At 39.7% G+C, this 69959-nt stretch overlaps 6 protein-coding genes and 2 long non-coding RNA genes across 12 annotated transcripts; 3 read left to right on the plus strand and 5 right to left on the minus strand.

The window, feature by feature from the left end:
* Positions 1 to 1703: 1703 nt before the first annotated feature.
* Positions 1704 to 4702, minus strand: LOC144192051 (uncharacterized). The gene is made up of 3 exons (XR_013325031.1): positions 4666 to 4702; positions 3125 to 3265; positions 1704 to 3000 (listed from the first exon to the last, which is right to left on the minus strand). It is a non-coding gene; the product is annotated as an uncharacterized LOC144192051 (long non-coding RNA).
* A 656-nt stretch (positions 4703 to 5358) lies between these two features.
* Positions 5359 to 16660, minus strand: ppp2r5cb (protein phosphatase 2, regulatory subunit B', gamma b). Of its 3 annotated transcripts, none has more exons than XM_077711060.1 (16): positions 16517 to 16660; positions 16036 to 16098; positions 14078 to 14240; positions 9102 to 9301; positions 8519 to 8629; positions 8343 to 8435; positions 8136 to 8266; positions 7996 to 8055; positions 7792 to 7900; positions 7640 to 7693; positions 6996 to 7166; positions 6794 to 6921; positions 6605 to 6706; positions 6405 to 6477; positions 6177 to 6293; positions 5359 to 6031 (listed from the first exon to the last, which is right to left on the minus strand). In XM_077711060.1, exons 1-16 carry the CDS (start codon positions 16541 to 16543, stop codon positions 5897 to 5899), a joined length of 1737 nt encoding a protein of 578 aa, XP_077567186.1. In that variant the 5' UTR covers positions 16544 to 16660; the 3' UTR covers positions 5359 to 5896. The 3 variants fall into 3 exon arrangements, with proteins under 3 accessions (XP_077567186.1, XP_077567185.1, XP_077567187.1); XM_077711059.1 differs by having other exon boundaries at positions 14078 to 14243; XM_077711061.1 differs by lacking the exons at positions 14078 to 14240; positions 16036 to 16098; positions 16517 to 16660 and adding an exon at positions 10959 to 11134.
* Positions 16661 to 16945: 285 nt separating this feature from the next.
* Positions 16946 to 22096, minus strand: hsp90aa1.2 (heat shock protein 90, alpha (cytosolic), class A member 1, tandem duplicate 2). The gene is made up of 11 exons (XM_077711058.1): positions 21927 to 22096; positions 20163 to 20303; positions 19478 to 19844; positions 19273 to 19409; positions 18893 to 19213; positions 18613 to 18778; positions 18338 to 18528; positions 18110 to 18257; positions 17765 to 18033; positions 17357 to 17690; positions 16946 to 17280 (listed from the first exon to the last, which is right to left on the minus strand). Exons 2-11 carry the CDS (start codon positions 20301 to 20303, stop codon positions 17171 to 17173), a joined length of 2184 nt encoding a protein of 727 aa, XP_077567184.1. The 5' UTR covers positions 21927 to 22096; the 3' UTR covers positions 16946 to 17170.
* Positions 22097 to 22325: 229 nt separating this feature from the next.
* hsp90aa1.1 (heat shock protein 90, alpha (cytosolic), class A member 1, tandem duplicate 1) lies at positions 22326 to 27621 on the minus strand. 2 transcript variants are annotated; one of them, XM_077710989.1, is made up of 13 exons: positions 27472 to 27621; positions 26962 to 27103; positions 26163 to 26383; positions 25305 to 25467; positions 24811 to 25177; positions 24599 to 24732; positions 24219 to 24524; positions 23968 to 24133; positions 23698 to 23888; positions 23473 to 23620; positions 23118 to 23386; positions 22696 to 23029; positions 22326 to 22625 (listed from the first exon to the last, which is right to left on the minus strand). In XM_077710989.1, the coding sequence occupies exons 4-13, from the start codon at positions 25452 to 25454 to the stop codon at positions 22516 to 22518; spliced, it is 2175 nt and encodes a 724-aa protein (XP_077567115.1). In that variant the 5' UTR covers positions 25455 to 25467; positions 26163 to 26383; positions 26962 to 27103; positions 27472 to 27621; the 3' UTR covers positions 22326 to 22515. The 2 variants fall into 2 exon arrangements, with proteins under 2 accessions (XP_077567115.1, XP_077567114.1); XM_077710988.1 differs by having other exon boundaries at positions 25305 to 25454; positions 27472 to 27620.
* Positions 27622 to 27648: 27 nt separating this feature from the next.
* LOC144192005 (WD repeat-containing protein 20-like) lies at positions 27649 to 31691 on the plus strand. The gene is made up of 4 exons (XM_077710990.1): positions 27649 to 27947; positions 28396 to 28578; positions 28659 to 30086; positions 30540 to 31691. The coding sequence occupies exons 1-4, from the start codon at positions 27699 to 27701 to the stop codon at positions 30594 to 30596; spliced, it is 1917 nt and encodes a 638-aa protein (XP_077567116.1). The 5' UTR covers positions 27649 to 27698; the 3' UTR covers positions 30597 to 31691.
* Positions 31692 to 32473: 782 nt separating this feature from the next.
* Positions 32474 to 36044, minus strand: mgat2 (alpha-1,6-mannosyl-glycoprotein 2-beta-N-acetylglucosaminyltransferase). 2 transcript variants are annotated; one of them, XM_077711303.1, is made up of 3 exons: positions 35746 to 36044; positions 35593 to 35677; positions 32474 to 34138 (listed from the first exon to the last, which is right to left on the minus strand). In XM_077711303.1, the coding sequence occupies exon 3, from the start codon at positions 33985 to 33987 to the stop codon at positions 32623 to 32625; it is 1365 nt and encodes a 454-aa protein (XP_077567429.1). In that variant the 5' UTR covers positions 33988 to 34138; positions 35593 to 35677; positions 35746 to 36044; the 3' UTR covers positions 32474 to 32622. The 2 variants fall into 2 exon arrangements, with proteins under 2 accessions (XP_077567429.1, XP_077567428.1); XM_077711302.1 differs by lacking the exon at positions 35593 to 35677.
* A 529-nt stretch (positions 36045 to 36573) lies between these two features.
* Positions 36574 to 37448, plus strand: rps29 (ribosomal protein S29). Its single transcript, XM_077711176.1, has 3 exons — positions 36574 to 36741; positions 37105 to 37204; positions 37295 to 37448. Exons 1-3 carry the CDS (start codon positions 36680 to 36682, stop codon positions 37301 to 37303), a joined length of 171 nt encoding a protein of 56 aa, XP_077567302.1. The 5' UTR covers positions 36574 to 36679; the 3' UTR covers positions 37304 to 37448.
* A 4256-nt stretch (positions 37449 to 41704) lies between these two features.
* On the plus strand, positions 41705 to 54715 carry LOC144192182 (uncharacterized). Its single transcript, XR_013325063.1, has 4 exons — positions 41705 to 41857; positions 42331 to 42390; positions 44101 to 44156; positions 54645 to 54715. It is a non-coding gene; the product is annotated as an uncharacterized LOC144192182 (long non-coding RNA).
* Positions 54716 to 69959: the final 15244 nt, after the last annotated feature.

Consider the following 69959-nt stretch of genomic DNA (forward strand, 5'->3'; position numbering starts at 1 on the left):
AAGAGCCCCGTCATCCTTGCCACCCAGTCTCTTCCCGCCTGACAATCACTGTTAATTCCACTCGCATTTCATGTCCCCCAAGTGCATTTGGGCCTCACTGCTCCAGACGGTCAGGTGAGGCCAAAGCCTATTCGCTGTATTGCCTCTCTACCTTTTCTACCATATGCTTTTGCATGTGTCCTGAGGTACTCTAAATACGCTTATATTCCAGACAGTCAACGCAGAGGAGATTTATGCTTGAAGTCAGTCTCAGATCTATTCATTATTACTGAAGAGGTCTCCCACTGCTTTATGTCCTCATTGCATTTCTACACATGCACACAGATTCATGAATGGGCTACGGTGTTAGTCAGATACTCTGCACGATAAGTTGAAAGAACTGAAAATGTAAATGAGTTCATTGTTTTATGTTAAAAGAATAAGCGTAAAAAGGAAATCAGCCAACTCTTAAAATGGATCATGTTTGCGGCGGTATGCACACTAATGATAGTCGTAAAGCATTGTGTAATATTTGTAAACAGAAGAAACTGCTAGTAGGCCACGCCTTAAGTAATATGTTTAAAAAAAAAAATCAGCATGGGGAATTTCGAATTGAAAATACCTGGTCTAATTAAATTGCTTTGACAAAGACAGATTTTGCTGCAGAGTGAGTTTGAAGATTGATTTGATTACCTGGCCTGATCAAGAGTCACTGGATGTCCTATTTGGCCTCGCAGATCACAATGGAGGTGAATGTCTGTAAAGTCCTGTTTTATCTCTCTACCACTGGGAATAAAGAAGAAAAACAGCCTGGGTTTCAGCTTCCCAGAATAATTGCCTGTTATTTTGCAGAATAACAGGATGTCTTACCCTGAGGTCCACATCAGTGTCGTAAGCCCTTCTTTGTTTGGGGTTATTTGTTTGCACAGTAGCCTTCCCGGATTAAACACCTGAAGGGTGAGCTCTTTTTTTTCTTCTTTTTTTAAACGACATGGTACGTAGCAGCGTTGTTGCCGTAGAGCCGTCGGGAGACCAGTCGGGCTGTGTGAATGTAACAATAGATCCAGCTTAGATGGAGCCCAGTTGAAGGATGCAAAAGTAGGCTCGTGGGAACATCTAAAATAACGGGTTGACTATTTTTTTCTTGACAAAAGGTCACTTCTTGTTTCATAAGGATATGTTTTTACCATGGAAGTCAATTAAAGACTATCAAATTGACTGCCTAAATATTTAATTTTGAAATTTGGGAGAGAACATCTGCTAAAAAGTCATATGTAGTCATGGATAACCTTTAAATATTGGTGACATATTATATGATGTGCTATTTTCAGCAATTAAATTACCTGTTTTAATTTTTTACCATGGTAGTCAATTAAAGACTATCAAAATGAAAGCCTAAATATTTAATTTTGAAATTTAGCAGAGAACATCTGCTAAACACTAATATGTACTCATGGATAACCTTTAAATATTGGTGACATAGTATATGATGTGCCATTTTCAGCAATTAAATTATTTGTTTTAATACTTACTAAGCTGTATATTGAACCGATTTGAGAAACTCTTTAGAATTCCTCCCTGCTGCTTTTTGTCATTGTGTGGCTGTCCCAAATATGCACATCTGTCTTCTTCAAAGAAAAATCTGTCCAAAACAAGTATTCATCATAGTATATTAAATCCAAATAGCCTTGTACCATGCACAATGATGTTTACTCTCATTTGTTTTCACTGCACTTTCAGGGGAAATTGCGGTGTCATTTTTTATAATGGAGGGATTCAACGAAAAGGTTTTGTCTGGTATGACGTGACATGGCATGTCTGGAGAAACTGTCAGAACCAGCTGTCTGGCAGCGAGGTTACCTGAGGCCACATCAGTTTCATTGTTCTGGCGCCATCCCGGTCGCTAAACCGAATCCATCCTCACGAATGGAGATGACAGCTTTAATCTCTTGTCTGCATCCCGTTATCAGTCTTTTCCCCCTTGACCAATATCCTCCTTTGATGCCATGGATGTCAGAAGACTAACAAAGAACACAATGGAGCACTTCTGTGGGTTGTGAATGCCATGAATATTTGGAGAATAATGCTTATAAGAAGAGGGGAAAATAGCAACACCGCCGGGGGGTTCATGGAACACGCCTGAAATAGTAAGAATTACGCAACAAATGATAGCTATATCAAGCAAGCAATACAGTGTTAAGACTGGCTTGTACAGACAGAGACACGCCTTATCTGGCACACTTGGGGAATATTTACAAAAGCACCTCTTTCATAGATCTTGCCTATAAAAAGGTCTGAGTTTTGGTTAAAAAAAAAACCCCAACAGCAGCTATGGTCCAAATGCATTGCCAGAAATATTCATTGGCATGAAGGGTTACAAAATGATAGATGAATTTAGTTTTTAAGAAAAATGTGTGAGCTTTGCATGACCTATGTTTAACATTTGTTAACTCCTAGCTTAGTTTGAATGCTACAACAAGAGGTACAGATCCTCAGGGACAACAAGAAAATGATGGTGGTCTTACAATAGTAATAATCATCAAGTGAAGGCTAAATAGTCAGAGAGACTGATTGCATTATCATGGTACTCACGACAATCAGTTATCATTCAAGGTTAACTTATGCACTGATGAAAGCCTTGTCCTAAAAATGAAATGCACGGGGAGATGGACATTCTTTTTTTGGAGCCTTGTTTCCATAGCAATGGGTTCTGACATCTTCGGTCGTGACGACCTGGGTTCTGGTTGCTAGGACGAGGGATAAGTGGAGGGGAGGGGGTCTAGCACATGCACGGTGTACACAGGGGAGGTCAAAAGAGGGCTGTCAAAGCAGCCTGATAAAAAGTAAATAGACCACAGACATCATTTCAAGTTTTCCCTTTGACTACGAGGGACAACAAAGTACTTGAGTAGACTCATATTGAAAGATGAGCAAGTCGGTAGAGCGGCATATTTTGATTCTCTCTGACACAAAAATGCCCAGAGGAATATTTCCCTGTTATGCAGCGTGTTGACATCCAAGCTGTTTTCAGAATGGGGGAAATTTTACAATACATGAATTTCAAATTGCTTGTGGGATTATGGTTAGATAAAAATTGAAGATGGCAATATGAGAAAAATGTATTGCCTATCATCATTACAGTTACCTGAAAGTGTTCCTAAGACCTCAGGAGAGCCAGCAGGTGGGTTCCAGAAATTCTTGTTGTCCATGAAAAGAATGCTGATAACGAGAAGGACCTCTAAGGAGCCAATTTAGAGAATATCGGCAGGCAGGATGTAGAGACCTCCTGAAAATGGTGTCATAAACAATGTTCCAATAGAGTCTCAATGCTATTGTTAAAATACAGTCGAGGCTTTAGGTCGCAACTGTTTCTTCATGGAAAATTCTGACATTTGTGGACCATTAAAAATATGTATACTATATTACAGGATGCACCACAAAAGACAAATACAGTACTTCTAAAAATACCATCCAAATTTGACCAAAATTAGTTAGTTCTCCAATGATCGACTCTATATTTAACATGTTGGAGTACTAAAATAAACCACACTAAACCTGATCGCTACTATCTACTGAGTCTTGTTATCTCTGGTTTGATTTATAATAATTTCACACATACAGTTACAACTATGTAGCCTAGTGAAATATTAGAAAAAATATTTATAAGTGGAAGATATGCAAAAGGTAAGCAAACAAACAGAATGTAGCTTTATGTCTATGCATGAGGACTAAATATAACCAAAACGTCTACTTGTAAGAGGGCGCAATTTTTTAAATTAAAAAGATTTCTTTTCTTAGGCTGAAAATATAAAACTCACATCTGTTTATTTCCTGTAAATGGATATACATGACTGTATATTTGGATAAAAGCACACACAAACAAAAGCTTACGTTCTGCGGATCTCAACACAACTTGGAGACAAAAATAACCAGTTAAAAAAAAATCTATAGGGATATAAATTTCTCACTACTGGCTATTTCCTTTGTTTTCTGTACACGTGGGTGAATGAAGAGGGTATTTTGTACAAAATATGAACTCTAAACATTTATTTGTCACATAAAATAATAGTATATCATATGTACAAGAAGTTTTGTATGAGACGTATACTTAAAAGACACTTGAAATTGGGAAAATTCATTCTGTAAAGACAACAAAGCTTATATGGAACTAGGAGAGCCTCCAAAAAAAGGAGTACTTATTAAAGCCTTTTTCCAGAAGGGAAAGCATCCCGCAAACAGACAATACTGATGACGGTTGCTCATATTTACAGTTTGCACATTCAGTTCAATGATTAGGGATGCTGGTAGGGTGGGCGGGCAACTAGGTGTAGGTGGGTGGCTAAGGGGCAATACCCCAAAGAAATGGAGGGAAAAAAAGAGGAGGTTGCTTGTAAGAAAGGACAATGGGCGAGACATGAGAATTCTATTAAAAGTTTCTTTTTAAGGTTCAAGTGTAATCAGGAAGTGCTTCATTCATTCAAGTGTCTCCCCCACCTCCAACAAGACCCCTGACATTTGCGGGACGGGGTTAGGCAGGGGGAGTTTTTAAGCAAGGCGTGTGCTTTGGGAGGACTTAATTTAATTTTTCTACATGATCAAATGTCCCCGTTTTCTTAAAAAAGGCACTCGTTTAAAAAAAAAAAGGCGCGTTTTTAGCTTTACTACAAATAACGTAAACAAACATACCTCCTGTGTGTAGTAGCAGTGTTGTCCCTACCTGTGGGGTTGTTACGGCTGGCAGCCTGGACACACACCAGTAGGAGGTGTTTTATCTCCAGCTCTGGCTCCACCCCTGTGACAGAGCCCTGCCCAGGCCAAACACAGCTGTAATTAATTCCCCAATCATCCCTCCTGCCCTTATTTAAAGCCTTTTCAGTAGTCAGTTCAGCCCTCCTTGCCTTTTACCTTCCCTTCTTGCCCTGGCCCTTGCCTTGCTGAGTTGCAGGCTTGTGAGTATGTTACTCCGTTATATTTTGTATGTGTTGTTAATGATTTTGGGTTGCATAGGGGGACTTGAGATAAGTTTAGACACCCTTGGGTATACATATAGTTTGTGCATTTAGACACAGTTATTCCCCTGTCTAGATTATATTACATCAGTTTAACGGTGGCATCCTTCGGTCTGATTTCCTGTATTTTTGTGGGTGTTCATTTGGACACCTGTCTGGGAGGGGGTTTTACCGTGTTTATTTGAGGGTGCCACTTTAATATCTCGTGCTTCCCCTATGTTATCCCGTAGTCTGGTTTTGTTGACTTTATTGTAAATAAAAATAACTGAAGGCTACTTGCAGTGTGTGTCCGAACTCATCTTTGACCGAACCTGTCTGCTGTGATAGTTGCGACTCTCTGGTATATCATACCCCAGGGGGAGTCGTAACAGGGGTCTATGAGCAAAGAGGGGCATGAGGGGGTCAGAAGCAAAAGACTATGAAGTGGATTGTGACATCATGTTGTAACAACGTCTCTCAGCAATTTGGAGCTTAATTACTTGTCTCTCCTAAAAAATAAGATTTCATTTCAAGAACATTACTCAGCAAAGAAGTGGGCGTAACCGTCCCTTAAAATACTTCAAAAAAGGATATTAAAGACTTGCCTCAGTTTGATGAGTGTCTTACGTTGTACTGGAACACAACCATGTTTTTTATTGTTTTTAGGTATTTTTGTAAAAGCACCTGACATCTAGAAAGAGACGTACAGAATGGAACACCTGAGAGAGATGACCACACGAGGGCAGCACGACACCCTAGAAAAACAAGTGGACTAGAAAGGAGATGATGGGTTAGGGAGGTAGTAGTTAACGGGTGATGATGACGACCCAGCACGCTTTTTCCGTGCAGGGGGTCGGTCAGGGAGTGTGGGATTGAATGGATGTCATTGTGCTGGGGCCGGCTGAGAAACAGTAGGGGGTTCTGGCCCGTTAGTGGCCATCGTTCGGGGTCAACATCTCCTCGGCTCTCCGGTGCAATTCCAGAGCTGTGACGGTGGAGATGTCTTTGGGCAGCTCTGATTTCCTCCGCATTAGCGGCCGCTCTCGTCTGTGGTCTTTCTGCAACTGAATAATATGGAGATGGCTATTGAAGATGTCTACAGTTGAACTGTTCAATTAGAATTCAATGTATCAGTGAATTTGGTTTAAAGACTTTACATAAGAGTGCTTAGATTGAAAGGTATGTTTCCATCAATGCATGTGGCCTCACCGGTGTGGCCTCCTCAGTTACTGTTTTCTTTAGCAGGCGAACGTCGTCTAGTAATGGACCATCGGTTTCCATGTCTGTCTGCCCAAGAGGGCCCATGGGCTCAGTGTAGGTCAGAAACTGTGAGGTAGACAGGAATGATTCTCTCATTAATGACAATCATATTTTTGGTCATTTTCAAAGTGATCTTATACAGATAAATCAGTTGAGCTTAATGATATTTTCGACCACCTGGGGGTTAGACTTGACAAGATTCTCAATCTTGATCCAGGCTTCGTCTCGCTCCTTCCATTTGGCCTTTTCTCTGTGGACCAACACAAATGCAATTACTGTAATAACAGAAGTAACACACAAACGTCTTGCTGTTTTGAATTCAGCTCTACCACAACAATGACCTATTTTTATTAAAGGTAGAAACACTGGCAACTTACTTGCTTTTCTCCGCCCTAAATTGCTGCGTACAGTCATCAAACAGCTTTTGGTTCATCTCCATGAAAAGCTTCAATGCATTGTATATCAAACCATGGACCGTCCTATAAGCACCACACACATAAAATACATCACAACATTACTTAAATGGACTATTTCTTTCTAAACTTGGTCAGAATGAGGAAACCAACTTGTTCCAGTGTGTCTTGGAGTTGCGATACAGTGCTGGGAACATAATGGGAAGAATCTTAGCTGCATTGTCACTGATCAGGCTCATGATGTACTCATTGTTCCAGTAGTAGAGTGCTCGCTCAGCCACCTGATACCATGGAGGTAACTCATGGTTAAAAGGCATGATTCTTAACTGTGTGTGCATGCAGAACACTGCCTGACCTGAAAATGTGGACTTGAGACACACTTGGCAAGCTGCCTGAAGAGTGGCTCCATAACTTTGACGAACTCTGAGGGCTCGATGACATCGAGGATCTCCTCCAGCTCATTGAGGAACATCACCTCTTTGGGACTGTGGGTTTTCGGCCAGTATTTCAACAGAGCCATTACAGTCTAAGTAGGCAGTAGACAATTAAAAGGTTAATATGAAATAACTTGAGTGTTATTGTAAGAGGGATTTAAAGTGCTACTATATGGTGAAAATTGTAACTTTCTCTTTTCTAGGCTGAAAGTGTTCCCTGGAAAGACCTGAAACATACTATAGTTTTTTTTGTGGTAATTTCCTCTCTATTTTCTGACACAATTTACAGTGTAAATTTCCTTATTTTCCATTCACTAGAGATTGGAGTGTAATAATGGCTTGCATGTGCGTATTTTAAAGCCATAGTAAGCAGTAAGAGTATAATGTTGGAACACTGTACAGATTTCCAATGAGGATTGCCATTTCAGGCATTTAATGAGTTTAGGTTAAAACCATTATGGAGTTTTTCCCTGGATACACATTTGCATTTATTAACTAAAAATGCAAGGACATGAGTACATTGTGGGAAATCTGTTCAACATTAAAATATTAAATCATAACTTACCGGTTCTGTTAGTGTGCTGTCTTTTTCTAAAAACTGTACCACACAGTAGGCCAGCTAAAAAAAAAGAAAAAGAAAAGGCATGCAGGGAAGACAACTTTAGCACACAAGTCTTGTTTCTGACAAATACTTTCTGAAATGAACACTTACGGTACCTGCAGGTGGTAAACACTCAAGGATTTAACTTTGTGCAATGGCAGGAGAACTTTCAACAGGAATATCTTGTGTTCTTCCTTCAAAGGTAGTGCAAATCCATTGATTATGCTAGAGGACAAACACATAGCAGGATTAATCAACACTTTTTCTCCCCCTCACAAAAACGAACTTTATTTTAAAGCATAAAAAGATAATATTATTACCTGCCCAATATTTCAAGGAGTTCAGCAATTCCATTATGATGTTCAGTTTCATATATGAATCTGTTAAGAAAAAAAAAACAACAACATTTGTATTAAATGGCAGTAATTAAACATTAAACCTCGCATAGGTTTATACTCACCTATAAAATATGTTATTAATATGTTTCCGAATGTACGCTCGCAAGCCCAGGAACTTGCCATAGATGCGATGCAGGGTGGTCTTTAAAAAATCTCTTTCCCTGGGGTCTTCACTGTCAAATAAGTCTAACAGCTAAGTAAAGAATGACACTTATTTAAAAAATATGGAAAAAAAGAAAGGCTTAGAAGACAAGAAGAGTGCTTTTTACCTGCATTACAAACTTCTGGTCAATGTACTTTTTGGCTATATTTGGTTGAAAGTCAGTCGACTCCAAGAAGCGTAGAAAGAATTCATACACGAGCTATTTAGGAAATAATGGTATCAAACACTGTATGGCCAAATATGTGTGATTTCTGTCAGTGTTAATCAGTGCTAAAAATGTACCTGAAGATGTGGCCAAGCAGCCTCAAGTGTAGGTTCGTCTTCCTCAGGGTCGAACTCGGCCCCTGTTGGGTTGGATGAGGGAGGCAATGTCCTGAACATATTCACGGTAAACTGAGGGCAGAGGAAAAGGAAACCTATCAGAATTTGAAACTCAAGCCATCCCATATTAAGACAAAACTGCAATATTGTTTCCATGACCTTAAAACACAGAAATAACCAACACATACGCCATCTGTGTGTCAGTCAACACTTTGATGTTGAATGATGACAGTCAATTTCAAAGCTGTCTCGGTTGGGCAGGGCCACATTTTCATGCTGATTGGCTCGCTTTGCCATATTGATCAAACAAAGCCACAGAACAAGGAGGAGCAAAGAGGAAAAATCTGCACCTCAGTTCGCAGCTGCATCATTCTGCATTGTGGAAGTGCTTTGATTTATTTCAAAAGGTACTTATCCTAGTGACGCCAAACACAAGCACATTCGGGCCCATTTTTAATGAGGCACCATTGGCCCACCAAGCAACCTGGCAAGCATCTTTCTATTTCCATAAGCTGAAGTGTATAAGGAAATGATAATTAGTTACCACGTGGACCACTTCGGGGTAGATGGGCTCGGTGATCACGTTCCTGTTATGTGTTATATATTCCACCATCTCGCTTAATGCTGCCCGCTTCACTTCTTTCCATTTGAGGTCACTCAGCGGGTCCGAGACGAAGTCAAAAAGGACGCAGCACTGCCGAAGCTTCTGGATGAACAGCTTTTCTTGCTCGGCGGGGGGCACATCTGCACCATGGTGAAGAAGGAAAGCAGTTGTAAATACAAGTGGAATTCATTTTTCAGTCTACCTAATATATATGCAATATTTCCACATAATGCCAGAGACCAAAATTGAATAAGAGTGAAGAACTGGTCTTGGATAAGTGTCATTAGGAATTGTGAAGCCATGACTTTTGTAATTGAATATTTCTTTTGAAAAAGTAAGTTATTGATTTGCCTATTCTTCAAATGTTGCATCACCATGCTAATAATTTCATTAATCGGTAACCTCTCTGCCACTCAACGTCACAGCGTGCTCATCAAGACTTAACTGATCAATTATTTAATCACTCATCAATCATGCAGTGGTTGAGCCACACCTATTTGTAGCGCCGCTAGGCTTTGCCATTTAAAAATTGTAATACGCTCCAGTGGCTTGTGTGCACGCAATGTTGTGGCTAGACTAACAAAAGGGCACAGTAGATACAAACATATTGATCACTTATGCTCGGCAATCTCCTCCCAACGGGCCAGCACCGACCGAGACTGAGAGTCAGGTCAGCCTGCCACATTAACAAAATAGCATACAGACATCACCACAGTAACCAAGGACTGAAAAGCAAGGCTATGGATAAAAGGGGTTTCAACTCAGTTAATCAGAAATGAATCATGTTCAATCTGAATGAGGCACAATACCGGTTACTAACAGAGATGGACTGACCTGATACAACACTGTCTAGAAAAACAAGGAAATCTGTCTGACTAGTCTATATAGACTGTACTATTCCACCATTAGTCATAAACTAGAGCACACAAGGCACATCCTGTCATGTAACGTTTTAGGATGTCATAATTCACCAAAAAGAGCAGGCGAGCATGTTAAATGTGTCTGCAAGTTGTCCTTCCTGTATGTAGGTTTGCAGGTCGTGGCTCTATTGTTTGTTCTGTACCTGGTAGTTCTTTTTTTTTTTATTCAAACCATTCAGAGCAAAGTGCAAATATTCTAGAATTATGTGGGTCCCCAGATTAAGATAGAGTTCTCAGTATTTGCAAGGGCTGGGCTTGGGTAATAGAACTCTACTAGTACCAGTTTTTTTAACTAGGTCTACAATGTCTTCTGTGTCTGTCTTGCTCCTGCAACCAAGGAAATGTACATTTTTTTCTTAAAACCCATCATGTATCAGAATTACTAGCATAGTCCCAAACTCCCCAAAACAGTGATTAAAAAAAAAGTTCTGTCTTTTCTGAGTAGGTGACATCTCATCAAAGAAGGTGCAAAAAGGTCGCTCAGCTCCTATTGCACAACACCACTAATGTTTCTACAAGCTTGAAATTTAAGATGAAAGCCCTAAAGCACCTGTAGGCTTTAGACACAAGGAATGACTAATATTTCTTTACACGAGCATACAGAAAAAAAAGTAGAATTCAACAAGAAAGGTTGAGTCTGATACGTTAAAAAAAAGAAAGAAAACAAAACAGATGACAAGCTTTGGAAGCCTCACTTCCTCCGACATCAGGGGTCCTGATGGGGGGATGGGAGTGAAACATCCTCTCCTTATTCAGCCTATGCCATCAGATGCAGTTAACAACTTGCAGTAACTTCCAATAAAGTCATCTGGCAACTACACAAGTTGAAACATGAGCACACACACAAATGCAAGTTTGTTGCATTTCCTGCTCTCACCTCTAAAATGCAAGAGGACCACAGGCTGGTGTGGCCCATTGGAGTCAGGCATGTCCAAAATCATCCCTCCGATCGCTTTAGCACATAATGACATAAGAGGTGCGGCAGCAGAGTAAACAGCCGGGTAGTTCGATCATACCAAGACTAGGAGCTAGTCTCCATTTTATCCCAGACGCTCGAAGTAGAATGAAGCACCCCGCTGCTGGAGGGTAGTGGCTAACCCCGTGATGTCACCATCACCCTCCACCCCATGCATGTGGATTCCCCGATTGGGCAGTAGAACTCATGTGGGCCGGCTGTAGAGATACATATGTAAACACAAAGGGAGGGCTCAGCTGAGAGAGCAAAAGAGGGAAGTGGTGGGGCTAAGGCACTGATTTGGAAGATTAGTTACTAAAAGTTTTTGAATGGAAAATAGAATTACAGTGGCTGGAATCTACCACTAAATATACGATAGTCTACCTGAAGGGTCAAGTTACACTGACTTGACACATAACACAATAACCACACAAATAAATAAAAAAACACATATTTTGCAGTATTGGCAAGTATCAAGTTAATATATATTAATAGAATTAAGGTGGACATAAGCACATGATACAACCGGGAAATGCATTACTGCTATTAGAACAATTGGGCCGCCATATATGATAGCAGTAAGAATACTGCTTGTTTTTTGGATGACACCACTTGTCATACAATTGTTATTCGAAGTATGTATTCTGCTGTGCATACGCTTGACAGATGGCTGTCTAGACCCAGCAGGAGTCCAGGTGGATGTGACAGTAACAGGAAGGCAGGAAACATTGACGCCAGCCACACAGGATGCAAGTATATGCAAGCCAAACAGCAAAGAAGGCAACCTAACCCAAAAGCTTGAACTACATGATAGAAAAAGCAAAATATGTACTACAGTAGTTAGTTAGATTTGATTTTTTTTTGGTTTATTTTCATAATTTTCATATCCTGTTTTTCATGACTGTATTCATCACTGACTGTTTGCAACCACTTATCCCAAATAGGAGTCCCTGCTTTTTTTCCAACCATTGTTTCCTCATAAAACTACTCGTTACTAATATAGTTTTCCTCTTTATTGTGGAGAGTTCAGTTAAATATTTACAAGAATTATGTGAGGCCTGTAAATGTGCAAAATGGCCCTAACTTTCCAACACAAGATTTTCTATAACACTTCTCTTTCAAACTAAAGGCAACAAAACTGTGTCACAAAAAAAGTGCTCTCTCTCTCGTGTTATGGTGTCATGGGACCACTTTGGACCCAGACAACGAGAGGGTACGGCACAGATTTACTGTCGGTGGAATAACTCAGCTGAGTTACAATTTTTTTTAAGGGTCTGCTGATCTTACCCCCCACCCACTACACCAGTGTCATGGCCCTTTGTTACAAGCGCTTAAGGCGACAAGAGTCTATTTGTAGAAAGACACCCACCGACATGCTGAGAGCAAGAGCTCTAAAAACAGAAGCCCACTGTTATTTTGCCCCCCTTCAGTGTCTTTTCAGGAGAAAAAACTTCCCAGGCATGTTTGTGGCAAGTCCTATCTATTCCATGTATCAAAATCAGACAAATTCATCCTAAAAAAACTTGTTTATTACAAATTAAGTTCCCACTTGAGCTCAAACATCCAACAATTAAAAGTTCGTGGACCATTTGATACCTGCAAACCTTTTTTTTAAATTAATCTTGTTCTGAAAAATGCTATCCCTAACCCAACATCTTACCGTAACATTAAATGTTGCTTCTTGACATGTTGCCAGGCAACAGCAGTGGTTACAAGTATATTAGAAGCATTGTCCTGAGAGGGAAGGTCAGAGCGAAAAAAAAAACTGCCTTTAAGTGCTTTTCACATCTCCACTTTTGCATTATATCTGATTAAAAGGCGCGACACTCTCTTTCACTCTCTACTGCTCTCTCTCATTTATTGCGGTACATTTCATAAAGTTGTTGACTCATTCCAAGCAGTGTTGTAACCACTATCAGCTTGCTAAACAGCATTTTAAGGTTTATATGCTGCTTATCTGCATTGCTTTCAGCATTGTCAATTTCTTACCCTCTATTGGACACCAATTAAACAAAACATGCACTGAGCAAATGGATTTAAACATTTAAAATATACTGTGCTGATACTGCTATGTGTCAAATGAGTATTTTTTAAAATATTTTTTTATGCACACTGGATGTTTTTTTTTTATGTGAGACATGGTATTTGTCAAAATAAAATAAAAAACTTCATAGATAAAAGCTTTATGCATGGTAGTCTCCTAATCACAGTGTGCCTACTATATATAGAAACCTACTATTTTTGAACATGGTGGGCTAGGCATGCCCAATTAATCACAGGATCATCAAATTGAAAGAACCATGCACTTCAAAGACTTACCTCTTTATAAAAGAAAAAAAAGTCAATTATTTTACTGTGGCTGACCATGTGAGGCAAAAATTGCCTTCACCACAAACATTTCTCATCCACACCTGTGCATTTTAATTTTATTTGAGTAATATAAAGCGTATTTGCAAAGAGTAAAAGCCTCTAGATTGAAGAGTCCTGCAAATATCGACCAATGCATACACAGATACTCAGATGGCCCCATTTGGCACAATTTAGGTGCATACACCACAAGGTCCTTCTTGTTTTCTTTTTTTTAATCCAGGATGCCAAATGAAAGGAGAACGTCACGTCTGAAAGCATTGCTTATCTGCTCACCGGCTAACATTGCGCAACGAGGTCCTGGAATTAAAGCTTTATCTGGATTACCACTAAATATAGACGGTTGGAATAAATCCAGCGCCAAGTCAATGCAATGTACATTCCACCCCATCCCCCCCTAACCCCGGTGTTTGTTTCCGTGTGTCATCAGTTCAATATGAAAATGAGGATGACGCGGGTGTTGGAGTGAAAGCCTGTACATCTGTCTAACGAGATTCCGGGGATTCAAACATCGTTTGTGCTGGGGAATTGAAATATACATAGAGGAAGTAAACAGACAGTTGCAGAGATTAAATCAGAATTTAAGGAAAATCCTGGGTTATGTAAAGTGTCCGGGTGATTTATAGCTTTAAATTTGAGCTTTGGTATTAGGTCCAAACATTAAAATAAATTACCTTTGAAGGCAGGCAACTTCTGTAGCTCCCGGTTGTTGCTCAAGCTGAAACGAGAGGAACTCTGCCGCTTGTCCTTTTTAACGGGGGTCTGTGATCCCGGCTGCTTGCCCTTGAGCAGCTGGGTAGTCGGCGGGATGCTATTGCTGGTCTTCCTGTTGGAGCCCTGCTGAAAGGATACGTGCAAAACTGCTATTTAACATATTGGCACATATAGAGAAGCATTGAATGGGTTGACAAATTCTCTGACTTATCAGTGTAATTCTGCAAGTGTACATATGGCATGTAGGTTTACATTTTACTTAAGAGGTCAAGGATTTCATCAGTTGGAATTCCAAATATGTAGCACTGATGTGCCATAATGTATACATATGAATATGAGAAATGCTTGGTTTGTTTAAAAATTGACCCATTTTAAAAATCTGAAGTGATCGAGGGGAAAAAAACAAGGTTCTATTATTCTAGATCTGACTTAAAACCCCTAAATATGGCAACTTCTCACTGGGGCAAACCCCCAATCTCAAACAAACCCCACCTCCCCCTTAGTGGTATATACAAAGCTGACATCGGCAGCACGCGGCTGTGAAAGTGTGTCAGTCACGCAGTCACGGGGGTTTGGGGGGGATCCATCATATTCGCTTAAGATCATGCTCGCATCATTGGCTACACTGTGGGACATTCACAGGACGGGTAGGCCACAAGCGCAGTATGTTCTGCGAAGCTACTCGGTCACGAGATCAAGGAAAGTGAACTTCTTTGTAATTCTACATAAATATCAGGCCAGCAAGTCACACATTTTTTTTATATCAGCTTTGTTATTACTATAGAAGAAGAATCGTTAGATCATTTTGAGAAGTTAACCATTTTTCTTTTTATTTCAGTTTGCCTGTAGGACTGCTTTAAAGTTTACTAGTAGTGTTTTTGGCAAGTTGTCTATTAGACTATGTTTAAGGCGAGCTATTCGTCCACTAACGTAAACACGATGCCTGAAAAGAAGCAGGGCCAGAGTGGAAATATGTGAAGTTAGACATGAAATGGGTTTTTTTTTCAATGAATAGTTTATGTTTGACAGAAAAATCTTCAAGTAGCTGAGTTTGAGAATATAAAGTCACGGATCAGCAGTGTTTCAATGAAGTACTGTGTATACACTGGGTATACTGCATACATTTTTGTCAGAATTAAAAAAACAGACTGCAGCTTTAGTTTAGTTTATAGGTTCAGAACATTCAATAATTAATCTTTCAGGCCACTCATGCTAACAAAATCATCTGCGGGGGTGCTGGAATCAAGCACACGCTCTAGAATAAAGAAGACACTAATAACTATCATTTGATAATATAATTGTGTAAATTGGATTTGAAATTAAATGTCAAACTGCAACATAATAGAGCAATTGGTGAAGGGGATGTTGTTGTGAAGAAAGAAAGCTAGTAAATAAAAAACAAATATAGACTTGTGACATAACAATTTGTCCGTCCTTCCTTCCTATTGGATTATCTTTTATCTGAGATACTGTACAGGTAAACTAGTCAAGCTTTAGCAGATAAACCAATGACAGAGCCTCATAGGACTTTCACTTACCTTCCATGCTTTGACATTCATGACAACAAGTCACATCTTATTACACTCTTCACATCACACGCACTGCACACAACCTTGTGTGCATTATTTTCCCCAAAATATCATATTAGAAAAACTAATTACTTTAACCATGAAACATTTGGGGAAAGCAATTCTTCAACTTTGGAGTAGTGAAAATTCATGTGCAAGACATAAGAGCAAAGTTATGACCAATAAAATCTTCAAATGATCCAGTATATGTTGTAACACATTGGGGAATTATTACAGTATTGTTAGTTAAGTGATGGGCATGGTACTACTAATTATTGGTGATGGTGGCCCTATGGGGATCAATTCATGTTTTAAATTTCATATTTATAGTAACTTAGAGATCTAACTACCTCATGTTGTGAATTCTCCTGTGCTCCTCCAGTCTTGCCCACTTTTCCAGATTTAGACAAATCCTGCAAGGAATCAAAACAATGTCAACGTTAAAAAAAAATACAAGAAACACCCCATACAATCAAGCCACCACGCCTGTTTGACAAGCCAGCTAACGGTACTTCAGCATAGCTAAAATGACAAAACATTCCACGTCTTTACGTTGGTAAAGAAACTGATTTTCACGAGGATATGGGGCGTGCACGAATGACTTAAAACGGTGCTAATACACGCGTGGATACGGGCGTATCAGTTAACTGGACGGTGTTATTTACTGTTATTTGCAGGATTGCGGATAGTCGATAGCTAGTGGGCTCTATGCAATGATGAGGAGTGGTAGGAGTGGTGCACTGGTGGGTTGAGAATATCATTTGCTAAGATTTGACCATTCCATTCCGTGTGGGTCCAGGAGTTTAAGTAGTGGAATAGAATTAAACTCACCTTGTCTTTTTTCGTTTTATTCGGCATTTTAAAAACGTCGCCGCCCTTCCACGCCTCTCGTTTTGCTTTACTGGCGAAAGCACAGCAACTCTCTGCTTGCTGCCAGCCGCACACTGAAGCAGTTCATCCTAACTTCAACCACTGATTGGGTCTCGGTAGTCACATGATCTACTCGCGCATGCAATGACGTTCTTAACATCAGGGGAAACGCCCCCAGCAAGGAAGTCTCGCGAGAATATGTTGACGAGGTTTTACAGTACATGCCCATATGTGACCTATATTTTTTGCAAAATAGTGTTTTGAACACATTGTTTAAGGAATGGCCGATTTAAAAGTGGAAGTTGACTCAAAAAGGGCACATTTGTATTTAATTTAGCTATATTGCAAATTCTCAATGCCTTTTAAAGTAGTTCACGTCAACACAAACAATTCAGTGTTCAAGATTTCTTTATTTAATTTTACAGTATTTCCTTTTTGAATGGTCAAGTCGTAAACATGTACAATACTTAGTCAATAAAATAAAAAATACAAAAAAGACATGTATTGAACAATCAAAACTGCAAATAGGATGGAATTTGAAAACCGATGTTAGCAGGACTTAAATAGTAACACTTGAAAATGCAGCAAGACATTTGTAAAGTATAAGGACTAAGTTTAGTCTACTTCCTCCATTCTGGATGTATCCTCATCTTCACCTTCGAGCGGCGGCATCTCCTCAACTGGTTCGGTCACCTCATCAGGAGTGGGATCATCTTCGTCAATGCCTGATGAAAAGAGCACGAGGAAATTTCAAATGCGCCTCAAAACAGCTGCCGGGGTAAAGTCTGATGAAATACTCACCAAGACCAAGCTTGATCATCCTGTAGATGCGGTTGGAATGAGTCTGGGGGTCATCCAGGGAGAAGCCCGAGGACAGCAGAGCGGTCTCGAACAACAGGATGACCAAATCCTTCACGGACTTGTCATTCTTGTCTGCCTCAGCTTTCTGCCGCAGAGTTTCCATGATGGCATGCTCACAGTTGATCTCCAAGTGCTTCTTGGCTGCCATGTAGCCCATGGTGGAGCTATCCCTAAGTGCCTGGGCCTTCATGATTCTCTCCATGTTGGCTGTCCAGCCATAGGTGCTGGTCACAATGCAGCAGGGAGAGGACACTAGGCGGTTTGAAACTGTGACCTGTAGGGAAGATCCTATTAGATAAGTCTCTATGGTGTGCCCATTAGTATGGTGGGATCAACAATAGTACAAACCTTCTCCACTTTTTTCTCCAAGATGTCTTTCATTATCTTGCAGAGATTTTCAAATTGAGCCTTCTTCTCCTCCTGCTTCTTCTTCTCATCTTCATCCTCAGGCAGCTCAAGGCCTTCCTTGGTGACGGACACTAAGTTCTTGCCCTCAAATTCCTTCAGCTGCTGGACGCAGTACTCATCGATAGGCTCGATCATATAGATGACCTCCAAGCCAGCTTTGCGAAGACGCTCCACAAAGGCAGAGTTGGCAACCTGGTCTTTGGTCTCACCTGAAACAGATAATCTTGTTCTATTTTTTTTTCTTCCCACAACTGATTGAGCCATAAAAATGAGTTGCTAAGTTACCTGTGATGTAATAGATATGTTTCTGGTTCTCTTTCATGCGAGTCACATAATCACTCAGAGAAACGAGCTCTTCTCCAGAAGCTGAAGTGTAATAGCGCAGTAGCTCGGAAAGTTTCTTCCTGTTCTGGGAATCCTCGTGGATGCCAAGCTAAGAAAATGTGCATGTAAAAAAAAAAATTAGACTCCTTAAAAAGGGAGGCCAAGTTTGCAACCAACCAACCAACCAACCTTAATGTTCTTAGAGAACTGATCATAGCATTTTTTGTAGTTCTCCTTGTCTTCTGCAAGCTCAGTAAAGAGTTCCAGGCACTTCTTCACGAGGTTCTTGCGAATGACCTTGAGGATCTTGCTTTGCTGCAGCATCTCCCTAGAAATGTTCAGGGGAAGATCTTCAGAGTCCACCACACCCTTCATGAAGTCTGGGGAGAGAAAAAGAAAAAGATAGGATTGTAAGCAATTTATTTTTGAAGAAAAAAAATATATAGTGACAAGTCATGACTTACTGAGGTACTCTGGAATGAGGTCATCACAGTTGTCCATGATGAAGACCCTACGCACGTACAACTTGATGTTGTTTTTCTTCTTCTTGTTCTCAAAGAGATCAAATGGAGCGCGGCGAGGCACAAACATCAGGGCACGGAACTCGAGCTGGCCTTCCACTGAGAAGTGCTGAAGAAATCAGAAGTGTCAAATAATTAGTTATTTGGGCGGGATACCGTCAGGAAAAAAAACAGTTTTAAAATGTACACAATATAATTAAATATTTTATCATCTCCAACCAACCTTGACAGCCAGGTGCTCCTCCCAGTCGTTGGTGAGGCTCTTGTAGAACTCGCCGTACTCCTCATTAGTGATATCGTCAGCATTGCGCGTCCACAGAGGCTTGGTCTTATTCAGTTCCTCCTGGTCAATGTACTTCTCCTTGATCTTTTTCTTTTTCTTGTCCGAAGACTTTCCTTCCTCATCCTCATCTTCACCCAAGTCTTCCATCTCTGGCTTATCACCATCAGACTCTTCCTTGTCTTTTTCTTTCTCTTTGTCCTCAGCCTCCTCATCTGCCTCTGCCTCATCATCACTCACTTCCTTATCACGCTCCTTCTCAACCTGTACAAAAACATATTGGTCAGTATGAATAAGTTATTTAACAAAAAAAAAGTACTTACATGAAGAGTGATTGGGTAGCCAATGAACTGAGAGTGCTTCTTCACAATTTCTTTAACTCTCTTCTCTTCCACATATTCCATCTGGTCTTCCTTCAGGTGAAGAATAACCCTGGTTCCTCGACCAATCGGTTCATTAACTGCAGGGCAAGACATGAGTGAGTAATGCAAATCATCGAGGAATTAACTGAATTGAATATGAACTTACTCTTATCTGTCATCACAGTAAAAGAGCCTCCGGCCGACGACTCCCACACATACTGCTCATCATCGTTGTGCTTGGTGATGACCGTCACCTTGTCAGCCACAAGGTAGGCAGAGTAGAAACCCACGCCAAACTGACCAATCATGGAGATGTCAGCTCCGGCTTGAAGGGCCTCCATGAATGCCTTGGTGCCCGATTTGGCGATGGTGCCCAGATTATTGATCAGGTCTGCCTTGGTCATCCCAATACCAGTGTCAATCAGAGTGAGGGTGCGTTCATCTTTGTTGGGAATGATTTCAATTTTCAGATCTTTGCCCAAGTCCAACTGGGATGGGTCAGTCAGGCTCTCATAACGAATTTTGTCCAAAGCCTTGAAACAGAAAGCAGAATATTAGTTTTAAATAATAGAAGATGCTGATCATCCTTTGAATTTGCAACAGGGATTTTTGTGGGGGGAAAAAAATCATAAGACCATGTATTAATTTATCAGTAACTGCCTTATTGTGTAACAGGTAGCTTCTTCTGCCATCTAGTGGAAAAGCTTTTAAAATATTTTATGTTACTGCATCATAGGCATAAACATTATTGATCGTATTTTTTTCTGAGTAATATTGAACTGTATTCCTGCACTAAACCTTATAGCATAGTGGTTGGAAGTCTGGTACATGACTATGCTCAAGTAACTTACATCAGAGGAGTTGGAGATGAGTTCCCTGAGGAAGATTTCTTTGTTGGAATAGAAAGTGTTGATGATCAGAGACATCAACTGAGCAATCTCAGCTTGGAATGCAAAGGTCTCCGTCTCCTCCATTGGATGATCTTCAGGCATCTGTGGCACAACAAGCAAATACTCATTAAAAAAAATAAAGCATTCTGTCAATTTTCTGTAGTTTATCCGGAGCTGGAGGCGAAAATAATCTTTAAAATGTGACCTTAACGTAAGAGATGTATTTTATAAGGCAACCAGTAGTAGGTGGTAAGACAGACTGTTCTGTTCTGTCCTGTCCTTTAATCCATGTTCGGGCCTTGAAGCTGAAATCCCACAGCCATTGCAACTTCAAAGTGCATACCTGTCAACCTCGAACCATTTGTGATCTTACCAAATTTTGTTTTCGCCCTTACATATATGTATAAATACATGGAAAATCTTACCACTTTACTTTTTTGTAAAAAATCACGAACAACAAGTAGAAAATGTATGTTTATGTGTTTATTGCTTTCAAATGAAAGTAAACATAAACAAGGGAACAGGAAACGGAAATCACATGGTGAAAGTGTTACAAAACGAAATGTTTATCATGATCTTTTTTTTTTAGCCAATCAGAGGCGCCGGTACATATATCACTTGGCAGACATGCGTTTCCGGGAAGAAACAATGGCGGATGGTGAAAAATGGCTAGAAAGTGCCTTAATTTATTTTTTTTTCTCAAAATCACCGTTTAGCGTACCATTTTCATGTGTACAGCGTACCAATATAAAAATGGGCTTTCAGTTGTACCAATTACGGCGAGAACGTACCAGTTGACAGGTATGAAAGTGGTAATATGTAACAAAAGCTTTCTTAAACCACATTAACTTTTGATCAGAAGTATGTGATCACAGATGCAAACTATTTTGTCTTTGCCCACTTGTAAGACTTAGTTTCACATCTGATTTTGTAATAACAAAATGCCATTCATCTAAATGACAGTTATTTCTTACTTTGTCTGTTGAAAGATGAATTAAAAATATGTATATTAATTCTGTTAAATCATTTTAATGATGGGGCAAACCAATTCAAAATGTATTTAGTATCAGGTGGAATATGGCCAACCCAAGTAAAACCATAATGATCATATTTGGCTTTTGAATGGATATGATCCACCTTAGTAGTACCTAGGCGTGCCTTTGTTGCCCCACGTGATGCTGTAAATAACCTAAAAATGTCGCAACTCGAGGTCGACCTGTCAAATATCACAGCATCTTAAACATTTGGTGGCTCCGCCTAGCGAATTTATTGGGGAACTACATGTTTCTAGAAGGTACGATGAGACTTCCTAGAGGGGAAAAAAACCTTCACAAAGGATTAATTTGTCACGTTGTGGAAAATGGTATCCAAGAACACCTCTTGCACGTGGAAATTGTAAGATTTGTGAAGGATTTTGATTTACTTCATTTACATCTAATCCCACTTCGACAAGTGCAAAACGAATGCCATGTGGCCTTTGTTTTCCCCAAAACATGCCAAAACCAACATTAATGTAGTTGAAACATACTACGAAATCACAGCGGATGGAAAAATAGATATAATCGCAATTTTGCTAAAATCAGGGCAAGCTTTAAAGGAATTCAAGTCTTCTAAAGGCATGTTATACAACACAGTATAAAGCGAGAGCTAAAATGATTGAGCATATTGTTTAAAAATGTGGTAATAATGATTTATCAACAGAATATGACATTGTCACTTCCTTACCTTGATCCTCGTTCTGGGGAGAGTCAACTCCTATGTGAACGTGCAGGAAAACGTCTGATCGAACCGGGAAGTTGGTCTATTTTAATATAGCCTTTCTCAAAGACTGTTCCAGAAACGTCGACCTGAGCTCCCTTTCAGAGCTACTGGAACTCTCTGGAATCTTCCTCATTACAGCCGGTAAAACTAAAACGTCAATTGGCTCTAATTGCCTGTCATTCAGAAGAATAAGGCGGGACTTACAAGTGGTAATGACCAATTGGATGGAATGTATTACCCGTGCGGCGTTCATGAACATTCCAGAATATGGAAGAAAAAAAATCAAACATTTATAAGTGTAGCAACTTTGTGATGTCTTAATTACTTTGAAGAAATAAAATACAACCCAGGAAAAAAAAGAAATATATAAGTAGTGTTTCTTCCTCTATTTTATTATAAATTCGAATCATTTTCTTTAAAAAAAATGTTACAAAAGACGCAAGCTACATATTCCAGTGATTTAGTATATTGATAATTTAGTAAACAATTAATTGTTTAGAAATAAATGGTTTAAATACGATATAAAAGTATGCTGGCGAAACTTGAAGACCGTTTAGTCGACTTCTTCCATCCTTGATGTGTCATCCTCGCCCTCTAGAACGGGCATGTCTTCTTCAGCGGGCTGAACAAGGTCCTCCACTGCAGAGTCATCCTCGTCGATGCCTAACAAAAATATATAATTAGATATAATTCAGATCTCTCGTGAGATAATTTAGGAAGTAAAGGTTCTTACCAAGACCCAACTTGATCATCCTATAGATGCGGTTGGCATGTGTCTGAGGGTCCTCGAGTGTGAATCCCGAAGAAAGCAGGGATGTCTCAAAAAGAAGGATGACTAGGTCCTTCACTGCCTTGTCATTCTTGTCTGCCTCGGCTTTTACTCTCAAAGTCTCCACAATTGGATGGAGTGGGTTGATCTCCAGATGCTTTTTGGCTGTCATGTAGCCCATGGTGGAGTTGTCTCTCAGAGCTTGCGATTTCATGATCCTCTCCATGTTGGCTGTCCAGCCATACGTGCTGGTGACAATGCAGCAGGGCGATGAGACCAGCCGGTTGGACACTGTTACCTTCACATAATAGCACATTTTTATTAAATGTTGCAGGGAAACAACAATAACAATTATTCTGGCATATTGCCTTATCTGGCGTACAAACCTTTTCAATTTTTTTGTCAAGGATATCCTTCATGATCTTGCAAAGATTTTCAAACTTTGTTTTAAGTTCCTCTTGTTTCTTCTTGTCGTCTTCATCCTCGGGAAGTTCAAGGCCTTCCTTGGTGACGGACACGAGGTTCTTGCCATCAAATTCCTTCAGTTGCTGGACACAGTACTCATCGATGGGTTCAATCATGTAAATGACCTCCAAGCCGGCCTTTCGTAGGCGCTCCACAAATGCAGAGTTGGCCACTTGGTCTTTTGTCTCACCTGTTAACAAGAGTGAAGTGTTAAGTTTGTATGGAAAATTAGCTGACACATTTAGGATGACATTAGGGATAATAATAAAAATAAACCTGTAATGTAATAGATGTGCTTCTGGTTGTCCTTCATGCGGGAAACATAGTCCTGCAGAGAAACCAACTCATCTCCAGAAGAGGACGTATAGTATCGAAGCATTTCAGACAGTTTCTTCCTATTCTGGGAATCCTCGTGAATGCCAAGCTAAAATATGAAAGTGTGTTAATAACAAGTTCTGTAGGATTCCCTTATGAAAGAAATGGAGTTTGATATTAGCCCACCTTGATGTTCTTTGAGAATTGCTCATAACACTTCTTGTAGTTTTCTTTATCTTCAGCAAGCTCACCAAACAGTTCCAAGCACTTTTTGACAAGGTTTTTGCGAATGACCTTCAGGATTTTACTTTGCTGGAGCATCTCTCTGGAGATGTTTAGGGGCAGGTCCTCAGAATCTACAACACCTTTGATGAAGTCTGACCAGAAATAAAGGAAGCCAAACTGGTCAGTGATTACTGTCAAAACCCAGGAAAACATTTACAGCATGATACTCACTGAGGTAATCAGGAATCAGCTCCTCGCAGTTGTCCATGATAAATACCCTACGAACATAAAGCTTGATGTTGTTCCTCTTTTTCTTGTTCTCAAAAAGGTCAAAAGCAGCCCTTCTGGGTACAAAAAGTAGTGCTCTGAACTCCAACTGGCCCTCCACAGAGAAATGCTGCAAACAAATAAGAGAATAAATTAAGAGAGATTCATCTTCTTGCTATATTAAAAATTGCATTGAAGCCACAGAATGCACTTACTTTAACAGCCAGGTGGTCTTCCCAGTCATTGGTGAGACTCTTGTAGAACTCGCCATACTCTTCATTGGTTATGTCATCTGGGTTGCGGGTCCAAATTGGCTTTGTTTTGTTGAGCTCCTCCTGGTCCATATACTTCTCCTTGACCTTCTTCTTTCTCTTGTTCTTGCTTTCGCTGGTGTCCTCGTCCTCATCAGAGCCGACATCCTCAATCTCTGGTTTGTCTTTGTTCTCTGCTGCATCTTTTTCGGCTTCACCCTCTTTCTCCCCTGCCTCAAGCTCCACTTCCTTCTCCCTTGTCTTCTCCACCTAAAGAACAATAACTGGTTAGTGGATCTTTTTTTTTGGTATTCTTTCAAGAAAATTGTACTGTTAACCCTTACGTAAAGTGTAATGGGGTATCCAATGAACTGTGAGTGTTTCTTCACAACTTCCTTGACGCGCTTCTCCTCACAGTATTCAGTTTGATCTTCTTTAAGGTGCAGGATTACTCTTGTGCCTCTGCCAATGGACTCTCCTGAAAGTCAAAAACATTAACTGTTAAACAAAAGACAAGGGCTTTGAAGGATAAGATAGTATTGAGTTTAAAGTTCACCAGTGTCAGGTCGGACTGTGAAAGACCCCCCGGCTGCAGACTCCCAAATGTACTGCTCATCATCGTTGTGCTTTGTGATGACCGTCACCTTGTCAGCCACAAGGTAGGCCGAGTAGAAACCCACACCAAACTGACCAATCATGGAGATGTCAGCTCCAGCCTGAAGGGCCTCCATGAAGGCTTTGGTTCCAGATTTGGCAATGGTGCCCAGGTTGTTAATCAAGTCTGCCTTGGTCATGCCTATACCAGAGTCGACCAGAGTAAGGGTTCGTGCGTGAAGGTCTGGCCTGATTTCGATTTTCAGGTCCTTGCACGAGTCGAGTCTGCCGGGGTCAGTCAAGCTCTCATAGCGGATTTTATCCAGGGCCTGTCAGGTAGAATTGCAGTATTTATTTAGCAGCATAGGAAGAAATGTCTAATCTAAAATGCTTTTGTCAAGTATATAATATCAAAGTGGCCATAATCTCTTATTACTGTGTGTACAGTGAACTTACATCTGAGGAGTTTGAGATCAACTCCCTAAGAAAGATCTCCTTGTTGGAATAGAAAGTGTTGATGATCAGGGACATCAACTGAGCAATCTCAGCCTGGAAGGCAAAGGTCTCCAAATCTTCCTCCATGGCAGGTGTAGCGTTCTCGGGCATCTGTCAGAGAAAACTGAATTATACAAACAAAAATTCAAAGACTGGAAAAAAACTAAACTAACAACAGCACATGAGAAGATACACACTACATATAGGGAGCACTAAGTCGATAGTTAATTCTGAATGTCGGACCTATAGGATGTGTTAGCACAGTTGCAACCATTCTAGTAAAAGTAATAATATTTTAATAGTGAGCGCAAATTCTAACGATAAAGATCAGCAAAAGAATTAAGTGTGTTGGGGGCAGGGGGTTGGCAGCTGCTTAGGGTCGACCGACACATGTTCATTCTGTCAATCAAACACCTTTGACCATCCCCCAAGGAGTTACCTAACCCCTCTATGTTAAAGGCAGGGATTCAGAATTAGATTTCATTCAAAACCCAAATTTAATTCATTATTGGAATTTAAATGGGAATTATTCTAAATATTATGATCCCGCATTTTATTCCATTTACTGTCGTGTCGGCTATTAAACTTACTCTCAGGGTCACCCTGGATGCCACGTGCTCATGCCATGCGACGGTATCATTAAGATTTGTGTTGCATTCACTACACTAGTTCGTACTCATGAAGTATAATTGTGTTAAAGTAAATACTCTTATCAATGGATTGGTAAGTTTACCAGCAAATACTTGTTATTTCTCTTAATAACAAATTGAACTATTGCACTCTATTTGATTTCAGTTAGTATTTAGAATTTTAATTTACCTCGGGTATGAATTCTGAGGTAGTCGTGCCTATTGAAGTGTATCTGAAGAGTTCTGAGGGAAAGCTGTTCTCCTGCACCTCCTGATGAGTGTCTTGAGACTTGACGCAGACTCCCACAACATGTCAGCATCTTTTTATACCTCAGTCAGGGGGTGTTCTGGAAGCTCCCATTCAGAAGGTTCCAGAAGATACTTCCACTACTGGGGGGAGTGGAGTTGAGTCTGGGGAAGGGGCTAGCCAGTGAGTCCTAAAGTTGATGTGCCCTTATAGGGCAGCAAAGTCACAAGCCGTGCCTGCCAATCAACACAAGGGCCTTCCTGATGGGCGGCCGGGCTGTTTGAGCCCGAGACCCTCTTTACCCAAAACCCACCTCCCACCCTGCAGGTCCTCACAGCTGTGCATTGCATTGCTATCAGCTGCTGCGACACCCACACTATCTCATATAGCTTGTACACTATCTATTCTGTTTCTTTGTTCTGAAAAGTACACATACCTCATGTTATCATCTTTATTTAGTCAGTTAAGAGCATTTACTTTTTGTAAAAAAGTTTGGTTTTAGATAACGAGGGAGAAGCAGTGTATGATACTACGAAATAGTCCATGTTACGCAATCCGAATCTTTGCAGTTGTCAGTGGGGAGTAGAACGTTCCACCAACAGGCGGATCATGCAATGTCGCAATACTTGTAAGACAATATTTCCCCACCATTATGGTAAGCGAGGCCCTTGGGGGAAGGGGGGGTATTACTATGTAGTATCTACTCCTCAAAGAAAATTAAGCATTAGAAACTTTAATTTACCTTGAATATTTATTGGGTGGGCACCCCGGCGGCTGAGTGGTTAGCGTGTCAGGGGCTCAATTCCAGGTTGATCCTCATGTGTGGTGTTTTGAATGTTCTCCACTTGCTTGCATGCATTTTCTCTGGGTACTCCGGTTTCCACCTACGTGCCAAAAACATGCAGGGAAGCTGGTTGAACATTCTAAACTGCCCAAAGGTATGAGTGTGAGCGTGAAAGGTTGTATGTCTCCTTGGGCCCTGCAATTGGCTGGCCACTAGTTCAAGGTGTCCCCCGTCTATTGCCCGTAGTTAGTTGGGATTGGCCCCAGCACCCCCTGTGACCCCTGTGATGATAAGCAGTTCAGAAAATGAATGAATCCATGTTTACATTTGTATTGTTGTGAGTACTATAATGAAATGAAATAGAAGCATAATTTCATTACATAATGGACTGGAATAGTACATTTAACTAAAGAAAATACATTAGGGTATTGTAAAAATGGCACACTATATTGAAACAATAATAGTTACCAATTTGGAGTATCATTTCTTGAAACGGTCGCTGTAATTTTCATGTTTACAACAGTATATCTGGTGTCTGTTTCGTCATCTACACGTTGTTTATTTTTCATCTTGCGCCTCACGTGATTTGTCGTGATCCCTTAGTGCGCATGACCGCTAGACTGTCCCTTCCTGATTTGCACATGCGCGGTTCCAACATCCGGGGCCTTGGACAAGGATGAACGGCGACTTCCAAGATGGCGGCGGAGGGAGGAGGGAAGGAGACAAACGAGATTAAAACCCAATTCTCCACTCGAGAAGGCGTCTATAAACTTCTCACGCACTCCGAATACAGCCGCCCGAACCGGGTGCCCTTCAACTCGCAGGGATCCAACCCCGTCAGGGTCTCTTTCGTCAACGTCAACGACCAGTCTGGCAACGGCGACAGGATCTGCTTCAATGTGGGCCGTGAGCTCTACTTTTATATCTACAAAGGTGTAAGAAAGGTAAACAAGCTTGACAGCAGTCGCCGTGAAAGTGTTTTCTCGACCCCCCGCTTGTCGACCCGTCGTGCTTGTGTCGCAGATTGGACGATGCCATGTATCGTGCAACTGAAATTGACGCTCAATTAGTCAAGCCAGCTAGAATATTTTACCTCAATTGTGCACCTCAAGAGATCGCCTATCTGCGCAAGATATTCTCACAAGTTAGAGTTATGAGTAAGCGCCATGCTTCAAATGATCTGTTTACTTATGACGTCCTTGAGTTGACAACGTGACGTAATTGCCTGAAACCTAGCTGTCAAAAGTGAGTGGGTCGCCATGATGACGTCATTATTGCGCGCTGAGTTTATGAGTTAAGTTTTCACTCAAAATGGGTTATAGGAAGAACCATTAAAGACCTGTGCCGATTTTCAAACATGTCTATTTAGTCACTGCCTGTTGTGGTTTTCAGGCTGCAGATCTGAGCAAACCCATTGACAAGCGGATGTACAAAGGCACGCAGCCTACGTGCCACGACTTCAACCCGCTTACCGCCACAGCTGAGAGCGTTTCCTTGCTAGTGGGCTTCTCGGCAGGCCAGGTGCAGCTCACCGATCCGATCAAAAAGGAGACCAGCAAGCTCTTCAATGAAGAGGTGAGTTATCATCCAACAAGTATATCACAATTGTATTGTATTATGTTTCTCCATCTAATTCTTTGCATCCAATTCCTCAGCGACTCATCGACAAATCGCGTGTGACATGCGTACGATGGGTCCCTGGATCCGAGAGCCTCTTTTTGGTGGCCCACTCAAGCGGCACCATGTACTTATACAACGTGGAAAACACATGTGGAACGGCGGTGCCCCACTACCAGCTCCTCAAGCAAGGGGAAAACTACGCCGTGCACACGTGCAAAAGCAAGTCGGGCCGAAACCCCTTGCTACGCTGGACGGTGGGCGAAGGCGCGCTCAACGAGTTCGCCTTCTCACCAGACGGTAAATTTTTGGCGTGCGCCAGCCAGGACGGCTACCTGCGGGTGTTTGGGTTCGATGCCGCTGAACTGCACGGCACCATGAAGAGCTACTTTGGCGGGTTGCTCTGCGTGTGCTGGAGCCCCGACGGGCGCTACATTGTGGCGGGCGGGGAGGACGACTTAGTCACGGTCTGGTCCTTCTCGGACTGCAGGGTTATCGCACGGGGGCACGGACACAAGTCGTGGGTGAGCGTGGTGGCTTTCGATCACTGCACTACCAGCGTAGAGGACGGTGGGGGCGGCGCCGGCGAACCCACGGCCGAGTTCAGCGGCAGTGACGAGGACTTTTACGACCATATTCACTTTAGCGCCGGAAGGGATCGGGCAAATAGCGCCCACTCCCAAATTTCCAAGAGAAACTCTACCGACAGTCGACCCGTAAGCGTCACATACCGATTTGGGTCGGTGGGCCAGGACACGCAGCTCTGTCTGTGGGACCTCACCGAGGACATACTCTTCCCTCACTTACCTTTGTCTCGCACCAGGACGCACACTAACGTCATGAACGCCAGCAGCCCCTCGGCCACGGCGGTCAACGCCATTTTCCCATCGGGCACCAATGGCAAAGACAATGTTAGCAATAGCAGCACCGGCGCCAACACGCCCAACTCCCTCCCGGGCACGCTGCCTCGCTCCAACAGTCTGCCGCAAGCCTCAAACCCGGCTGGAAGCGGCGGTGGCGGCAGCACGCCTAACAGTCACACGGGCAGCAGCAGTAGCGGAAGCACCGCAGCTGCCGTGGTCACCCCAAAGGGCGGCGGCATCATCGACAGCGCCCTGATCGCTTCCGGCGTGGGCAAGTTCGCCACGCTGTCCCTGCACGAAACGCGCAAGGACCGGCCAGAGAAGGAGCACAAGCGTATGCACAGTGTCGGCCATATTGGCAGCAAGAGTGGTGAGAAGCTTAGCCAGCTAGGCAACTCGCGGACCACCCCGAACAAAGGCGACGTAGCCAAGACCCTGGGCACTACGCTGTGCCCGCGCATGGAGGAGGTGCCGCTGCTGGAGCCGCTGGTGTGCAAGAAGATTGCCCATGAGAGACTGACTGTGTTGATCTTCCTGGAGGACTGTCTGGTCACAGCCTGTCAGGAGGGTTTTGTTTGCACGTGGGCCAGGCCTGGGAAAGTGGTGAGTAACAGCTCGCGTCATAGAAATATTTTCATATGATACCCACAGTTTTTTTTAACAATTATCAAGTCCCATAGCTCAGAAAAGCGATCCAATTGCATGTAATTGTGTAAAAAATGGACTGTTTGTACAGGCAATTCAATGCTTCTAAATTCTTCAAAATACTTCAACAATACTTAAATACTTCAATACTTCAAAATAATTAAATACTTCAAAAATACTTCAAAGTACTTCAAAAGTACTTCAAAAGTACTTCAAAAGTACTTCAAAAGTACTTCAAAAGTACTTCAAAAGTACTTCAAAGGTACTTCAAAAGTACTTCAAAAGTACTTCACAAATATTTCACAAATACTTTTGACATTTAATATTGATTGAGTCAGCGTTTCGCTGCCAAATCTACTATGCTGCCTCTTTTGTTCTCACCGCCTTTTTCTCTGTGATGTTTCTCTGCAGGGTCTTCTATCATCTCAAAACAACCCCGCCAACTCACCTAGCGGAACGGTAGTATAGCCTGACCCCTCTCCCCAGGCACAAAGTGGCGGATGACAACCAAGACGTGTTTGCGGAAACTGGACGCCTTTAGTCTGCAGTGAAATGGGTGCTATTTGACAAAAAAAAGGACGAGGAGCTTTAAGGTTTTTTATAGGAAGGGCTGACTGGTTCACTGTCCATATGTTGGTGGGTGTTACCATGCCTACAGTCTTCTTGTTGGAGTGTTCTCGCGTTTCTTTCATTTCTGTATTGGGCCTCTTAAAGGGAACAATATTTTTGAAGTGGCTGCTTATCCTCTGCTAACGGAGGTAGTACTTCCTTAAATCACACAAAGTGTATTTGCACAAACTTTGGAGGCCCTCCTCCCTGGTATGTTTGTGTTTGTTTGTGTGTGTGTGTGTGTGTGTTTGTTTGTTTGTTTCTAGCAGAAGAACACAAGGAGAATTTGGAAGCACTTGGCTTGATGGCACCCTCGTCTCCCACGTTGAATGCTGCAATCATATATATATTTTTTATTTGAATTATTATAATTTAGAAAAATGTTTGCACTTAACAGTTTGTTGTTCCGAGGAGGAGAACCGATGTACCTTTTTTTTTGGAGTGTTCAATAGAATTTAAAACCTTTGTACCTATTGTTTATTTTAATATGATTTTCCACATGAGACAGGCTCTGTATTATATGTAAATATTGTACTGCAATGGTTTATGGAGATGATTAGTTTAAAAAGAGCCTCTTTTTTTGGAGAGAAATAGAGCTATTTCTAATACAAAAAAATCGAACATTAATCTTGAATATGCATTTTTTTTCCAGTTCTGTTGTACATAAAGAGAATTCAGGTGTATTTTTTCTTAACGCGACATTTGGAATATTATATAGGAGATGCTTTTATCTAACGGCTAGTGGTGATCGCTCTTGTTCAGCCATCAGTTTGAGCTCAGGTAAAAACCGCAGAAACGTGCGCTTCCCTACCATGTGATTTGATTCCCACCCATGGCAACTCCTTAGTGTAAGCGCTGTGCTTATTATGACTATTTTTCAAGATAACACTGTGTTGATTCATGCTAGAGAGGTGTTTGAGGGTGTTTTTTTAATATATATATATATATATATATATATATATATATATATATATATATATATATATATATATATATATATATATATATATATATATATATATATATATATATATATATATATATATATATATATATATATATATATATATATATATATATATATATATATATATATATATATATATATATATATATATATATATATATATATATATATATATATATATATATATATATATATATATATATATATATATATATATATATATATATATATATATATATATATATATATATATATATATATATATATATATATATATATATATATATATATATATATATATATATATATATATATATATATATATATATATTTTTTTTTTTTTGGGGGGTGCCCACATGGGAAAAGACCATAATGGTTTGAATAGTGGCAGCCTTTTCCTCTGTGACACCTATTAAACAGTTTGCCAGACTATGAACATGACTCTTGCTTCTATATATTTTTTAAAATTAGAAAGCATTTAACTCTGAAAGATCATAAAGTTGTCTTAAGACATTTTAAGTACAGTGGAACATTAATAGAAGAAATTCGAAGACCTAAGTACACAAATACCTTTTTAGCTTCTATATTTTCTACTATGAATATTTTCAGGCAAAATTTTCCTGTATACATATATATATACATATACTTATATAGACATACATATATGCATATTCACATATATACATATGTATATATAATTGTTATTACTGTAATTCTAGGTTACTTATCTAAGACACAATGACAAACATGATTTTTCATAAACCAAAAATCCCAACATTCATCTTTATTTCTTTTTTTTATAACAGTCCAGTAAAACAGGCAATTTGAACACAAAGTCCATAAAGATTTAAGCGTGAAAAGGCTTTTTTTTTCTTCTTGAAGGATGCAAAAGAGAATAATATAGAGTATGAATTAAGGTCACTGTAATCGAATGTAGCTCTTGCAGAGTTCATGGTCCCTAATGTCCCCCCAACCTCCATTCTTCACATGAGGAGCCACCCCGAGGGCCCCATTAGACGGGAGCCTCTTAGTGATCAGGAGGTTCTTGGGAAACAACTGGTTCTTGCTGCTTTGCAGAATGTTTTCAAATTTGGTCTTCTGACTGGCTGGCATGCAGGCGACCTTTTTGTGGTGCATTCCGCAGTCGCCGGCGTGGAAGACGCGGGGGGCTTCACTCACCATCACCTTCCAGTAGGACGGTAGGCACGCTACAGTCAAATGCTGCAGGGACCAATCCCAGTTGTAGTCATCATAGGTGCAGAAGGTGTCCGTGCAGCGTAGGAGCTGCTGATAAGTTTCCCGATTCAGAGCCATGCCCATGTTGTGCTCGGTGGACTTCCAGGCTTTGACCTCCACCTTGTTGGCTTTGCTGTTGTAACCGACGTGGCTGTAGCTCCCCAGCGAAAGGATGTCGCAATCCCTGCACTGCTCCTGTTTGAGCGCAGACATCAGCTTCAGCATGTAGATGAAGTCTGGCGATACGAAATGGTCCTCCTCAATCAGTAGGACCAGACCTTTGTGGTCCTGGAGGACGTGAACTCGGTCCCAGGTAAAATGTAACTTCCACCACCAGTGGTGCTTGGTCTGCGAGAATTTAGCCTCGCGGTAGTGTCCGAACGAGTCTGGGTACTCGGCATTGATGCACCCTAGCTTTAATGCATCCTTTTTGGAGATGTCCCTCGGGCAGTCCTTAGGGTCATTGCCGGGAAACTCCTGAGGGTACAACTGGATACTAAAGGGGAAAAAAATCTGTAGGACTTGGCAAAAATCCACCGAGTTCACCACTTTGTTAAGTTCAGGGGACCAGAAATCATGGCTGAGTATTAGTAGTATACTTTCTACGCCGCGGGCATTACGCAAACTGTCTACTAGTAGCTTCAGGTAATCTGGACGGTTATGAACCTGGACTACAACGACTAGATCGTCCTTTTGCCGCACCGTTTTGAACTTTTCCTCATTTTTTATCGTCTGGTCAAAGTTAAGCTGGAAGACGATGCTGCGGTAGACTGATGTGGCGTTGTCCACGTTGGCCTCGGCTTTGTTTTCCTTCTCCTGAACTCTTTCTGTCAGGTTTAGATGCGCGATGGGAGGCCTGCTTACTGCGGGAATAACAGGTGATGGCAAATGGCCTTCGAGGCTACTGCTACTCCTAACCACTAAATCTTCTCGCTTTACAAACGGCTTAGTCTTCCTTTGCCATCCGCTAGTCCAAAAGGCCAGACCACATATGACCACCACTATAGTCAGTAGCACCACCTTTCTCTTGTAGATCCGGAATCTCATTTTAGGGGATTGGACTCAAGGAGGGAGGATGGGAAAGGAAAAAAAAGGTAGGAAAGTGTCAAAATAGTGAGGAAACTGGTCCACTGCCGCTGGTCGGGGGGAAAATCCCATACAGCATGACAATGGCTGGGAGGCAGTGGAAAGGGATTACCTGCATACAAAAAGAAAAACAATAACAAAAATAATATTAATGCCTTTGCAAGAAGGACGTGCAGAAAAGTCACATTTCTGAAGTTGTCCCATTTGGGAATATGCCTTTAATATAGATAAGATATTGTATATAGAGAAATAATACATGATATCCATTGGTAATTATCAACATGCTTTTATAGTGGTCACAAATTGACTTGGGAACATTTCTCGCTAAGAAAATGTAGGTCAACCAGTATTCTAGATTTGCTTTAAATTGAACTACTGGGTAATCAGCCTCCTTTTTATTTTTAACTGGGTCATGAGATAATCAGCCAAAGAATCACATATATTAAAATGTAATTCCATGAGGGCAGTTGTGAATGAAATAAATCTTGAGAAAACTAAAAGGAAAGTTCATTATGGTTGAAGCCGAGACTTTGACTGAATTTCGTCTAGTGGAGGAAGGAAAATGTCACAATTTGTAATTGTTATTTTAAAGCATCTCATTTACTTACTGCCAAGCCAATGCCAAATAGATACAAGGTGTGGCTTGTTTGTGCTGGAAATGGAAACCACAACCAGTAAAACAGGTATATAACATTGGCTGAGAGACTGGTTGAGCCACCCAGGGAAGTCGTATTATGACCCTTGCTCATGGTAGGCCCTTGTGGAATTGCCATTTTGGGATGCACACATGAAGGGGGGGTATCTCACCTGTCTGTCATTCACAACTCACTTGCCCTCTTGTGGCATGATTTGGAACTATCCCTAAAAAAGTTGGGAGGTCAAAGAGTTTTGTTTGGGTGCTGATAATGTGGCACTGCTAAGTTTAAAGTCCATGTGTTAAATTTGGTTTCAGTCACTTGTTTGTTTTTGTGCTGATTTCAATAATGAGGACTTTTTAAAAGTGATGATGTATGAAAAAGAATGAAGCAGCAATTTGATGCTTTTAACCTATTAGGGTGTTGTTTACATCTGTCTGAATATGATGCAACTAATGCCATATTATATAAGTATCAGTATGGTGCCTAAATTATGTCAAAGGTCAAGTTAACAGGTCAAATGTCAGAGAAGGGAAGTTGACATGTTAGATTTGGTACTGAACATTTGATTTTGGGAAAAAAAGACTAAGCCATTTACAACCCAGAAAAATGATCACAAAAATCAATAGGCTTGATCATTAGATCAACTTGGCAAATCATATTACGCATTTCCCCCCGAGTTTAATGAATAATAATGGTTCATCAGTGGGTTTGTGTGCCTTGTAAAATGTGGAAAAATAATGAAAATTATGATTTTTTCCCATCTAACCAAGTGCCTACAATGGGCGGACCACCGATGGGCACAGAATTAAAGAGTCCAATTTCTTATCCAGGATCAAAAGGTGTCATTATACAAACATAGTCAATTATAACGCTGCAGATTTTCCACAACATATATAAACCTTTTGCAATGTTTTTTTCTCAGCCATACCGTCGTACTGGCAGACCTTGGAGCGCAACGCGCTAGCACCGAGTTAGCATCAGCTAGCAACTTATGAGGAAAAGCCAATGCCCTTCTGCAAAACAGGACGATCCAAAAAAATAAAACACATTAATAAATACACCAAGCACTTGAACATTTTACCTGAAATCGACACGTCCCGATGTTTACTTTAGGGAAGAATTGAGGACAGTTGTATGTTGTGCCATGGTTCAGTCCGTCTCTTCCGGGCAGCTGCATAGAGAGAGCAGCTATCTCTTAACTAACTAAGTGGGAAAATGTCGTCCATTTGGCTACAGGAACCTTATCGCACTGCGTTCGATCACTCAACAGGGGCGCTCTTTTCACCATCAGAAAAAAACTGTCTAGACTCTGGAGGTGATAATCGTCATTTTGGTTGTCATGGCGCGCTCCATCCTTTCATCCATCTTCATCTAAATTCTAAACGGTTTATCATCTTCAGTTTTGCGTCACAGGGTGTCCGATTCTTGCTAAAAAAACGAGCGACACCCTGGATTGGTCGCCAACAAGTCATATGGCCATAATAAAAGTATGATATTTTATTTATTGAGTGCACATCTGACTCAAACCTGCTGTTTTAAGCTTATAGAGCGCATTTAAGGGAATGTCATCTCAATTGGCACGCCAATTAACAATAACTAGACATTTTACATTAGAGGATCATCTAAATAAACACATACACACATGCACAGAAAATATGCACAAATCTAAGGATCAAAATGCTGCTATTTATTGGCAATCTGAAACTATACTCACACTAACCAAGGCAATAACAGTGCGACCCCCAATCCCATCCATCACACAACATACTGGTAAGGAAAACTGATGTGGTTTTGTAAAGTACTGCAACTAGTTTTTTTTTTACAAATTAGGGAACATACTGCTTTCTAACAAGAGCATATGAACTTCATTTTATTGTTGGATGTTGCGCCTAAATGGTCCTCCGTCCACAAGACGGCGATCAACCCAACCTCCCAAAGGAAATACGTAGACCTTTTGAACTGCGCGTGCGCAGTCCGTCTTCTCCCTTTCCGACGCTCGAGCGAAAAGAGACAAGATGGGTCACCAACAGCTCTATTGGAGTCATCCCAGAAAATTTGGACAGGGATCCCGTTCCTGGTCAGTATTTACACCGATGTTCTTATTGTTTATTCATGTTTTGCGTGATCTTAGTTTTGGGCGCATCCCACTCCCTAACGATGACATTTTTAGGATCAAACGCGCACCACATGGGTAATCGTTGGGTATGAATATGGCGGCGGTGATGCTAACTGCTAACCCGGATAGCATCTCGACCATCGTTTAAAACATTACAGATCTACACGATGGGCGCAATTAATATAAGCAACTGTCACAAAGGCAGAACTATTAAGAAAAAAATATATTTCCCACCCCTGCAGAGCTACATATGTAAAAATAAATATCTTGCTGATCTGCTATTGCCCAAGTATGCTTATGTTCTTATTTCACTGTCTTCAACAGCCGAGTTTGCTCAAACAGACATGGTCTGATCCGTAAATACGGACTCAACATGTGCCGCCAGTGCTTCAGGCAGTACGCCAAGGACATCGGCTTTGTTAAGGTAAATCACATCATTGATCGTGGGTTATTTACCACTTGATGTACCTGAACATCAACATAATCCTAACATCTCCATTTTCTTTCTTCACAGCTGGATTAAACGTCACGTTTAGAGATGTCCGCCAAATGTTACCCAGAAGGCTGGATGTTTGGATACAAATAAATGTTGTTTTTCTCTATTGAAATGCTTTGTTCTTTTCAATTGTGATTATGACATGTTTGTAAATTAAAAGGTGAAATGTCAAGGGGTTTTTTTTCTATTTGTGGTGGATGTTTTTGTTATGAAACATGCCAAATCTTAAGACTTTTAATTTAATGTGAGCTATGTATAGTTACACTAATGCAGCTTTAAATGAAATAACATTTTGGTACTTGGAAGTGGGTGTGGTTATACCTGAACTATTTCAACTATTACTTACACCTTTAAATTATAAAATGACCTGCAAAACCATTCTGGTTTGTTAAATTTCTAGCAAATTGTGTGGCCAATTTGGTCTATTTTACCAATGTAAAATTGTTTAAAATCTTAATTTTAAGTTAAAATTCGCTAATCAACCTGCAAATGTTACATTTAAGACCTAAACAAGTGAGAATGAATATACAACAACAACAACAACAAAAACCCCCCCAGTTTGGGATTAAGTGTTTTTGTGCAAACTTTAAACTTGGTTTATTTCCATAAACCAATTTCTATGATATCCAATAACTTGTTTGGAATAAGAAGCCATCATTGTAGTACACAAATTTGATGCGTAACATCCTGTTTGAAAAAAAAAGTGCACGGACACAGGTGATCGCAATCAATCGCCAGTTCGCGCGCAGTTTAGACAAACATTAGTCCGCCAAGATGTCGCCACCGGCAGCTAAATCAAGGAATTCCACGAAATTATCAAAAGATCCCACCTATTCAACAAATCGGGTTGTACACGTTCTTTATTTGTAATTTATTACACAGGCAATTGTCAGATCTACCTTTAGAAAATAGAGTTTGAAGCCAACCGCGTCTTGTCCGCGAAGTGACAAACCATGCGGACAAGTCAATCAATGGATGTTGAGGTGCCTGCTGCAAAGAAATCGCAAACTTTCTGCACAGAAAAGACCATAAAGATGGAATAAGAAGAGTTTAGTGTGGATGAACTTGACTGATCTGCACAGAGTTCCTAACCTGGACACGCCATGGGATGCTGTAGAACTGCTAACCCGGATAGCATCTCGACCATCGTTTAAAACATTACAGATCTACACGATGGGCGCAATTAATATACGATGACAGACAGGCCTTCTCGATCAACACCACTGTGTGGCCTCATCAATGTACTTTTGGAATAAAATGGTCAAAAATTACGATAAACATATCTTCAACCTTGTGGAAGCCTTCAAATGAGAGTTGAAACATGCTGCAAAAGGTGGAGCGACATCATATTAAAAAAAATCGGGATTCCGTAATGGAAATGCACTTAACTTTAAATGCAAGTCAAAACAGGTAAGATCATAATTTCTGTACTACGTTTATATGTACACCTACTGAGACTGAAATGCCAATATCACATTAATGATCATGATTGTATTGTATTCGTATGTTTATTGCTTCTGTCATCCTCAAAACGACATCCAAATTAAAACTATAACTCGATAGGTAGACCTACAAAATTCTCATATTCCCTTAGTAATAATATGATTGAATTTGCTCTATTTAACAACCCTATATAAGACCATATGTTATGCTGCATGTGCACCACAAGGTGGCAGAAACAACACGTCATAAAACTAGCCACATTAAAATAGTACTAACCTCATTCCAACAGACCTGTTACTCAAACATGTTTTACTTAAGATAAATGTACAATTTTAATTAGATCAAAATATGACATCACATTTACGTTTTTAGACACATCTAATATTGATCAAAACCCAATTAAAATACAATAGTTTTGTCTTTTTGCTTCTGCATATTATTGATAATTGGTATTTTCCTTTATCCAAATCCACAATGAGGTCCTAAACAGCAACTAGAGACTTTTCCTCGTTTTTAGTACCACTTCACTAGTATAAGTGAATGATGCATTACAATTATGGTTATATAAATGAGGTATTTAAGGTCACCTCTGGTTACACCCTAATACAAATATCAGTTTAAACCGTGTTTTCCCCCCATAGAACAGGCAAAATATTACTAACATTGAAAATGATCTCTAGTCCATAACAATGCAGCATTCATGCTGTGTACATACTTAAAATTACCACTTGATATTTCCCCCCTCCCATTTTGATTCAATAAATCATGCATGCAAATCAGATTAAATACTGCATTTCGGTTAGGTTGTATTGGAAAATTCATGAAAAGGGACATTAATGAACAATGTTAGACTGGGTCACGCTGAGGCCAAATGCTGTGAATTTAAAGGTTAACGTGCAAAAGCGGCTCATTTGCATAAGGCACTTACAGGCAAATGAATACACCTGTATTCACAACACGCGTCCATGTACACACATACACACACAGACTATGAATATACATGAAGGTAACCTCTGTGCCAGGGGGATGTGGCATTGTAGTGGCACTGCGACCTGGCATTAGGATACAGAGGGAACATGGCATCTTATCTTTTTAGCCTGAGGGTCGTGAGGACCACCTCGTTATTAAATGTCGCTGTAATCTTTTGAACTGTCGGATCGCATCTCATTGAACCTGACATTCGACACTTGGCAGTAATATAATGTTTCCTATGCTGTTCTTGTACTCCAAAGACAACAATAATCAGTTCAAACAAGGGTTGATGCCAAATATCTACTTGGTTACATGTTTTAAACTCCTCTAAAGACTATTTTTCTACAAATTTAGACTCTAATGACTGCCTGAATGCATCTATGGTTTCCAGTGAAGGTTTGAGGAAGGTTTGATGCTTTGTCAATAGTTTAGAAAGAATTTTGCTGGCACATATCTGCCAGGAGATAGCAGTGATGCACCATTTTTAGATAGAAGCCAATGAATAATGCTCAAAATAATGCTCTTCTAATGATTACAACTTAATGCATGGTTGGGATGTCATGGTGAGTATGAGTGTATATACTTTTAGGGAATTGATTTGGTGTAGTATAACTACAGAAAATATTCATTCATCTTTTATATATGTGGTGGGTGAATATTCTCAAATGTGGGCGGCAATTCTTGGAAAATAACCTGCAGTGATTGAGTTAAATTCAGACTGTGATAGAAAATATTCTGCAAATACCGTAGCCTGCCTGGGGTCTCCTATGTTATTTGAAGACGGTTAAGAAGGACATTTTATAGGTATATTTTAAGGCTGTATACGCATCCTGGGGCTGATTAACTACATAAATTAATTGCCAACTTATTGTTGCCTGTAGGTTCAGAGTTATTTATATTACAATCAAAGAAGTCGATAGAAAAAACATCATTACATACAAGCAGAACTATTATTTAATAGCACATTCACAGAAGCTCTCTATTTTTGAGGAATAACTTTAAAAACAAGAAAAAGGTGATGCTCAATTAACCCAGCTCAGAAAAACATTTTTTTTCTTCCACCAAACAGCTGCCCATGTGTATTTTGCCTGAATATGTAGGGTATATTATACAACCTGAATACAGTCACTATGACAGCTGACACATCTCGCTGCCCCTTATTCATTTTGCGCCTCTTATCGTCACTGTCATTAGCGTTCATTGCAGGCGGCGTGCGTACATGCTGACCAGCGTGTCAAAAAAAAAAAAAAAAAATGAAGCATGGGGTCCTCTTAAGGGCTATTTTCCACTCATGGGTTATTAGAGAGGGAAAAAAACTGACCCACTTTAAGGTCAGCATGCTCACTAGTACTTTTGTGGTGCTTTGAAAAGAGAAACTTGCAGCGTTGTCATAGCAAAATAGAAAACACCCATTTATTCAAGGCTTAAATTACCCTCACAATTTTCAAAACAGAACAAATCACATACAGCATGTTGACCCAAACACAGGGATAGGCTCTAGCACCCTCCCTGACCCTAATGCGGGTAAATTGGTTCAGAAAATGAGATGAGGGAGGGAAGTAGGTAGTAAAAGCGGACGCACCAGTTGGGCGGAAATGGTCGTGGACGGAAGCAGGCTTGCAAATGTCCCTTGTAAATAAGCCGTGGAATTCCCTGAGCCTTCTATCGTGATCCCAGCTGACATTTATGAATTAATAAAACCACAACAGAATGTCAGCGCGTCTATTTGTGGCTCAGCCCAGGGAGTTTGTTCATGTTGCTGTACATGGGAACTCAAAACATGGCGATTCAACTCAAGTTTCATTGACATTTTATGCCGCAACCATGACACCACGTCCCAATGAGGCCTACAAACTAAATGGCCTGTTACATTAGGAGCTGTAATTTACCTGGGTGGGGGGTGATTTACACACATGAGGAAAGATACATTTTCTTCCCTGAGACTGTGAGTGGGCTCTCCATCCTCTTCCTCATCCTCCTCCTCTTCCTCCAGCAGGGTCAGGCAGAAGCTTCCGGAGAGTTTTACCGTGATTTGTCCTGACAGCCTGAACCCCCTGCTACGTTCATTTAAAGCGACGCGCACACACACGCTGTGAAAGTGTGTGTGTGTGTGTGTGAAGGGGCAGCCTGTGGCCACGTGTGTGTATGGGGCCAAAGAACATAGACGTGAGTACGCCTCCACATGCACACCCACAACCACATGTTAAGCATATATTTGTGTTTTAATTCTGATTTTAAAATCCTAAACTTGTTTCTTATAATGTTTGATGGACCTTCTGTTGGTGACATGATAGAATATACACTTATGCTCAATTGTTTTTAACAAAATTTAAAATAAGAGCAATGCTGGACGGAGTCATATGAGTGATTCTTAACTATTTGATTGATAACTTGACAGAAAACCATCACTGATTTCCCCCAGCTCCGGGTCAGACGTCATTTCAAAATCAATAGGACTCCTCGACAACAACGACAATAAATTGACTCTGGGCCATTGTTCAAAATCAATAGGCTACTTGAGAGAAATTAATGTTTGCACTCTTACCACTGTTTACATTACATTCACGATGGTTTCTATTGTTTTGTTTTTGTGCAGCACAGAAACAACTGCGATAATATATCTTCATTTTCCTTGTCAGGATCCTTGTTTTCTAATGACCTCGATTGACTCCGACTTGCACGCATGCGCACAACTAGAGGTCAGTTCTTGCTTAATTTCTTTCACTCTCAATTATTGAAATCTACCAGGCCTATACTGAAACTAAATTATGGGCTATGGGTGTTCTACTACGCTGTATGTGAATGTGTACTATATATTTGACTTACATATTTATTCCCTGTATTGATTGCACTGTACTCCATGGAAATTAGGCCCATTTAAGGTGGTAATATTTGGTTTTACAGCAAATCTGTAAAGTTTGATGATACACTCGTGTTTAATAATTTATTGGCTTTAATGCTCTTTCAAAGGTGCAATTTTGGTGCTAGTGGAGTTGCAGGTCAAAATTCAGAGCTTAAACGGTTGTTTTTTTTGTCCTAAAATTACTTTGGAACACATTCAATGCTTGTTATCACATTACTCAATTCATCAAAACCTCCATATACATATATGTGCATATATTTTTTTTTTTAGAAAACTTGATTGATTGTTTGCATTTTTCTACTTTTGACTGCATGAATTCATCCATCACTAAAAGAGAGAAGTAATGGTCTTGTTCCACTTTCTGGCCAAATGCCATTGAATAAGAAGATCCAAAGCCAGCAGACTGAAGCGGTTAATATTCACGCTCAGTAATTTCCACCAAATAGCAGGAGATTAGCGCACATTTACGCAGCCTTCTGCATGTTAAACCGCTGCTGCTGTGTGCTATTACTTCCCCTCCGAAAGCAAGCCGCCTCGGAGCGAGTCGGAATGACATTTTGCAAAGCGCTCAATATAATAACACACTGGCTGGATGACTTCTCACAGACAAAAAGTGGACTCTTCTCCCCCCGCCCCCTCCCGCTCTTCATTTTAGTTTTATACGCCATGCTAGCTTGAGCCGCCTGTGTCCGATTTAAATACAGAAATCCTCCATTTTCAGAAAGGGACTAAGCTTCTCCTTCCAAAAGAAGTATAAAGAGAACCTACGATAAAAGAGAATTTGTACAGAATGGATGCCAGGCCAGAAAATGCTTATAATTGGGGATTTGAGGGCAAATTTTTACTCATCTCATTTCATTTTTTGAACTGCTTTATCCTCATTAAGTTCACAGGGGGTGCTGGAGCCAATCCCAGCTGTCTCCAGGCCAGAGGCGAATTTTTAGAGCGCTATAGATTTACTTGGCCATCCTGGAGTGCGCCAGAATCAGTGTCCGTGTTTACTAATGAAGCTGACAGATCAGAAGAAGAAGATGAAGAGAAAGCACATGGTTGTTTACGAAACGGAGATAACAAAAGCTCCATCGTAGAGCTGAGCTGAATACTTAATTGGGGTCATTATTATTGCGGCGACAAGAAGAAAGATAAGCTTCCACTCCATGGAGCACGTTCAAGAACCCCCATAAGGCTGAATTTACATATACAATGCAGTTAGTCTCACTATTTGGTCAAAGAAAAACAACGCCACAGTTGATTTGCAACCTGCATCTTACTATTCAAGTCTCAAAATACTCCACAAATTGTTCATTATTCTTTTAAAATGATGTACACATGCTCACTGGCAATGTGTAGCAATGTATAGAACACATTTTCTTCTGTCACACTTACTAATGTAGACTGTCAGTGACCTGTGTATGTGTTTGTCAGAGATAGTAAGGCTTACGTTAATAAGAAAACTTCAATTGCACCCTACACGTCTTCCTGAAGATGCTCACATGCTGTACCAGGCAATTTACAGCTTTCTCTCTCTCTCTGTGTTTGCAAACAGGAATGCTGACTGGATTTTTTGCATGAGGACATTTGTGAAGAAACTATGGAAATAAGGTATGTTGCACTTACTACACGGACATAAAACTTCATTAAGGGTTAATCATATGCTTGCTCCCATTTAATTGCAACTTGTTAATTATTGAAAATGGCAAAATGGTATTAAGTACACTATCTCAGTTGTTTATTTGACTTTGCATTTGCTAATTGTATTGCCACATTGAATAACCTTTATATTTAATGTGAACAAATGTGTGTATAGATTTTATTACCATTCCACAATTCGTTTTTTTTCATGTTATCATTTGGAATTTCATTTTTTATATGTCTACAGTCATCGTTTCTGTCAGTCATTATTAGTATTGTGGGGAGTATATTTCAATATATTTTTAAAGAATATTTTTTGTCATTTCAACACTTTTAAAGTACAAAAAGTCTCTAAATTATTTTGACAACATTGTTATGCTGTTGCTAATCAATCAGTATCAATGAGATTATGCATATGGAAGAGTAATGAAATTAGGATTAAATTGGTGCTATTGGTGCGTTCAGGACTCAGTTCTCTCACCAGTGATTTGCATATTTAACCTCTCAGGTCAATGGAGAGCCATATCCACCCATGGAAAGAGTCATGTATGGCTCCCGAGCCATAGGTTCTCTACCCCTGATTTAAAGCAATTATATTGCATTACAACTTTTTGTTTTGATACATCACAGCAACATGAAATTGACTGATGCACTTCCCTGCTAACGTCCTCCCTTGCAACACCTCGTCTTCCTCGCACCACGACGTTATTTATTAGTCATTTGTCTAAGGTAAACAAAACATTCCAGTGCGCCAGCGAATTTACGCATGACTACTCTGCCGCTCAGTGATATACAAATGATGCCGCCTGTGGAGTTCACCGTTGGCTGATTGCTGGCTTTCAGGGAAACTTTTATTCGTAATCAGGAGTAGTTGAACCTGTCGCGCCATTCCGGGGAAGTCATTAATTCACGGGAGGCACGTGGTGGACAAATATGGCTCCACCTCGCTGCTCAGTCGCAATGAACAACAATGCCCCTGTCTTCATTTGCCTCATAGATAAACTCATTAACAGCCTCCAGGACGCAAATGGGAATAATCACATGGTGCCGCTCACCTGGACTTGTGCATATATATATAAGGAGATGGAAGAAATCCTATATTTACATACGCTAACTCCTCATAGTCCTTCACACGAATACCAATTAGTGCTAGAGCCCTCCTGCCAACTTATATATGGTATCATGGGGAGGAATAATAAACATAAAGAATGGGGAGTGGCAATTAGACAGAGAGATTATGTTTCAATGCCTAGTTCAGGAAAAAAACCTAAATTACTTTGCAATGTTGAAGTGGAATTGGTTTATTATTATCATTATCTAAATAGGATTGCATCTTCTTCAAACATCAACTATAGAAGAATATATGTACTGCAGGCTAAATGAACCCATTTGCCAATCATTAACAGACATAACAACACATCTTACCAATCAACCAATAACACAAATTGACTAAAAATCTATTAAATAAAGTACAATTGAACAAACATCCAAAAAAAAAAAAAACAATCAACCAACAAAGAGACCAACAATTGACCAACAACCAAACTACTACTTGAATGTTCCCTAAAGTCTGCACAATGTTAGTTGCTACATTAAATATCATAACACTCACTTTCATAAACACAGTAGAGTTGATTATAATTAGTTGCGTTTTTATTGCCATAAGTCTCACTCAGCAGCAGCTGTAATAAAAAATAAAAGTCTGTAATATAGTTTGTACAATCTGGACCAAGACTCTACTCGCTCATGATTTTCTTTCTTGCCCTCTCAGCAAAAAAATACTGCCTTCACTTGTAGGCAAAAAGAAAATAACCCTCGGGATTTAGCTATCATACCAAAAGCCAATGTAGCACAAAAGCTCTAAGAGAAGTGGTGTACATTAATTTTTATTTTTTCTAAATCCGTTTGAACGGAGTTGTGTCACTATTAGTGCCGACTTCTACTTAAGACGTATTGTGTGAGGCTAGCTGAGTGCCGTATGCGTGTGTGTCAGCACAATAGTGTCAATAATAAAAGAGCCACAGTAGTGCTGCTCTTCAAATAAAGCATATATATTCTCTTTAATGGCCCGGCTTTTTATTGACTTTGTGAGGGAAAATCCAATATTCTGCCTGTGTGCCAGAGAATCTTTTTTTGCTTCTAATGTTGAGGATTGCTGAAAGCGCCAACTCCTCGCTGCAATTATCCGGAAAAAAGCCTGCCTTCAGTTACATTGGCACCTTTCAAAATCCAATGCAACACAAAGTGTCCCATTAGGAATTTGGAGCAAATATTTGGGCAGATAAAAATATATTTGTCATAATGTAATAGCAAATCTAACTATTTGTATTCAAAAACACAGGTCAGCTTACATACTAAATAATAGAAAATACATATTTATTTAGTAGAATCCTTTACGTGACTGAACATGAATAGTATGTCATTGTAATGCTAAATATGGTGGTTTCAGAGATAGAGTTTTTGTTGTTATGATGGTTATTTTCTTCCTACAGTTTTGGTGGTGGGCTCTGAGAAAATGATTTATTTTTAGCTGTAGGTGGTCTGACCGAGCTGTAGTGCTTTTTTTTTGCTGATTGGCTAGGGTGAACATCAGAGTGCTTCTGTGATAATCAATGAAATTCCAGTGTTTCATTCCAGGGTGCACCCAGGTGGCTTCATGCTGGTAAGGTTGCCCACACACCCTATTTCTTTTTAGCAGTCCATGCGCAGATGATTGTAATTGCATGACGATGCCCTTAGCGCTTTCCAGACATTTTTTCCCCGCATCCTTCAACTGAGTTTTTAAAATACATATAAACACATATACAATACAAGTAGTACAGCAGCACTTGCAAAACTGGAGAGAACTGTTAAATGTCAGAGAAAACTCAGAAGACTGACAGAAACTGTGTAAAATATTCCCAAGTTAATTATAAATGTAGTAAATGATGATTTTAGTATTTTCACCCTTTACTGAACAGAGTAGAAAAAGCCTTTAAGGCCAAAATGAGTATGTTTTTAAGGAGTTTTCACGCATATAATTCAATGTTTTAGATGCTATATTGACCTAATCCAAACAATATTGTCTGGAGTTGATTGAAAAGTTTAAGAATGAGATTTGCGCACCCACGTAAACACCCACTGTGTATGAACAATGGGCCAAGTGATCAATAAATGCGAGTGCAGAGCGGATCAGAAAGAGAGTGACGCAGCCAATAGGCTGTACGTTCATTGGAACCAAATTAATGTGTCCTTGACTATTAAACACACTCTGGGCAACTGCAGTGTGTGTTTGCGCGTCGGTGGTCCGCAGGCATTGTTTGTGCGCACGTTGCATGAATATTGGAGCTGCAGATGTTTAGGCCTCAGGCATCGTCCACCTTTCCCTCAAATGTCTTATTGATTCCAAAAGGATGGAAATAGTTGGGCAAGTCATCAGTACTACACATGTCAAAAATCCACCAAATATAAGTAGAAATGATTAATGCATGTAAAACATATATCAAAACTGGCCCGCCAACAAATAGGTAAAAATTCAAGTCAGTCAGCACCATGAACAGAGGTCAGCTGTCCAGTGTAAACAGGTGTGACCTCTGTCCATGGTGCTGAACGCCCAGCAAAACAATACTTTAGGGAAGCAATAATTCGGTCTATTTTCCTATGTAATGCTGATTAGTGAATTGTGACAGTCGTGTATCAGTTTTCTTTGTGTTTTTTTTACCTTTTTTTTTTGATCGGATGATTGATTGGCAGGTTGATTTGTCAGTGGGTCACTTAGTTGTTAATTTGATTAAAAGCTCGTAGGTAGAATAGTGGATTAGTTGATTGGTTATTTTGCTCCGTAAGCATAGGAATGCAACAGAAAAGTAATTTACTTGTTTTTCTTGTAGACTTAAGATAGTTGGTTTTCAGATCATTTGTTTTAATTGGTCGGTTGAGTGGCTTAGTTTACTGGTTGATTGATGTTTTTCTATTTTGTTTTGATAGCCAATTCTATTGCAAGTGTTTCTTTTTGTTATTTGACTGTTTTTATAGCTCTATTGTTTAGTGGGCAGAAAATTGAACCCACAATATTTGGGTTGGGAGACAACTAATGTACACTGTCGTTTAGCCCCTTAAATGGAACAGTGGAAACTCAATAATATTAACAGACATTTGTCATATTTTACCTACACCATGTACTTACAGGTGTTTTCAGGTCTACATAACAAGTGACCAGTGGCCCTTTTTAACCTTTCCCACAAATGGCCAATCAGCATTTTCATTCATGTGTGTTTTAAAAAACACTTTGTGTGTGTGTCATGACTGCGGCGTTTGCCCTCAGCTGAGTCCAAAAGGACACAACGGTCATCACGGGCTGGGGAGCAGGCGGTGACATTTAAAGGACTCACTTTGTTCCTAATCCATTTAAAAAGAAAGAAGATAGGAGGAGGAGGTAGGGGGGGTTGGTTTGGGAACTCACAAAATTCCCTGCAGCTATGTCGGGCCAATTTTCTCTTCATAGGTATGTATGAAAGGCACATTTATCTTTATCGTGAAGACGATGGATTCATATTTGAAGTGTACTGTGTAATGCGTTACTCAAGATGTCACTAGTTCCATATCGGTGACGTTAGTTAAGAAGTGAATAGTGGAAATCATATAAATCTGACATTATTGCCCCTCTGTGTTGTGATTACGCCAAGCGTCCCGGGTGATGATGGCAATGGGCTACGTTCCAATTGTGCTCAGGTGTAGATGCAATGAAGAAGGGGGAGGCAGGTTGTAATTTGGGGTGGGCCCTAATAGGCTATTAGTCACCTCTGCAGAGCACAACGCTGCCATCTGCTGCGGGGAGTCGGGCCTAGGAAGCGAGAACGCAAGTGATGCTAACCTCCACGTTTGGCAGCTGAGTACATAGTGGCAGCAGTGCTGCATATGGGCATTTATTTATTTATTTACTTTTAACATGGTGACCCCAAACAACACACGGGGTTGCGTGCAAACACTCTCATTGATGTAGAAAACTGTAATTAAAGGCTTTCACAACATGCAGAACAACAATATGTACTTTCAAGCAATCTGCTCTGAGACCATCAATAACAGTTTATACTCTCTTTGACAGCTTTGCCTCTGAACCGTAATTCTTTCGAGACTAGTAAATTGCAGGCGCATGCCTTAAAAAAATTCTGGCATATGTTGCTTAAGACGTAAGACCGTGAAAAGTTGGTGTAAAAAATATAAAATACTACTTCATATGAGGATTTAGATCAGACATGGGCAAACTACGGCCCACGGGCCACATCCAGCCCGCGAGGAATTTTAATCCGGCCTGCCGACGTACTGTTAACGGATGCACTTTTTTATATATGTCGTATCTTGTGCTGACCCCGCCTTTCTGTCAAATTGTTAAAGTCAATGTGGCCCCCGGGCCCAAAAGTTTGCCCACCCCTGATATAGATAGACAACAGAATGGTTTAAAGACATTCTCATCTCAAGTTTATGTGGTATTTAACTAGGTTTACCACTATTATGACAGAGAGGAACATGTCTGTCCAAATGACAAATAATCATTAGCATGTTTTGGCTTTGTTTTGGCTATTGGTTCTAATATGAAGCCTGTACACGTCCTTCAGTAATTTTGCCGGCTTTACGCAAAAGAGAAAACATCAACAAAGCAAACAGAAGTGTCTTTGGATCTTCTAGGCCGTGACGCTCGAAGAATAATCGGTCCAAATAATACTGGATGGATTTACGAGCAAGCTGTGGAACATTTGTTGCCGGAGTCATTTTGTACCCCCCCTTGCCTTTCGCTTCTGATTTGTCATACATGCGTGTGTGCGTGTAGAAAATAAATCGGAACAGATCGTCACTGGCAAACATTCCACAAAGACAAACACAATGAGTGTTTGCCTGTAAACAGACACATGGAAACGATTACAATGTTTGACCGTCTTTCTGAAAAATCTGGCAAAAGGATGTGTGAACGTTGACATTTAAAGTTTAGATGCTCGTTACATTGATTCTACTCATAGGATATCCACTCCATTCAAACATGGTTGAAAATATGTAAAAAATGGATGGGTTATCAAGTACATTTATCAGCATTTTAGGTTGTTTTTCCTCGTTTACAATGGTTAAAATCTTCAGATTTCAGGTTCCTATAGAAATAGGTCTCTGTTAAATACTAAGTGGCAAGTAAATTCTGATTCCTTGGCCATATATTTTCTCCGACGGTTGCCAAAGCGAAATAGCAGAGCATCTTTTTGTCTCTAAGGGATAAATCATTGAATCTACACCTGACGTCGCAGGATGGCTGCATTGTTTACAGACGCTCCCTGCAATCGATCGCCCTAAGATCCCCTGAGCACAGGAACCCTGTATTTCTTTCTTTCATTCCCTTCTCCAACTTACATTGGAGATTAATAGTAGGGTCCCTAAAGACGAGGGAGGGAAAGCACTTTCCGGTGAAGGTCGACTGTCCAAAGAATTGTGTGATCTCATTTTGCTCACATGTATTGTTTTTTTTTAGCTCACAATACCACATGGACATTCATCAATATGTTGTTTATGTGTATATGTGTCAGCTGTGGGACGCATGTTTGTGGACACCCATTGGGAAGATGCCATAAATGTCGGTTTTCTTGGTTTCATTGTACCACCCATTTGTCATCACATTGTTGGCCTTTTCCTTCAGGATTAGACAGAGATTACATTAGGTAGCATAGTTAGAATTCTGTAAAAGTGACAGATGGACAATGACCATGTGACATTCAAAAAAGATGTCCATTGCCCCCTTTGCTCTCATCCCTCCATCACTACCACTGTCTCCGTAGAATGCACGCCAGGCGGTTAAGCGCCATGCTTCTTCCCCTGAGTACAAATACAGAAAATGTGGAGATGATTGGAGCACGAGTGATATGTAATGAGACAATAATGGTGTTCCATGTGCCGAAAGGCAATAGACAGTAAGACCAACAGGTTTGTGTTGATGTCAACATTGCTCTCCTGGAGCTTGTTAGCATTAATGAATTCATGTTCTAGTTTCATGCGGGTCCTTATAGTTCATTCGTATATGAGTATTTTTTATATATACATATATATATATATATATATATATATATATATATATATATATATATATATATATATATATATATATATATATATATATATATATATATATATATATATATATATATATATATATATATATATATATATATATATATATATATATATATATATATATATATATATATATATATATATATATATATATATATATATATATATATTCATTTTCTGTACCACTTATTCATCTTTTGGCCAATCACAAGTATAGTGCGAGCAGTAAGAATGGTCATTACCTGAAGGACTGCTTTTCATTTGAACTACGGTTCTGTAGTGTCAGCACTCTTCTGTGCAATTTTGGAGTATTTTTGGGTGTCTACCTTTGTACGCAAGTTGGGTACTATAACTCCAACTCATTTTAAATCTGCCAATGTCTTTTCTCCCTCGTACCACATGCTTCAGTCTGCTGTGTGACAGAGCGAGACAAAGTGTCAGCCGGCAGACATCAGTAAGTAAAATTTAGCGACGCCATTGAAGGGATAATGACACGACTAATTGGAATAAATCTCCCCGGCGTCACACGGAGGCTCTAATTATTGTCTGAGGTCGGATGACGACTTGAGGAGCAGCTGCCACGAGGAACGTTAATGTGACGAATGAAAGGTGGCCTCCAGTCAGATAAGGGAACTTCACAGATGCTGATGTTAGCCTTGCGTAGGAAGTTTTCCTTGAACTTTGGATAAGCTGCTTTAAAAAGGATATAGGTGGATGTAATTGCATTTAATTTATATTATATGCCCTATAAAATTGTCTTGGTTCTGCCTAATCGCGAGTGCTTCTTTTTATTGAAATTCAATCCATTGGATTTGAGTGCATTTTTAATGATTTGAGTGGGCGTTATTTTACTCTGGCTTTATAATTGATTAGAGTTGACCATGTTGTCAAGTAAATAGTGAATAGAGTTAACATGAGGTGTCTTTCTTTTCCAGTGACTGCATTGTACTCTGAGGTATCATCATAATTGTGCGGTCAACTGTGTGTGGCGCCGGGGGTGGGGTGTAGTCCATTGCTCCGGTGAACATAGTAGCCACTAAGCCTGAGGTGTCAATCCTTGCGGGGGGATACCGTGGTTCTACTTATCAAATCCACAGGAAAAAGATGGCAATCCCCTTTTTCTCCCTGACCTTATCTTGTGTCCGCCCCGCCAGCATTTTCACCGCACTGCGTTTCAACTGCATTAGAGCGTGGAGCGATCAGCTTACTACCCCCTGAAGCCCTCATCGCCACATGAAGTAGTGCAAGACCGTCGGAAAAGGCTTGTTGGGATATCTTGAGATTTCCTGGGAGATTTACAGTACTGCCCAGTGTAGCTTTCTTGGATGCTTGTTGTTGCAGATGTTAAATTCTGTATTTTTTTTTTTATATTGGTCACATAGACATGACCATTTATTTTTTAATGGTGCCCAAGGGTTGCTGCAATTGGTTGATGGTGCACCTTGTGTCTTGCCCATTGGTAACTAGAATATGATCCAGCACATCCACTTTAGTAGCTTTTCATTCTTTGGTTAGAGTGGCTTGACTTCAGGTTTAAGGTTTAAAATCATGTTTTAAAAGATGGATTATAGATTTGGAAAAAGGGTTAGGAGTTCAAATTTAGGGTCATTTTATTATGATTTATCCTTTGTTTATTTGGATAAGGCAAGTGAGTAGTTTTAGGACTTTTAAAGTGAACTTTCAAGACAGGTTTTCAAACCGAGTGATGACAAAGTTAGCATTTCATGCCGGCCTTTATGCATATAAGGGAACTCATTTGCAAAGGATATGAGTCATCAAGCCAACACCACAACCCTCTACAGCCCCCCTCACTGTGAGGACCGAGGGGAGGGAAGTGGAGGCGGGCGGGCGGGCGAAAAGCGGCACTTAATTGTACTCCTTCTAGACAGCTTCTAATTACAGAGGGTGCTTTAGATCTCATTAACACTTCTTCTTACACATGACTTGTGGATGAAGAGCAGAGTTCCACGTCACCCCTGCGGCAGCCGGGTCTACAAACAGGCTATGGCTGAACCTTTATGCGGGGCGGGGGATGTTGACCTCCAGAAGTTTGTGCTCCATCTTTTCCTGCTGTGGCCTCGCTGTGATTAAGTGGCAAGCAGTGATGGCGTTGACGGTTGGGTTGAGCACTTAAAAGGATGACGGCCGTCCAAAGCGTCACTTATCCACGTTCTTCATGGGCTGCTCCCACAGCTGAGATGTGTCATACTTATATTCCCCTTCCCCCCCCCCCCCCCCCTCTGTCAAGAAGGCTAACTGTTGTACTTGTGTGCTTAAATTTGATTGCTTTGATGGAGGATAATGTGTTCATTGTAAGACCATTTCCGTTTATTCCACTATTTTTTTTAGTCGGGTTGGAGTCTGGCTAAAGATGGTGATCGTTCTTAAAATGTGTCATAAAACATGGTCATCCAATTTCAACATGATTTTCTGAATCCAAGAATTTCACAGGTGTGGTAATTTGAATGCAAATTCATTGTATAGACTCTTTATAGAACTATTTTTCTTTTGCATCCATAGCAGGATTTGGAAAAGACAGGACTTTTTGCCCATTAGGGTATACAATATGGGATATTTGTACATTTTGCAATGTAATATTAGCAAACTGCATCTAATAAATTCTTGGGATTTGGCAGAGGTTGACAACCTCTCATTCTAACGGCATTATATATTTTTCATTATCAAAGCTTAATCCTCTTTCAGTTGAAGTTTCAGAATTTTTAATAAGCAGACTGTTATAACGAGGCGATGCGTAAAACAAGTTTTGATGCTGCATCGCTCTAAGAAAAAAAGCAAAAAAACGTTTTGAAGTGACAAAGTCAGCAAACAACATCTGGAGCGTAAATTTTCCCCAGGCTTGACGTCGCCACAGAGTAATGTCTGAACAGCAGTTGAATTTTTTCCTCCCATTTTTTGTGATGTGTGATGCAAGCCTGCTGTTGATTTGCACGCATACTCATCTCACACCTTCTGCATTTCAGTCCCTCACTTTAATTTCGAGCATGGGCACCATTTATCTGCGAATTGGAAATAGAAATACACACACGACGTGCTTTGACTATATGTATTCAGTTTTCAACAGATTTACATGGCAAAGTAGATGATAAGACCAAAGATGGTTTTAAATTAGGATTTTGAGGTCTGGGCTTAAAAAATTTGTTCGAAGTCAGGTTTAAAATTGTAAAACAGGGATTAAATTCTGGGTTATCAATTTCATGCTTGGGTAGAATGATTTCATATCTATCATATAACAGGTAACATGACAAATCTTTGTGGAAATCATTTATTTTGCATACCAAAGGGTGAAGAATGTAAATTCATGATTACGTTTTAGGTCACAAATCGATGACGAACATTTGTCTTCTCTTTCAGAACATTCTGGGAAAGAATTCCATCCTTCATAAAAAGTTGCCCAGGCCCTGAAGAAGCAAAGTAACCCCAGGTAATCACACAAACACGTCCATGTTTGACTCATAACATACACCTTTCACAACCTTGTAACTTTCCTCTCGTCAACTCCAAGAAAACGTTGCAATTGCTAAAGAACAAATCAGCGAGCTCTTCTTTAACCATAGTTCGCTTGTGCAAATACACTACCTAATCCAAATGTTGCGTGCTGAGTGCATCTCTTTGTACGTACACTTCAGGCACGCTGTCATTGCTATCGTGCACAATAGAAAAATCAAGGACAACCACATATTCAAACTGGCTTATCGAGTACACAGTGAGCAAGATTCTTCCTTGCACACATATTCATATGCCAACTCCATAGTCATAATGTTATTGGGTTTTTCTCCTTTTTCTTTTTGGTGCACAATCAGCATAATAATGTCAGCATGATTAAATAAAGATTTGCGTGTGACCATGCTGGCAGTTTCTCCTATTAATGAAATGTCAAAATCAGTTTAGTGGATGCATACTAAACAGAACCGCAATCAGCCTTGGCTTTCGTCTCAGGTGGTAATTTGCTGTCTGTTTTCCATATGAAAGAGACGGCGTGCGCTTCATTGGGCTGCTTGTGTACTCGCCTCCGACAGCGCGTGCTCGGCAACCTGCACCTTCTGTGGCGTGTGTCTTGAGATATTGACATGGTTACATTTACTAATGTTTGCCATTTTTCAAAGTCACGTATTGCTTGTGCAATGTCATTGAAAGCAGGACAAGACTGTTTTCAATTAAGATTTCAAGGGTAGGAGTTGAGTCTGGGGTTTAAATTAGACTTGGGTTTGGGGTATAGAATTGGAGGGAAAAGGGAAATAAGTAGTTGAGCGTTGTGTTGTGCTGGTTGGAAAGTCAAGAGGGATGCTAGTATGGGTTAGGATTACAAATCAGGTTTGGGGATTTCAAAGGAGAGTTTAAGACGAAGGTGAGTCGAATTCAATGTTTGAAATTCAAGTAGGACTTAGGAAACAACAATCCCTGAATGATCTTTTAAAGCTGGGACCATGTAATGCTTGTAATACTTTGATTTTTGTACATCGTTTGGGATATCGCTGAAAATGCTTAATATTACTGCTACATACTGTCAAGTCACTTTATTTTTTACCTCTAGGCAACCTAACAAATGAAAGAAAATACATCCAGAATTGAGTGCTTTATTTGTGTTTACGTATATTGTAAAATGTTCATTTTTTTGTAGATTTTCTTCCTTGTTAAGAAGCCATGGTGTGTATTGCGGCAGCGGTAAAGACAGGGACACAAACAGGAAATCAATAGGAGTTGGTCGATTCTCTTTTGTTGCCTTTGCGCCGTATTGTGGAAATAAAAATAAATAAATAGAACGGAGGCTGCTATTTTGGAGAGTGAAATGACATTTTGCCGCTCCGGTCAAACATAGTCATGTTAAAGGCAGGATTTCCTAGAGACTTGCTTTATTTCTGGGAAATTATTTTTCTCTTTCCGACATCAGTCAGGGTCTCACCAGGCAGCGTTAAATCCCAACATGGAGCTCAGTATACATATAAAGATGTTTTTTTTTTTTTTATGGGGGGGGCGAGTTTGTTCTCATAAAGCCTTTGACCTCATTTCAGAAGTACACAACAAAAAAAAAGAAAAGAGAACGGATGTGATGGATATAAAAACAAACAGGCCACATGTGCCTTTGATGGGATTTCATATTCAACTTCAATAATTGAAAACAATATCGTTTAGCTCCCTGGCGGATGCTATAACCCACACATTTAAGAACTATACAGTCAATGGAAGAGAGCCAATTTTTAAAGCCGCAATATTCATCAAATTTGTTCACTTTTCTTTTCTTCTCAATTGTTTTAAGCCCCCAAGTCAAAGTCTGCTGTTAAAAAAGTGTTTCACTTGTGATTTGTTTCAAGATAATGATGTCTACTGCACTTTAAGGTGGCATCAGTCATTCCAGAGTACTTAAATAAAGGGCAAGTAATTCAGGGTGGGGGTTTATAGTGTCTTAATTAGGACAAATCTTTTTGCTTCAATAGACTACTAGTCTTGATTGGTAAAAATTGTGTAAAATGAATACAAATAGTAGAAGAAGTATTACAATTTCTGGTAAACCAAGCACAACATTCAGCAGGTGGAATAAAGCCAATCATTGCACCCCCCCCCCTCACCCTTCTCAAAGAAAGTGAGGAGCACCTTCACATAGTTGAGGCCGGGTGCCGAGGAAACGCTTTGCCGATTCGAATGCTGCCAGCCAAACACGTGTCGAAGCGACCTGAGTGCATGTGCTTGTCATTGAGGTGACACCCGGCGGCGCATCAGCGACTCATCCATATTTCATATTTTTTCTACTTTTTTGTTTGCCTTTCAGCACACGTTGAGCACACAGGCCAACAGAACAAACAACAAAAAGTTGTGGATAAAATGCTGCGTTTAAAAGATACCTTTGTAGTAGTAGAAGATTTTATTTAAACAAAAAAATGCATGTATTTGCGGGTATACATAGGTGTGTGTTTATAGGTTTGGGTTGGATTGAATTGGATAACTTTATTCATCCTGTATTCGGGAAATTCCGTTGTCATAGTAGCAAGAGGGTGAGGATGCAGAAATAGGAAAGGCATTTTAGACATAACTAGATAGTTAATAAGTTAATAAATAAATACAAATATATAAATAAATAACCGTGTTGCTGAAATATATACATGCAGATACAGTTATATGATTTTTATACATATATATGATGTTTTTTTACATCAATTAGAACTTTTTTTGGAAAGGGAACTAAGATTATCCATTCTATGATTATCACTATGATGGATATTAATGCATGCTGCACATTTCATATGTCAGGATGTGTTTCAACGTGCCACACTATTACTATGTACATATTTGACCTCCACAGCTTTTACAGTACATTAGTCTTCATTTTAACAACCCGAAGGAACATTACTGCCGCAATAAGCGAATTGGAGCGTGCTTGCCCGCTGTGGGTGTGCTGTAAAGCCACTTTGACAGTCTAAATAGTCTCCTGGATGAGTGTTGACATTTTATGCACTCAGTTTAAGTATCAGCTGATTCAGGAACACACAAGGCAAAACTACTTGGTGAGACTCTTAGATTCTCAGCAGGTGGCCAACAACATGACTGGATTTTTACAACAAGTGCCAATTCAAGAACCAAAATGGTTCGAATGGATTGTCGAATATTTTAACCACAAGGCATTGATAAGCAAAAAAAACATTTTGCATCTTGTGAATGTTATATTTTACTTTTTTAGTGGATTGCAGGGATAGTAAAGCCTATTACAGCTGACTTCCGACCGACATTTTTTATATACTTGATGATTAAACTACTTAGTTAGCTGTTAATGTTGTCACTAATCAGGTTAATATTTAACTGGCTCCTTTGCGGACTAACAAATGTATTGGGAGTAGTATTGCAAAGCTATTTAGATTGATGCTATTGGCATTCTTGGCCAGTCCATGGCACTGGAGGCATATAAATAAACTTCACCCAACACATTTGATTAACCTCTCACATGCCCCCAAGGTACGGGGTCTTAGAAGCTCACCATCATTTAATCCTCGACTCTGCCGAGAAGACGGCCGCTAATTCCAATCGCGAGTATCTGATCCTGTATGGCCGCCGGCGTAGAGCTCCTCCAGTGCGCGCTCCAAAATACAAAGATGAAATAGAAAAAAAAAAGATATCTTAAGCTTGATCTGAACGTGAAGACCAATGGATGACAGGAAATAAAACACATAAGACACTCCCTACTCTATCTGAACAGAATTACGACAGTGAAAGAACAGCTAAACCTATTTTCTATAGTCTATGGCTCATTTGTCACTTTTGTTAGTTTTTTGGCAGGATAGTGCAACACACACTGCCTTTTTCCAACATTAAATTGGGATCTAGTTAACTAGTTTGTGATCTATGATTGCTCTTATGAGTAGTTTTGTAGGTAGTTTTCTTGTTCATCTAAAAAAATTGCCATTTTGAGTTAATTTCAACCAATAAGATTGAGTTAATTACAAAAGTTATGCAAAAACAAGGCCCCAATGTAATTCCATCGTCGATTACATCACAATAGTCATGTAATTACACTGGATGCACCCGCGAGCAGACATGTTTAAACAGCTGCAAATGCTTTCCTTCTGTCATTGTTGGACAATTATTTATTTTCAATCCTGTTTAATAGACATTTGTGTAATCTGGGCTAGTGTCTATCAGTGGTCCCACCAGGTCATTCACGGTGACACGTTTTGATGAGCTTTTATCTCTTCAGCTTTACTTAGCTGGGTTTTTTTTTTCCTATCTGGGACTGTGTGGAAGGTTTTAAATGGACTAAGCGACACTTATGGGCATCTAGGGAAATTCTCAAGCTGATGCCGACGGAAAATAAGTTGTCTGACACTCAGTTTTTGTTAATATGGCGCTAGTCTTGGTGTTCCCTTAAGCGCTTGGCAAGAAATTAAAATGAATTCACTAAGTATATTGACGGTGGATGGAGTCATGCAGTAAAATTTTAAACATACATTGACTATATATGTTATTCCAATTGGCGTTACATACCCTCCCATTAAACTTCCCTTGTTTTATAACTAAAATGTGAGTAAAAACAATGGCACATGGCAATGTGCTAGACTACTTTTCCCCCGATAAACTTTGTAATAAAAAAGGGAAACATCGTAAACTACTATGTAAACATGCATTGCGCACTGGAGACTTATTTTATTCTGTAAATGACTTTTTGCAATATGTTTTTTTTTTATGATAATTAGTTTTTTTCTCCTGCCTGGTAAAATCTCTGCAAAGTTTTACTTGATACTTTTTCAAGTGGTTGCAAAAATAGAAGAAATGCGTACCTTGTTGAAGGCAATACATTTGGATGTATAAACCTCCTAGAAGATATAAAAATAATATAAATATAAAGAAGCCTGGCTAATAAAGCAGCATATCTCCAAATTCGGTTCTTATGAATATCATTATTTGGTGTTTGAGCGACCTTTTATTTAGTCAAAAAAATGAGGTGTCAAAATAGAAATAATACACTGAAATGGAAAGCAATCTTGTGATGTGTTTATGATTCACTGAATTTGTGTATCGACTTTACATTTCCCCTGTCGCTAGGCCAATCTATCACCTTCTGCTTCTGAGATATTTTAGAATTATATTTCATATAGAACTGACCATGGTGTTTTTTTTTTTTAAATACATAGGGTTCCAAGGGCATGATTCACGAAATAATGTTCACTTGTCTCATTAAGTCATCAATAGAAGAAATTTTGATAGTTAAATGACATTTTCCAATATCTGCCTAGATCTTAACGTACAATTACCATCATCGTCGCAGTGGTTTTCCTCTTAATTTCCTCCCCTGACGTGATTTAAACATGATTGCAGAGCTGCCACTGAAAATTTAATGGAAAGGTAATTAGCTGAAGGAGAAAAATAGTTCCTTGCAGGAGTGTCTGGAATTTAGATAGAGGCTTCAAATTTTATTTCCTTTTTATTTTAATTGCTTGAAAAACATTCCAACAGGTACAGAATGAAAGTTTATCAATCATTATGTCCTTGTAGAACACAGATTCATATGGTAATCATCATTTATGCAGTTAAAATGTTAAGAAATTTGGATTATATAGCCTTATTTGCTGTAGTAGGAGTATCTGAATGTAGTTGGCAGAATGTGATTGGCTGAAAGTATTGTAGGCAGTGATGTGCAGTCAAAATGTCCGTCTAGTCGATGAGTGTGCATTCCAGATGGCATTTTTCAGGTCCTTGCGGAGATCTTCAATGGGATTTAGATGTGAGCTCACCGAAAGCCACCTGGGAATAGTCTCATGCTTTTCTCTTACCAAATCTTTTTGGCTGGAATTTGATAGACTAAAATAGAACTATCACAGCAAGGAGAGACTTACTCTTATGGAGTTCTCATGCTTATACTTTTTTGACTTCAAGTTTCATCTTGTTCTTGGATATAACACAAGAACCAATCATTATATGTGAATATGCACATTTACAATGATAACTTATGGCTTGCTTGACCAGAATATACAAGATTTGAGACTATCTTGGGTTGCAAATATATACCCGATTCACTCCCTCTTCTTCCAAGTATTTATCTGTAAACAATCCCATTTCCATTGTTTAGCTCGTCACTTTCGTTTCCGCAATGCATTCATCACAAAAATAAGCCTTTTTATGGAAATTATAGCAATTATTCCATGACTGCTGCTTTGCGTCACTTCTCATCAACGTTTTCCATGTTGACTTGTAAGCTATTTACTGTCACGTGAATGTAATATTGTGTTTTTTGATAGCCCCACTGCTCTAATTCGTATCACGCGGAAATGGCGTCAAGGCACTGTTACGCGTGAGAGATCAGCTCCAGCTAACCTGATTAAATCACCCACAGTGGCACAAGACAGACACCAGCATCTGTGCTCTAGTGCCATTTCAATAAAACTCTCTATACCTTACACAATCAATTTACTGTATGGGTATCTTTAGTTCCCACAAAAAAGCAAGATAAATCTACTTCTATATTCCCAAAAATGAGTAAACTATCAAAACATAAATAAAGGTAGTACATAAAATTCTAATAATATGACTCATGCGAAAAGTCATGTAAAGAAAAAAGGTAATTATTATAAATATTTTTAACAAAAATATGTATCTAAAATTAATCATATAACATTCATTGTGAGTAGTGGACAATCATGCTGTTTTTTTTAACGATTATTTACTGAAAATGTCCTTAAGACTTCATTTGTGACTCTTGTTGAAGGTTATAACCTTTTATTCATGTAAAGAAAAGTCATGTAAAGAAAAAATATAATTATTATGAATATTTTTAACAAAAATATGTGTCTGAAATTAATTTTTGTTATGTAAAACAGTCGTCCATTCATCCATTTTCTATTCCCATATCATAGAAGCATAAAACAAAAGTTAAATTTCCATGCTTTGCTCGTTAAATCCTACAACACATTTGTTTTCTGTACTCAGCGACACAAAAAATGAATACTCCATGTTTGAAGTCTGCAGCATTTGTTGACATCTATATTTTCCCAATTCGTGAAAGGATGCAATGATTGTTATACAACATCCATACAGCAAATTGCACAATTTTTAATGAATAGGAAGAAATGGCCTATTTTTTTCAGTTGCATATAAACAATAGGTTTTGTTTTTATCATAGCAGAACAGCAAGGAGTGAGTGCACTCCACTTCCTGTTTTCTGCCGCACGCCAGTGAGCTCACTGCAGCCCGTAATGAGCCGCCTGGTGCCTCGGCGGCTCTGATCAAGCCTTTCCTGTGATCACTTCCCAGTGTAATCCCTTGTCGGCTCGGTTCCTACTAGCCAGCGGCCCGCTTCCCATTAGCGCCGTCGCCGTACCGTGCGTGGCCACGTTAACACTCTCCGGGCCGGTTTCATGAAAGATTCCGGCTCCACGCACATGCACGTACGGTTTTTACAGACCCTCCTGCACATTCTGCTGTGACTAATGAGGTCTAGTCAGTGTACAAGACATAGGGGTGAAAAGGAGGTATGGATAATAATACAGCTTGTGGAGGTGACTGCTTAGCCTCCAGTTTAAAATGTCACACATTTACATTGGTTTCCAGCTGCAAGCTCAATGCTGCACAAAGCTGAATATGTGACCTGACACACACTTTACAAATAGCATGTGGGCAAAACCATTCAAATGTCATCATTAGGGTACACACAAGGCCCTGAATGTGAAAAACCGAGGCCATCTGAGACAAACTGCAATTCTTTACTATATAATGAGTATTGCCAATGTGAACTGGGATTCACCAATTGCACCTATTTGGCAAATACCAATAATGATCAATAGAATGGACGTGTAGAATTAGACCATACACTGTGCACCAGTTTAATAGTTTGGAGAGCAACTCCCACTGTAATTTTGAGTCTGACTTCATCGGCCTCTGCCACATTGAAGTCTTGTGGACGACAGGTCGCTGACAAGGATAAACGATGCCCCAGCCAGAGAGTAGTTCGGATCCCGCGGGCACGTGAGGTCAGATCTTGCAGTTATGTGGATTAACTTTTGCTTTCTTTCCTCGCCCTCCTCTCTCAGGGCCTTTGCAAATCCCCCATCCACGCGCCGTTGTATCAACACGGCCTCATGTCCTTGCTGCTGCTGAATTATTCAACAACGCCAATGCTCATATCTGCCCGGTCTGGGCAGCAGCTTCATGCAGTGACTTTAACAGTACCAGTGGGGGACCAAAAAAGCTCCCTGTATTGCCAGCAAGGTATCCCCGATTTCTCTTCCCGACAAATGTACGGAAAGTAGTATATGGATAGTGCAAAGGCAATGAGCCTTTAAAATTCTACGGTAGACTTTTTCTGGTCACTTCAAGTTTTATCTCTCTTTGCTACAAGACACAAGAGGAATTACAGTCACCATCCCCCCCCAAAAAATGGTAATCCACCACCTTCACAGGTGCTTAAATAGAGCCACAGTCTCTGATCCTCTCTCATCTATTCCACTAATAGTCAAATGCACTACTGTGGAACAAAAAATATAATACTTCTAAAGGGCCACTGTTTAGAATCAGTACATACCAAAATAATACCCTTTATAAAACCCATTTCTGACCTCTATTATTGTTAAGGTCTTAAGAAATGTTCTCTCTTTGCTACCATAAATCTTCATCGTTTTGACAAATTCATTCATTTTCTGTACCACTTATAAAACAACAAAATATGAAGAAAATAACAAAAAATCCCATCTATTTTGTCTTGTTTGGATTCAAGATGCACCTCCCCATCCCCAGTAAGACACTGCACAGCACTGGTCATAATATAAAAATGATTTTGTCCTTGTTGCTGCATGAATAATTCAACATTCATATCACAGCCAAGGGGACCAAAGCTCTAACATACCCGACCAGCTAATCCCCCTCACCCTACTCTTCTTTACCACTCCACCATTTCACCAGCACTTCTTCTCTACCTCTCTCGTTGCATTTTTTCATCTCTTCTTTTGGCAAGCCCTCTCTTTGCTATTTGTCAGGCTTTCTCTGCCTTTTTTTCCGAAGGACAGCCACTTTAAACCTTCCGCTCTTTCTTTCCTCGCCTCTCAATATCACAGCTCGCTCACCGTTCTTGCCACCGACCTCTCGGGGGCTGGATCAAATACCCGTTCAGGGCTCTTTCGCTCATTAAACTTTTCTTGCCTTTATAAGATCTTGTAATTCATTACTGCTACTTCAGTGCGCATTTGAACCGCACCAATCAATGTTTTCGCTTTGCCTTTGTATGTGATCACTTAGAGAGAGGAGGGAATTCTTTTTGAATGTGGATTAGGTGTGGAATTTAGCGGGGTACTTGGGGGGGGGGGTGCTTGGCAAAGGGCCTGATTTGAGGGCGTAAAGAAGGTGTGGCTAGGTTAGAGGAGCATGTAAATCAATGTAATATGATTTCTAATTAGGGTATATAAGTGTTTTATTGTTGAAATATCTCTTTATATCTGCTTTGAATGACATCTTAGAGCAAGGGTGTCAGGGTTGGTTGGCGGGCCGCTTTAATGTCAACTTGACTTCACGTGGCCACTTTAGATATAATATTTAGATTTTTTTTTATAAATGGATTAAAAAACTGAATGAAAAGCCCCGAATATTCAGTTTTTTATAGATTTAAAACAATGTTTATTTTAGCTGTTTTTATATATATTTTTAGATTTTACTAAATTATTTTTGAACTAAAATCACAGAAAAATGGTTTAAACAATTACAATTATTGATTTAAGAGGGGGAAAATCAGGATATTTAATATACATCTATACTCTTCATTTTAAGTTGATCGTAAAACACAAAGTCGGCGCTCTTGATTTACTTTCCCAGGCCACCCAAAATAATGCAAAGGGCCAGGTTTTGCTCCCGGGCCGCTACTTAGACACGTCTTTGAGACAACTCATCAAAAAAAGCATTTCTTTAATTATATTTGACTTAAGATGTCCCAAATGTTTCCTTTTCCGCACTCCCAGTTTTGTTTAAATGTTTCAACCTTTCAGGGATGATTGTCGCATCTGTCAGAACAAAAATTTAATGTTTATTATTGTTTTTTTTCCCCTCATCAAATTAAATCAGACTTAAGACGGGCCACACTAGATGGGAGTAAAATGCCAAACAAACTTTTCTGTTTTTATCTTTCTATTGACTGACATTTGAATGACGCTTGATTCAATAAGTGTTTAAAGGTCATGAATAAGCCATGTTTTCCTAGCAGTGCAGTTTCACAGACGTGCATGAATTATCATATTTGTATGACCCTCTCACCTCCCTCGTCCTGTAATCTTCCATCATTTTTGTCACATTCATCAGCTCTCAACGTAATCGCTTCATCGGGCTATCTCCTTTTAATTATTTTGCCGATGCGGTAAACACCGAGCTCACTGCGTCGCTGCACCACTTTCTGTCTCGGCACATTAAAAAGAAGACACAAAACCTCTTTTATTTGTTGTTTTTTATGAAGCTATTAAAACATTTCAGGGAGCTAGTGAAGGAAACAAAAAAAAGGCTTGATACAAAATGTCGTGGTTCCTTAGTTATGATTTTAAGGCACTAAAATGTCACCTGCATTGACCCATAACCAGATCTGGAAATAATTACTAGTTGGGATGATCCATTGGTTCAAGTCAAGGCTAATCTACTAATGGAGGACCAATGAAAAACATGGTAGGGACATTACTTGCTTTTTCTACTGTGTTATCGCAAAAGCTCACTAATAGAAATCCTCGGGCCTATTGGAAAGATATTCATCATGCCGCTTTAGCTAAGATGATGTAGTAATGCATTTCGGACAGAGCAATTTCCCCCTGAAAATCCAACAAGAGCAATTTGTTCAGCTTTTTATAGTCATTTGTTTGTTTGTAACCTACTATATCAAGTCTGGAGAGTTTACATTGCTTTTAATATGAACTAATCGCTATTCTACAACCTTTTTTTTTAACAATTGAAACTAAGAACAACTATTTTAAGGGAGTTCCGGTCAATGGGCAGCAGCAAATACAAATGGAAGTGGTATAGTAATTATATTTGTTGACCCAAGTTTTCAAACAAGTGCAGATTGTCTCCAAGATGAATAGAAAACTCTGAATTTAAAAATAAAAGTGAATTATTTAATCAGGTAGGATTATGTTACTTTTTATTAGGGAAAAAGAGAATTGCTACTTAATTATAATGAGTCAACTATTGTTGACTGAATTAAGGGCTGATAAATTATGTAGTTAACTATTTAAGTCACTTTCTAATTAAAATTTAACCTCAGAATTCTTTTTTTGGATTAATCTCGGTTACTAATGCCAAATCTAATGATGCAATTATTTTCTGAATATAGAATACTTGATGAAAAGACAAAAATAGATAGAAATCCTTTTTATAGCACAATTATTTGTTGACATATTTGCTTTGGTAAATAGACTCATGAGTTAACATCTATTCTAAGGTATGGTAGACCTTATTTTTATTGTATTCATAGCATATCCCAAGTTCTTTAAGAGCACCCCCATATTTTCTTTCTATTTGAAACAATCCCTCACTAAAACCTCGACTTAACAAGCATTTTATTGTGTTTAGATCGATGCTATTACCTCCGAGACTGCCCAAGCCAATTCCTACTTAGTAAAGGAGTAGTCAACCCTCTTATTTTTCTTGTTGGTATCTTTTACATGCATCCCATTCAGCGGGGAGTATATTTCTGCAGAGGCGTTGTGCTTGATCGCCAGACCGAGTGCCGGCTTCACCTTTGCCGTCCGACACTACCAAACTCGTAGCGTATGGTACCCGCAAAAGAGAGCAGAGAGGCTAATTTGGTTTGTAAAGAATATGCTTGTTAACAACCGACTCCCGATGGTGGAGTGAGGGAAGGAGGTAGAGGTGGTCTTACTTGATAAGACTATGAAAGAGCTTTTAATCTGAACAGATAATGGGGAAAATTTAAAGGAGGCTTCCACTGACACTTAGTTTAGCCAGTTAAGGAAAATGTATATGTAATAAAAGCAAATTAGTCACTGATAGATGCATTAAGGCTACAATGTTATTGCTGCAACACCACTATCTCTCATTGTGACTCTTAATTGATTTGAAAGCTGTCAAAATAAGTGGCTAACTAATGCCTGGTATGCATATATTTAAAATGTATTTATACAAAGCAAATGAAGTGCTTTTTAAAAGGAGAATATCAATGAACTTCTCCCAAACACAACTATGCTGGTTTTGAGCCTGCTAAAAAGCTCTTGAAAGAAAAACCTTTCCCTTTTGTTTGCTCTTCATGATAGTCTTTTCTCCTTAGGTGACTAAAAATGATTTCCCCCCCTAAATTTGGACGAGGATAAATGCCTCGAAGGTTGAAACGCCAATTGAAAATGTCTGGTTGCCATAAATGACTCACTTCAACCCATTGAACAGTTGAAAATGTCATAAGACCATTATTCAGACATCAGTCTGACATAATAATTGAAAGTTTTGTTCCGATATTTAAAATGGGCTTCAGATGAGCACGTATGCTTTGTAAAAATTGTCTTACCCCCTCATAATAATTACCCCCCCCCACCTCAAATTGAAATATCTTATGTTAATTCTTGTTCATATTTCTAATCTCCATTGTCGAAAAAAGGGCTAACCACGTCCCAACCTCAGATTAATTAATTAATGGACGACGCTATAGAACCATGTATGAGGAGATATGATTATTTGTGAGTAAAATGAGAAACCTTTTGCAGCAACAGTAGGAATGGTCGCCTTAGTCTCATAGTCTTACTCCAGTGGGGCTGATGTGCGAGAGAGGCTCATTAGGCCCACTGAGACATTTTAATTACAAGCCAGTGGTACTCACCTTGCATTCCAATGCGTATTAGCAGAGTAGCACGAGCTCGACGTGATGATGTAATGCTGCTCTTTGAACGTTTATCCCAAAGCACTAAAGACTTTCCGATGTACAGTCGGAAACTTGCTTGTATTGTGAACAAAAATCGTAAAATTGCCAATAGTCTAAATCTCATTTTAAATAAACCATGCACTAATCTCACTAGACTTGAATTTAATGTTAGTATTTGAAGAATTCTTCAGCAAAAGAAAATATTAAAATAATCTGTCTGTTTTTCCATGTGTATAGTCCAGGGGCGGGCAAACTTTTCGGCCCGGGGGCAACATTGACTTTAAAAATTTGACAGATGGGCCGGGTCAGCACAAGATATGATACATGTAAAAAAGTGCACCCGTTAACAGTACATTTGAAACATAAATAAAAAAAAAAAATACTAAAGTATTAACATACTCACCACTCATCATTAAAGTAAGTAAAGCCTAACGGGCCGGATGTGGCTCGCGGGCCGTAGTTTGCTGGTATAGTCGCTATGTAGGTTTTACCAAAACCGTAAATGTAGTGCGAACCACTGTTTTCACTTGATCGAAATTCCAAACAATCTCCAATCATTGGCCGTATGGTCATTAGAATGCAGATGCGTTAAGCCTTACACAGATGTCGACTACCCAGGGGAACAAAATTAGAATTATCGGGCCTTTAATTCGCCTGGGTAATCCAGTTTGTCAGCAGCTTGGAGAGTCATCTCCTAGGTCCACATATATCACGTGGCGAGCGTCATCTAATTAACAGTCCAGGGGAGAGTGGTTGAGCTTTACCCCTTTCCGCAAAAAAAAAGGTAACAACATGCACTAGTAAGCGACTGGATTTACACCAGTTGGAAAATATAATCCCTTGGGCACGCCTAGTGAATCCCCGCTGCTCCCTGATCCTGGGGAATTAAAAAGTAATCAAATTGCACTCACTTTTACAAGCCTTTTACGGTACACGATGGAAACACCTACGTGGACAATTTATTATTGATAACGCTCATGCTGAATGGAGATGTGGGAGAATTAGGAGCGAGAAAGTGTGCGTTTATGGTGGTAAGACTTCCAGACGGTTATGTCAGCAAAAAGATGTGTCAGCAGCAAGTTTTTCAGCAAAGATGTTGCAACGATTATAAAATAAAACCAAACAAATACTTTTTTAGAACTGTTTTTATGACTATATTGGACCAGTCCGCCTAGTTGACCATCTCAATGTCCATCCAACTGCTCTTCTTATCTATTTTTTTTATTATCGTTCAAGTGGAACACAATCCTTGCATCTCTGAAATCAATACTTTTCAGCAAGTAAAAGAACACCATGTCAGTTTTATTCCTTTTAGATAATCAATGATGAGGGTTTTTTTCCATTGTAATGCTTGCTTTTAGAGCCGAGGGTCATAAAAGATATTTCCGATTCAGTAGTTTCCCGAAATCTGATGTTACTCTCATTTGTTAGGTTATTACAACTTATCACACGATAAACACAACGAGTATACTCTTAAGTCTTCTGCATATGGCAATGTTGGACTATTTTTTTGATGAAAGTGGCTTATGGGAAGACACCCGTGATTCCGTGAACTATTTTCATAGTCATAGTATTTCTTAAACTTTACTTCAGGCCCTGTAACCTTTTGAATGGTGTAGAAAAAGGAAGCCATTACTGTCAAGACAGGCGTGTGAATTGTGTGCTTGCTGCACAATGGCACGATGTGACTACATGACAAATTTGGACTAACTGCGTGACAGTCATTGTCAAAGAGCCAGCTAGTTCTGGGTGGTTCCATGCCACGCAAAAGCCCCAAAAAGTGATATTTGGAGGATAAAAAAAACTGCCACTAGTATTCAAATTTGAAGCCATTACATAATAGACAAGTTTGCACAATTAAGTGAACTGATGGCAATGTATTGTGTCAAAATTGTATGCCAAATGCGCATATATGATGGGAGTTTTTATCCAAGATCTAATTTTAGACTGTCAGAAAAAATATTAAAACAATGTACGCTTGCTAGGCTGATTGACATAACCCTGACGTGTGTTGGCATGGCAACGAGAACAACAGAGTGTGTGATGAGGTTGTTCAAGGAAGCTCTTCAGTGACGTGAAAACTCTGCCGAAAGGTTCTGTCCTTATTGATAGCTAATTGCACTTTAAGTTCCTCTCGTCAGTCTTCCAATTTAATCAAGCGTAAAATTAATATTTCAAATTGCTATTTTTTTTTCCAGCTCTCTGTTCGCATGATAATGAAAAAGGCGTAGCTGATCTGTTCTTTTATTACGAGCCATCCTCACTGTCTTTGTGTCATTCCATAGAGGTCAAAATAGCACGTATGCTGTATTTTTACAAATGTAAGACCGACCGATAGTTCAAAAAGTATTTTA

The sequence above is a fragment of the Stigmatopora nigra genome, unplaced genomic scaffold (genome assembly GCF_051989575.1).
Source record: "Stigmatopora nigra isolate UIUO_SnigA unplaced genomic scaffold, RoL_Snig_1.1 HiC_scaffold_25, whole genome shotgun sequence".
In the NCBI taxonomy this organism is placed as follows: Eukaryota; Metazoa; Chordata; class Actinopteri; order Syngnathiformes; family Syngnathidae; genus Stigmatopora; species Stigmatopora nigra.

What these genes read in the sequence shown, in the direction of transcription:
- ppp2r5cb (XM_077711059.1), bottom strand. Translation starts at nt 16,543, where the DNA reads ATGCCGAATAAAACGAAAAAAGACAAG. An exon ending in CTGCTTGGCCACATCTTCAG is followed by an intron (nt 8,436 to 8,518) that starts GTACATTTTTAG and finishes TTTCCTAAATAG; the next exon opens with CTCGTGTATGAATTCTTTCT. An exon ending in ACCAGAAGTTTGTAATGCAG is followed by an intron (nt 8,267 to 8,342) that starts GTAAAAAGCACT and finishes TTCTTTACTTAG; the next exon opens with CTGTTAGACTTATTTGACAG.
- hsp90aa1.2 (XM_077711058.1), bottom strand. Translation starts at nt 20,303, where the DNA reads ATGCCTGAAGATCATCCAATGGAGGAGACGGAGACCTTTGCATTCCAA. An exon ending in TACTGTGATGACAGATAAGA is followed by an intron (nt 19,410 to 19,477) that starts GTAAGTTCATAT and finishes CTTGCCCTGCAG; the next exon opens with TTAATGAACCGATTGGTCGA. An exon ending in GCTACCCAATCACTCTTCAT is followed by an intron (nt 19,214 to 19,272) that starts GTAAGTACTTTT and finishes GTTTTTGTACAG; the next exon opens with GTTGAGAAGGAGCGTGATAA.
- hsp90aa1.1 (XM_077710989.1), bottom strand. Translation starts at nt 25,454, where the DNA reads ATGCCCGAGAACGCTACACCTGCCATGGAGGAAGATTTGGAGACCTTT. An exon ending in GATACCCCATTACACTTTAC is followed by an intron (nt 24,525 to 24,598) that starts GTAAGGGTTAAC and finishes ATTGTTCTTTAG; the next exon opens with GTGGAGAAGACAAGGGAGAA. An exon ending in GATGATCAAGTTGGGTCTTG is followed by an intron (nt 22,626 to 22,695) that starts GTAAGAACCTTT and finishes TATTTTTGTTAG; the next exon opens with GCATCGACGAGGATGACTCT.
- LOC144192005 (XM_077710990.1), top strand. Translation starts at nt 27,699, where the DNA reads ATGGCGGCGGAGGGAGGAGGGAAGGAGACAAACGAGATTAAAACCCAA. An exon ending in GCAAGCTCTTCAATGAAGAG is followed by an intron (nt 28,579 to 28,658) that starts GTGAGTTATCAT and finishes CCAATTCCTCAG; the next exon opens with CGACTCATCGACAAATCGCG. An exon ending in GGGCCAGGCCTGGGAAAGTG is followed by an intron (nt 30,087 to 30,539) that starts GTGAGTAACAGC and finishes GTTTCTCTGCAG; the next exon opens with GGTCTTCTATCATCTCAAAA.
- mgat2 (XM_077711302.1), bottom strand. Translation starts at nt 33,987, where the DNA reads ATGAGATTCCGGATCTACAAGAGAAAGGTGGTGCTACTGACTATAGTG.
- rps29 (XM_077711176.1), top strand. Translation starts at nt 36,680, where the DNA reads ATGGGTCACCAACAGCTCTATTGGAGTCATCCCAGAAAATTTGGACAG. An exon ending in GGACAGGGATCCCGTTCCTG is followed by an intron (nt 36,742 to 37,104) that starts GTCAGTATTTAC and finishes TGTCTTCAACAG; the next exon opens with CCGAGTTTGCTCAAACAGAC.